The sequence below is a fragment of the Anomaloglossus baeobatrachus genome, chromosome 12, assembly GCF_048569485.1.
Source record: "Anomaloglossus baeobatrachus isolate aAnoBae1 chromosome 12, aAnoBae1.hap1, whole genome shotgun sequence".
NCBI lineage: Eukaryota > Metazoa > Chordata > Amphibia > Anura > Aromobatidae > Anomaloglossus > Anomaloglossus baeobatrachus.
Window position 1 is genome coordinate 96,337,973 of NC_134364.1, and position 72,089 is coordinate 96,410,061.

The window sequence follows — 72,089 nt, forward strand, 5'->3', positions numbered from 1 at the left end:
TGTTTTCCCCTCCGTGGGTAGGGGTTGGTGGTCCCGGGGCCCGGTAAGGTGAAGGGAGGAATGCAGGATAGGTGAGGTGCAGGGTCGCGGGGGCAGCGCGGTGCCAGGGGGCACGGTGGTACTCACTCAGCCAAGAACAGATACAGAGTCATCGGTAAAACAAACGGCTGGATGGACGGGTCCCGCAGCCGGCTGCTGTGATCACTCCCGGATGGTTGGTGGTGGCTGCCTTTCCCTGCACCTGGTGTGTGTCTTCGGTCCCGATGGCTTCCCACCGGTAACTCGCTCCCCAGCTTGGATAGATGCCGGGGGAGCCCCTTTTGCCTGCAGGCTCTGGCCTGGCCTGGCTTTACTCCGACTCTTCCTCTGATGTGGCCTCACCCTCCGCTACCAATATTTCAAACATGCGGTGGCAGTTGTTGGAAAAGGGGCGCCCGGTATCCATTTCCACCGGCGTACGGGATATAGTAGGTTACCGGTCCACCGCCGTGGCGAAGGCTCTCACCCGCTTCCTCGGACTCCGAAATTGGCGCTGTATCAGGTCCGGAATCATCACTCCTAACACCCTCACGGTCAGGCACTCCCTCTAGGGCCAGGCGGACTGCCGGGGTCTTCTTCTCCTCTGCACCAGGTGGGTCGCCACCGGCCGCAGCAGCATCCAGGCCTGCAGCGTCCTCCAGCTCTCCGACCCCCAGGCCCTCGGCTCTCAGCATCTCGGGCCCCACCGCTGTAGCACGGGGCAGCAGGTCAGGTAGGTTAGCGCTGGGGTGCCCCATGGGTAGTGGCAGGGACGGTACAAGGGCCAGGGTCGGACCGGGTCTCCCAGCCGCAGCAGCCGGTCCCTGTGGGACATGGAGGCGTGGGTCACTCACCAGCTCCTTTACGTCGGCTCCCACCTCGTGCATCTGGGCAATCGCAACCAGCGCTTCTACCTCGGTGGTCCACTGCTCCGCCAGGAGACATATCTGATTCTGGTAGCGCCGGCAGATCCCCGCCGTTCGGGCCCTGAGCCATGGCGCTGTTCCGGGCACCGGCTCCATGATCTCTGCGTGGCTGGACGGGATGGACATGTCGGTAACGGTACCTTCCAGGAACCAAATACAGTTAGGTCCAGAAATATTTGGACAGTGACACAAGTTTTGTTATTTTAGCTGTTTACAAAAACATGTTCAGAAATACAATTATATATATAATATGGGCTGAAAGTGCACACTCCCAGCTGCAATATGAGAGTTTTCACATCCAAATCGGAGAAAGGGTTTAGGAATCATAGCTCTGTAATGCATAGCCTCCTCTTTTTAAAGGGACCAAAAGTAATTGGACAAGGGACTCTAAGGGCTGCAATTAACTCTGAAGGCGTCTCCCTCGTTAACCTGTAATCAATGAAGTAGTTAAAAGGTCTGGGGTTGATTACAGGTGTGTGGTTTTGCATTTGGAAGTTGTTGCTGTGATCAGACAACATGCGGTCTAAGGAACTCTCAATTGAGGTGAAGCAGAACATCCTGAGGCTGAAAAAAAAGAAAAAATCCATCAGAGAGATAGCAGACATGCTTGGAGTAGCAAAATCAACAGTCGGGTACATTCTGACAAAAAAGGAATTGACTGGTGAGCTTGGGAACTCAAAAAGGCCTGGGCGTCCATGGATGACAACAGTGGTGGATGATCACCGCATACTTTCTTTGGTGAAGAAGAACCCGTGCACAACATCAACTGAAGTTCCGAACACTCTCAGTGAAGTAGGTGTATCTGCCTCTAAGTCAACAGTAAAGAGAAGACTCCATGAAAGTAAATACAAAGGGTTCACATCTAGATGCAAACCATTCATCAATTCCAAAAATAGACAGGCCAGAGTTAAATTTGCTGAAAAACACCTCATGAAGCCAGCTCAGTTCTGGAAAAGTATTCTATGGACAGATGAGACAAAGATCAACCTGTACCAGAATGATGGGAAGAAAAAAGTTTGGAGAAGAAAGGGAACGGCGCATGATCCAAGGCACACCACATCCTCTGTAAAACATGGTGGAGGCAACGTGATGGCATGGGCATGCATGGCTTTCAATGGCACTGGGTCACTTGTGTTTATTGATGACATAACAGCAGACAAGAGTAGCCAGATGAATTCTGAAGTGTACCGGGATATACTTTCAGCCCAGATTCAGCCAAATGCCGCAAAGTTGATCGGACGGCGCTTCATAGTACAGATGGACAATGACCCCAAGCATACAGCCAAAGCTACCCAGGAGTTCATGAGTGCAAAAAAGTGGAACATTCTGCAATGGCCAAGTCAATCACCAGATCTTAACCCAATTGAGCATGCATTTCACTTGCTCAAATCCAGACTTAAGACGGAAAGACCCACAAACAAGCAAGACCTGAAGGCTGCGGCTGTAAAGGCCTTGCAAAGCATTAAGGAGGAAACCCAGCGTTTGGTGATGTCCATGGGTTCCAGACTTAAGGCAGTGATTGCCTCCAAAGGATTCGCAACAAAATATTGAAAATAAAAATATTTTGTTTGGGTTTGGTTTATTTGTCCAATTACTTTTGACCTCCTAAAATGTGGAGTGTTTGTAAAGAAATGTGTACAATTCCTACAATTTCTATCAGATATTTTTGTTCAAACCTTCAAATTAAACGTTACAATCTGCACTTGAATTCTGTTGTAGAGATTTCATTTCAAATCCAATGTGGTGGCATGCAGAGCCCAACTCGCGAAAAATGTGTCACTGTCCAAATATTTCTGGACCTAACTGTATAAGGCTGCAGAGTCCTGGTGTCCCTGCTTTTACAGCCGCGGTTTACATGCGGTCGGACGTCATCCGTCCCCCCCTTGGTCTTCTTTCAGCACCTCCTCTTCAGGGGTGGAGCTTCGGCTTTCACGCCTCCACTGCTCGAGAAGACGCTCGAGCGGAAACTCTTCGCGCCCAAGATGGCGGCTTCTGAGATTTTTCGGCCAGACACCGCCGGCGGGACACAAGGCGCACTGCTACCAGCCTGTAGAACGGTAAGATTGTGTTTGTGACGCCAAGTTGTCGCGGGCGGGGGGTGCGCTGCTCGACCGTGCTCGCGGCTCGGGTCCGGCTGCTTCTGCTGCTGTGGCTGCTGCTCGGTGGCTCGAGCGGTGGGCCGGATCTGGGGACTCGAGCGGCGCTCCTCGCCCGTGAGTGAAAGGGGTTGGCTTGGCCTGGGAATTTGGTTTGTGACGCCACCCACTGGTCGTGGTGAGGTTGGGGCACCACCGCTGCTGGTGACGGGGATCCCAGAAGCATTGTTAGGGAGCAGTTGGGATGTTTTCCCCTCCGTGGGTAGGGGGTTGGTGGTCCCAGGGCCCGGTAAGGTGAAGGGAGGAATGCAGGGTAGGTGAGGTGCAGGGTCGCGGGGCAGCGCGGTGCCAGAGGGCACGGTGGTACTCACTCAGCCAAGAACAGATACAGAGTCTCCGATAAAACAAACGGCTGGATGGACGGGTCCCGCAGCCGGCTGCTGTGATCACTCCCGGATGGTTGGTGGTGGCTGCCTTTCCCTGCACCTGGTGTGTGTCTTCGGTCCCGATGGCTTCCCACCGGTAACCCGCTCCCCAGCTTGGATAGATGCCGGGGGAGCCCCTTTTGCCCTGGGAGCTCTAGCTCTGGCAGTAGCTGTATCTCCCTGTTCGGTTTGGTCGGTTGCCTTCAATCGGGTCTTGGTCGCTAGGAAACCCCGGAGGTTCCCGTCGCTAACGGATTTAACCAGTTTAACGAAGACTCTCAGCCTGTTCGGGGTCCGCAGGCCCTGCCGGTTTGTGCTGGCTTCTCTTCGCTCCCCGGTTCGGTACCGGTGGGCCACCGCCCAGCCCCGGCCCTACGGTTCCGCGTCGATAGGCCACTCCTGCAGACGGCCACCACCGTCTGCCAACCTTGCTGCATGTGCCCAGGCCACGTACCCGGACATGGTCAGTCTGCTTCTCTACTACTTTACTCCTCTCGCTTTCACTCTCTGAACTACTCTCACTTCCTTTCCTGTCTCCAGGACTGTGAACTCAGTGGGTGGGGCCAACCGCCTGGCTCCACCCCACTTGGTGTGGACATCAGGCCCTGAAGGGAGGCAACAAGGATTTGTGTGTGCGGCTGATGTGCCTAACCGGGGTGTGGGGTGTGTTGTTGCAGTACCTGTGATGTCCTGGCTTGTCCAGGGCGCCACATTCCCCCTTGGTGAAATGCAGACCATCCACGGGAGACCCAGCAGGGGGAGGGAACAGTGGTGTGGGAGATGGGAGCTGGCAGGAAGTAGTTTAGTTGAGTCAGGAGAGAGATGTGAGAAGAACGAGAAGTTGAAGGGAGAGTCCTGTGGGACCCGTGTAACACCCCTGGACTATCAGGTTGTCACAGGATATTGCACAATCTGCCCTCCCATGCAATATCCACCTCCTTCTTGGTTATGGGTCCCCAACTATATGGTGTTGCCTACATCAGCTAATCAAAACTCTGAGTACACTCTGCACCACACCCATCAAACACCAGTGGACGGCCTAAGTGGAATAGGGTCGCCCACCTGGGGGTTGGATAGGGGAAGTCAGGCGTGTCAGGAGAGGAGAGTTGTAGTTTAGAAGTGAAAGAGAGGTGGTCAGGAGCAGGGCTCCTCGGAAGCTATCTAGGTGGCAGACGGTAGTCTGGGCCTAGAGGAGCTGGACCTCCGGTCGCAGGGGATCGTGGCAAGGAGCACGGAACTGTCGAGGAGGACAGCCGGCGGCCTTGCACCATCACCAGGCTGGGAGTAGGGTACGACAGGGTACGTGGACCCTAGGTCAGGGAGTAGCTTCAGGCAACCTTGCAATTGACCCGACGAGAACGGAGCCTTCAAGATCCGCTCTCCACCCGCTCCAGAATCTGGGTACTAGCGCAACAAGTGGGGATAGGACTTTCCACTGAAAGCGGTCCAGAAAATCCCAAAGCGTGAGCCCTGAGAGCAAGCTCCCACACATAGCCATAGTGGGGAGCAGGACCCAGCAAGTTCCATACTACCGGGACCAACAGAGAAGTAAACTTAGTGCCAGGAGGCAGGTCACGGATCACCGGGCAGCACTATTGGGGACGGGACCCGAACTAGCTCCCCTCAGCGGAAGCGGTATCCAGAACTTTGGTTTATCCAGTTGTCGGTGTCAGCTTGATGGACTGAGTGAGTACGCAAGTGACCCCTTCACATCCAACGGCACTCCCCCACACCTATCACTGAGCCCCGGGGGTATTCCCCCCCCTAGCCGTGGAGGGTTGCAACACCTGGATGCCCCATTCCATCATCCCCGGGTACTCCAACTGCAGCGGTGGTACTTCTAATTACCACATACCACGGGTGGCGTCACAAACTTTACAATCCCCTGTAAATACACCCCTTCATTTGAGTGGCCGCACGACCCCCGGGTCCGGAGACCCCTCAAGCCTCCGCGGATCCGGATCCGAGCAGCTCGGCTGCTCACAGCACACCCGCATTCTGGGTGATGTGAGGACTGGGGTCCGGCCTGGTCACTGATGTCGGGTGGACCAGAGGAGCGGGCAGAGAGGAACAGAGGACAAGAGTAGTGAGGAACCAAAGAAGCCAGTTGGTCTGGTGGCGCGGCAGCCCCAGAGCTGGCAGGAGCCGAAGCTGCTTGAGTGCGCGTGTGTAGCTTGGGGCTGGTAACTAAGCTCAGCCCAGGTTCTGTCTGTTAACCGCTGGTGAAACTGAAGGTGCAGGAAGGGTTCATCTGATACGGTACCAGCACGGGAGTCTGAGAAGAAGGGATTCCCTAGAGTCCACCTTGGTAGAAGACAGTACCGGGCTGCTGCACCTTTTTACCGTGAGTAAAGTGACATCAACCACAACACTCTTGTGGACTGCATTATTATTGCCGGCACACTGCACCGCAACACAAGCTCCGAACACTGCTACCACCATCATCACCTGCCATGGCCTGGCTGTACTTGCGGAGGGCCCAAGTCATAACAGCTGCATATTCCATCAGCCCCAGCAGAACTTTACAGCGATGGCCCCCAAATCTGGCCGCAAACCGCAAGTGGCATAGTCACTACAAATTCCCTTTTTATTTTGATTCCCCTTTTATTTTCTAACCGATGTGAGTGTCGCACACCCCTGGGACCGAGTGCCCCAAGCCTTGGGGCGTGTCAGTTTAGCACACCCACATGGGCCCACAGGGGTGTACTAACATGCTAATGGAGACGACTAGCCAGGGGCACTAATGCTCAGGGGACTAGTCCCGTTGCTCAGTAGCAAACGGTACAAGATCTTTAGAAATACTTTTTCTAAAGATCTCTTTATCTATACGAGTGTATACAGGGACGGTTAGGCAGGGATTAGCAATATGCACCCAGAACTGAAGTAGGCTGGCCCGGCAGGTATGAACAGGAATGGTGGGTGCGACAGGGATAAACAGGTATGGTTAGACAGGTACTAGAGACAGACACCGGGATAATAGGACAGGAACTCAGAACCTGACAAGTAGTTAGGTAGCAGACTGGAACACTGGCTAACTAAAAGCCTTGTACAGGTACCTCCCCTAATAGGATCGCACCTTAAATATACAGTGCCTCTCAGCCATAGGAGAAGTGGCATTTATGAAAAATGGCACACTGGCCCTTTAAGAGGAGGGCTGGTCTGTGTGCGGGCGTGCGTCTTAGGTGCACTCCCAGGAACCCTGTGCGGCATGTACAGGGCCCGGGAGGGGAAGAAGGCAGCAGCACACATGGATGGCCAGGGAAGTACAGGGCAGAACATGACCCAGCCGGGTGGGGGGGGGAGGTAAGTAAAGTCTGTGTTTCTGCAGAGATGCTGGCGCTACAAAGTAAGATTTAGTGTGTGTGTGTGTGTGTGTGTGTGTGTGTGTGTGTGTGTGTGTGTGTGTGTGTGTGTGTCTCAAGTTCAATACAGATATCTGGAGCACCTTTAGTAGACTTGTAAGTTGTATGCAATTATAATGTAAGCATATCTAAAAAGCCCCCTTACTCCATTCCTAATGTGTGACATGTATACATTACATGCTGGTCCGTTTGTACGGACAAGCTTAGGAGTGGAGCTTTCTCCTCTCAATGCAGGCATCGGCTGTGTTTTACAGCCACCATCTGCATCTTTTAACAGTACTGACTGAAGATGGCTCTAATTGTGGCTGTTCGACACCAAAAATGAAACTGAAAAGAACCCAAAAATAAAAAAAAAGTGTTAGGTTTTTGACCACACAAGGTACATAGGAGACAAATCCAATCTGAAAAAGGTCCATAAATTGCTTTAATAAAACCAAATAAAAAAACAGCTCTGGAAAGATCAAATTGTGGAGATTTACACAACAAACGCGATAATGTTACACATGCAGAGCAGTGAAGTACACTAGGTGGAGCGCAGGACAATGTAAAGACAGGAGGGTTCGCAGCCGCAACCATTGCTTGACTCATTTGGTTTTCCACACTGCGTCATTTTCATATTAGACCCCTCATTATGAACAACTGGGAAGAACAGGGTCTGACCGATACTCTGCGAATTTTTGAGTCCAAAGCTAAGATTAAAAGGAAACCTCCAGGCAAAATGGATAAAATGTTATATCTAGGCCAGGGCCCAAGGCGGCAGAGCATAACAGATTCTCCACAATTCCACATTCACACATCCCTGTGTCACTGTCCAAGCATGAACTGTGATGTTCTAACTATCCGCGTGTCTTCTAACCTGAAATTGTGAGCTTCAGACATATGAGGAGGTTGTCAGGAGACCAGAGGACAGTCCGTGACCCACAAATGTGTAAAGGCCAAATTAGTCATGAGTCATGCCTTAAGGGATGTTTATTTAAATCATTACTTGACTAGAGATGGAATCATCAATTTTCAAGACTCTGGTCCATCAGCCTGGTCAGTAGCCTGCGACCACTGGACGGGAGCTCTGCAAATGCATCACACCACAATGGTAATGTCACATGAGCCCAGCTAAGCTAAAAAGAAGTCGGAAATGCTGGGAGGTAAGGAGATTTGCAGGCTTCTTGTAAATTCCTGGCTACTCAAACAAGGAGTAGGGAATGTTGTGAGGTAAGCAGACTCACAGGCTTCCAGTCCATTCGTGGCTAATCAAAAAAGAGGCGATTCACAGGCTTGCCATATATTCCTGGCTAATCAAAAAAGGATTTGGGAATGCCAAGAGGTAAGGAGATGCCAAGGCTTACCGTAAACTCCTGGCTGGTCAAAAAAAGGAGCTGGCAATGCCATGGAGGTAAGGAGATCCACAGGCTTCCAGTCAATTTCTGGCTAATCAAAAAAGGTATACCATAAGGTAAAAAGATTTGCAGGCTACTGTCCAATGGTCACAAAGTACTGCGAATTTATTTCACCATCTACTCTTCAGTAGACCTCAACATGTCCTGCCTAATATAAGGCCTGAAGGGGACAATGTAGAGAGAGCCCCGGTCATGCGCTGCCGCCTGAGGCCAAGGCTTAGCTATAACAATTTATCAGTCATTCGACGTAATGCCAATTCAAAGCTTTAAAAAGGTAACCTGTCACCAGTTGTGGAGCCTATAATCTGCGGCCACCAGTGGGCTGTTATATACAGAATTTTAGAATGCTGTATATAAAGAGCCCAGGCCGCTGTGTAGAACATAAAAATCACTTTATAATACTTACCTAACGGTCGCTGCGGTGGAGTTGGGTCATATGGGCGTCTCCATTCTCAGATGCCGGCGCCTCCTCTTTCAGACATCTTTGTCGTCCGTCTTCTGAAGCCGGGTGCATGACGTGTCCTACGTCATTCACACTCGCCTGCATTGAGGTCCTGCTGCGGCGCACTTTGATCTGCCCTGAGCGTCGCAAATAAAAGTATTGTAGTGCACCTGCGCGGGACCGGCGAGTGTGTATGACGTAGGACGCGTCATGCACACAGGCTTCAGAAGGAGGACAAAGATGGCCGAAACAGGAGGAGGTGCCGGCACCGGAGAACGGAGATGCCCATATGGCCCAACTCCACCACACCGACCGTTTAGGCAAGTATTATAAACTGATTTTTACGTTCTACACAGCAGCCTAGGCTCTTACATATAGCATGCTAGAATACTGTATATAAGAGCCCACTGGTGGTGGCCGCAGCTTATAGGCCCCAAAACTGGTGACAGGTTCCCTTTAAGGCAGAATGGGTCAATACTAGATTGACTACTTATATCAAAGGAAGGCTAGCATGACCCTCTAGGTCTCCATATTGTAAATGCCATCAGTTGTGGTTTCTGCCTTCACAGGATGAAAGTCAATTTTAAGGATTAAAGAAGCAATACAAGGAATAAAACAGATACAAAATCAACAGTATTCTTGAAAAATGCCCTTTGGGCAGATCATTGCTACTTTACTGGCTTGTAGTATGATTAAAGTGCACCAAAGTTTCCATTTAGAGACTGCAGTGGTATATCGGTGGGTTTCAGGAGTCCCCATCTTTTGGTATCAGGTGAAGGCACCTCAATAAAACAACTGATGAATGTTTGATTTTGAAGGAAGCCCAATTAGTTCTTAAACTATTAAAAGCCATTAGTGGTGGCTTTTAAAAGTCTCCCTTGCCGATTTGCCCCAAGTCACCACCTACATGCAGAATATGTATCAATGAAGCCATAGACGCTCGGTGTGCCACCATATAAAGCCTCACCTTCGGGAAAAATGTGACTTCAGATTAGCTGCATATTAGGGTATCAGATAAACCCTTAGATTAACAAATCTTTAGGATTTCCAGCACATAGCTTTGTCTAACATTTTCTATAAAAAGCATCCAAAAAATACTTTGTAGGACGCCAAGACGCCTAAATTGCCCTTTCAAGAAAGTGTCTGTTCCCTTTATCTTTGACATCCTTTTCAGGAGCAAATTCGTAAAAACATGTGCTAAAGTGACTGTGTAATCATCACACAAAAAAAATTCCAACCAGATAATACAAAATTAGAGCATAAATAAAATCTGGGACATCCCTGAGATCAGAAACCACTGAGGTGTGGTGGGTTGGAAGTAGGGGGCAAATCATACCAGATTTGGGATCAGGTAGGCCAAATGTCGATCCTTAATCATCTAGAAAGTCACAAGAAAAATTTACAAAGGTCTATTTTACATTAAGAAAAAAAAAAGGCTTCAGATCAACCAAAGTCCACGAGATCAAACCAACAACAAGTCTATAATAGTGGAGTCCACTGCTACAAACACCAAGTAAAGACTCCGCTCGGCCCTTAAGACTCTTCCCATGATTACAAATGGATGATAATGGAGTAGTCTACTTCCATTTCTTCAAGAAGACCGCCAATCTGGACCAGATATTTTAATTCAGTACTCTGGTAGAGTCTCACAGGAGGATTTTCTAATGAACTTTGAAAACTGAGACTTTCAGTGCTTTGCATTCCCATTCATGTGATAAATGTTCTTTTTGGCACTAGAATTTTTTTTTGCATTTATGGCATTTAACGCATGGTCCTTCTGAACTTTGTACAAAGAGGAAAAGTTGGCGAATGAGGAGGCCGACGGGGGAGTGTTTTCTAACAGGGTTTTTTGCGTCTGCTCTTGCTCAAGGTCGGACACTTCATTGGATTCCTTACGTTTTTGGTGGGAGTTATAAAAAAATGAGAGCTGCTGAAAGCTGGGCTGTAACTCGTCTTTAATACTCTCCAAAATCTGCATAAATGACGGACGATGTTTGGGAACTTTTTGCCAGCACCAATGCATCAAGTCATGTCTGGAAGAAAATAAGACAAAAAAGTGACAACCAAAAAATTAGTTCAGGCTTTAAAAAGCTCTACGATACCACAAAAATATTTCAATATTCAAAACTTAGAAACGATATTATTGACCAAGAATTGTCTCCCTAGAAGAGGATCCCAAGAAATAACACTTACAATCTATCCTGACACTCCGAAGGTTTCTCCAAGATCCCGTTGTCCATGATAAAGTGAAGGACCTGCTCATTGGCCAGGCCTTGATAAGGCTGCTCTGCTAAGGTTGAAATTTCCCAAAGGACTACACCAAATGACCTATCGAAAAACAAAATGTGATTATTGAGATCTACCTATACTCAACTATGTTATTGAGTCATAATAGAAAATGGACATACCAGACGTCCGAGTAAGGAGTAAAGATTCCATCTTTAAGAGATTCAGGGGACATCCATCGGACAGGAAGAAGCGACTTTCCACATTTACGATAGTAGTCAGTTTCATAAATATCTCTGGTCATGCCAAAATCTGGAGTGAAAGAGAAATATTATGTCTATTGAAGACCTATGAAGAGTCATCACTAAATCAATAGACAAACCACTCAGGGGTTGAGGACCTGATGACCATGAGGAATGTCTGAGTACAGGTAGAACTATCCATATAAAAGCTTAACTCTTTGTGTGCGATTACAATCAACAATTGAATATAGTCCTCTTTGGTAGATGAGGCCCAGCACTGTTTGGCAAGAACTTAAGCCCTATTGTCCTTGGTTACAAAGCTTCGCACCATAGTGGGCCAGAGTCTAAAGGTGGCTTTACACACTGCAACATCTCAAACGACATCGCTGTAACGTCACCGGTTTTGTGACGTAATAGCGACCTCCCCAGCGACATTGCAGTGTGTGAAACACATCAGCGACCTGGCCCCTGCTGTGAAGTTGCTGAGCGCTACAAATCGTTCAGGACCATTCTTTGGTCCTTTGTTTCCCGCTGTGCAGCAAAGTCTCAGTGTGTAAAGGGGACTTAAAACACTGGAAACGAGCGATGTCTCACAATGTCTGTCAATCACTATTCTCTGTCAGTCGGTCTCTCCCTCTTGGTCTCTATTCTCTCTCTGTCGGTCTCTCTGTCCCTCTCTCACAGTCTGTCGGTCATTTTCCCCTCCTCTCTCATACTCACCATTCCCCGATCCCCGGCGCGGCGCTGCACGGCATTCACACTGCTGCGGCGGCTTTTCCTCTTTTGAAAAAGCCGGTCGCTCATTAAACAATTTTGTATTCCCTACTTTCCCTGCCCACAGGCGCCTATGATTGGTTGCAGTGAGACACGCCCCCACGCTGAGTGACAGGTGTCTCACTGCACCCAATCACAGCAGCCGGTGGGCGTGTCTATACTGTGCAGTGAAATAAATAATTAAATAATTAAAAAAACCGGCGTGCGGTCCCCCCAATTTTATTTCAAATCTGTTTTATTGATGAAACTGTTGTCAACATACAAACATATCATTTGTGCAATTACAATACATATACATCATTTTCTCAATGCCGGGATAACATCCAGAAATTGTTACATTACTAAATTTCTTGGAATTCTTCAAATTATCTTTGTGCTATTACCATACAACCACTAATAAATTATAGGTCAGAATTCCCACTTCTTTTGACTTCCCGTATCCTAATATACTCATTCTCCTTGTGTGTCTATTGTCTTATCAATTATTGATAAATCTTTTCATATAAAAAATGAAACTAGAAAAATGCAGATTAATGTTCAGAAAAGAAAGAAAGAAGAGGAAAGATACAAGCATAAAGAAGAGGAAATTAGAGAGAAGGGGGGGAGGGGGGGGAAGCAAGAAAAGAAAAGAAAAAAAGGGGGGGGGAAGGAATGAGACTCCCCACCGTTTCTCAGTTCAAAAAGCTCGCCAAACTCTCCACAAACTCTGGGGACTCCATGAACATAATCCATGGTCTCCAAACTGTAGTAAATTTTTCTGTGTTCCCATTTAGTTCTGCTGTCAGCTCCTCCATTCTCTGGAGGTTTGTCATTTTGTGTTTTAATAGCTCCTGGGAGCATAGAAAGAAGAGCAGTCCCCCCCAATTTTAATACCAGCCAGATAAAGCCATACGGCTGAAGGCTGGTATTCTCAGGATGGGGAGCTTCACGTTATGGGGAGCCCCCCAGCCTAACAATATCAGTCAGCAGCCGCCCAGAATTGCCGCATACATTATATGCGACAGTTCTGGGACTGTACCCGGCTCTTCCCGATTTGCCCTGGTGCGTTGGCAAATCGGGGTAATAAGGAGTTACTGGCAGCCCATAGCTGCCAATAAGTTCTAGATTAATCATGGCAGGTGTCTCCCCGAGATTCCTTCCATGATTAATCTGTAAATTACAGTAAATAAACACACACACCCGAAAAAATCATTTATTAGAAATAAAAAACACAAAACACATTCCCTCATCACCAATTTAATCAGCCCCAAAAAGCCCTCCTTGTCCGGCGTAATCCACGGACCTCCAGCGTCGCATCTAGCTCTGCTACATGGAGGTGACAGGAGCAGCAGAATACACCGCCGCTCCTGTCAGCTCCACGCAGCAAATGAAGACAGCCGCGCGATCGGCTGAGCTGTCACTGAGGTTACCCGCTGTCACTGGATCCAGCGGTGGATGCAGCGGTGGCCGCGGGAAACCTCAGTGACAGCTCAGCTGATCGCGATATTCACCTCAGTTGCTGCGTGGAGCTGACCGGAGCGGCGGTGAGCAGCGCGATCAGCTGAGCTGTCACTGAGGTTACCCGCGGCCACCGCTGCATCCACCGCTGGATCCAGTGACAGCGGGTAACCTCAGTGACAGCTCAGCTGATCGTGCAGCTGTCTTCATTAGCTGCGTGGAGCCGACAGGAGCGGCGGTGTCTTCTGCTGCTCTGGTCACCTCCATGCAGCAGAGCTGGAAGAGATGCTGGAGGTCCGTGGATTACGCCGGACAAGGAGGGCTTTTTGGGGCTGATTAAATTGGTGACGAGGGAATGTGTTTGTGTTTTTTATTTCTAATAAAGGATTTTTCGGGTGTGTGTGTTTATTTACTGTAATTTACAGATTAATCATGGAAGGTATCTCGGGGAGACGCCTGACATGATTAATCTAGGACTTATTGGCAGCTATGGGCTGCCATTAACTCCTTACTACCCTGATTTGCCAACGCACCAGGGCAAATCGGGAAGAGCCGGGTACAGTCCCAGAACTGTCGCATATAATGTATGCGGAAATTCTGGGCGGCTGCTGACTGATATTGTTAGGCTGGGGGGCTCCCCATAACGTGGAGCTCCCCATCCTGAGAATACCAGCCTTCAGCCGTATGGCTTTATCTGGCTGGTATTAAAATTGGGGGGGGACCGCACGCCGTTTTTTTTTAATTATTTATTTCACTGCACAGTATAGACATGCCCACCGGCTGCTGTGATTGGGTGCAGTGAGACAGCTGTCACTCAGTGTGGGGGCGTGTCTCACTGCAACCAATCATAGGCGCCTGTGGGCGGGGAAAGTAGGGAATAAGAGATTGTTTAATGAGAGGCCGGCTTTTTCAAAATAGTAAAAGCCGCCGCAGCAGTGTGAATGCCGTGCAGCGCCGCGCGGGGGATAGGCGAGTATGAGAGAGGAGGGGAAAATGACCGACAGACTGTGAGAGAGGGACAGAGATAGTGACGGACCGACAGAGAGAATAGAGACCGAGAGGGAGAGACCGACTGACAGAGAATAGTGATTGACAGATATTGTGACACATCACTCGTTTCCAGTGTTTGACTAGCTAGGTCGTTCTGCAGGTCCGGATCGCTGTTGCGTCGTTGGGCAGGTTTGCCTGTTTGACAGCTCACCAGAGACTCAGAGACTTTGTAGCGATCACGGCCAGGTTGGAATCGCTGGTGGGATCGCTGAAAGTCTCAGTGTGTAAAGGGGCCTTAAGCCTTGTTTTAGGGCTCTTTCCCTAAGCCAATGTAACGATTCCTCTAGTCTTCTTGACTTTGTTTGACTATTAGCACAATAGTATGGAGTACAACTAGTCCAAAAGGCTTTCTTTCTAAAATAAATAGCATACCTCCAATTTTTACAGTAAGGTCTTCCGAAACCATGCAGTTACGGGCTGCCAAATCTCGATGTACAAATTTTTTGGCATTCAAATATGCCATCCCGTCAGCAATTTCACCTGCCATCTGAATCATTTCCTTTAATGATGGAGGAGTGACATTAACACTATTCTGTAAGGCAGAAAAATTATTTGATTGTTTTTTAAACAAAGCAAGGGGAGCGCGAGAGGAAGGCAAAAAGGGGAACGCGAGAGGAAGGCAAAAAAGGGGAGTGCGAGAGGAAGGCAAAAAAGGGGAGCGCGAGAGGAAGGCAAAAAAGGGGAGAGCGAGAGGAAGGCAAAAAAGGGGAGCGCGAGAGGAAGGCAAAAAGGGGGAGCACGAGAGGAAGGCAAAAAAGGGGGAGCACGAGAGGAAGGCAAAAAAGGGGGAGCACGAGAGGAAGGCAAAAAAGGGGAGCGCGAGAGTGAGACAGACAAGAGAACGAGAGAGATAAGAGAACGAAAGAGACAACAGAGGTGCAAGTACCTCATCATCTGCTCTTAGAGAACGTAGATAACTTTTCAGATCTCCTCTGGTCATGAGCTCCATAATAACCAACGCTGGTTGTCCTTGTGACACAACCCCTAGTAGACGAACCTGCCAATCACAACATGTTTATAGTAAATATTTAAAGGCTTGCTAACATCCTTAAAAGAAACAGTAGAAGACAAACCTTGGGTTAAATATTTGGAAAAATCCAATCCAAGATCAATAAACAATGGTATTCTGAACATCACTTACCACATGATGACAGATGAACGCTTTCATAACAGATGCTTCATTCAAGAAATCAATCCGCTCTCTCATGGTGGCCAACTCATTGACAGTCTTCAAAGCCACTCTGGTCATAGGTTCTCCCTTTGCAATGTCTATGGCTTCTCCTTCATACACCATGCCAAACGAGCCTTGGCCAAGTTCTTTGATGATAGTAATTTTCTCTCTTGGAAACTCCCACTCATCTGGAACGTACACTGTAATATTGAAATGTTAAAATAGTTTTGATGTCCACATCTTTTTGCAATGACATGATAGTATTAACATGATCTAAAGCTCATTACATGCCGACCTTCATGAAGACTCTGTTGGAGTCACTGGCTTGCTCCTCAGAACTGGTCTACTGGACACCCAAAGGGTGAAGACCTCATTTAGTAAGCTCCTAAATTATGTTTCTAGGCCATTGGTCCACCATCTGAATGTGGCTTTGGTCCACCCATGTTCCACAAAGGCTTCATTGTAGCCCTGACATGTAGGTGCCTAAAACCTCCATTAAGACCTGGGCCAATGTTTTCCTAACTCTGAAAATGTAGTTCTACTGAAACCTGGAGACTCTTAGATGATACTTTTCTTTTCCATACACATTCAATAGTCTTTGGCCAAAATCTTGTTCGGCAACATCCTTTCTGCCCTCCTTATGCAAACGCATGCTCATTTTGGCTCTAGTGGTAGCTTCCAGGAGAACAAAGGATTGGCCATGTTTAAAATCTACATGTCCAATCCTTTATATCCCTTATGCTCCACGATAGCTGCCAAATAGATATTGACCAAAATACAACCCGAACTTAGCAGCAACTTTATTCGAAGGTGTACAGCCATCTTTAAACAGAAAAAAATCCGGCACACTAATAAAGATCTCCACGAAAGAAAATTCTTTGTCAAGGTTTTTTTATTATATTGCGTTATTCTCGTGAGGATGTCAGATAAAAAAAATGTTCAAGTCCAACGTTACGACCACAATCTTTGGTCTTTCTCAAGGACTATAATATACAGAAATATAAAAAACATAAGATTACCAAAAGGAAAGACAGTGTGTATATTGTTCAATCATATACAACGATTAAAAAAAACATCAAATGGTGAAAGTAAGATATGAAATACAAGAAAATTACACAAGAGTGTACAATACAAGCTAGACTTTGTGTCCAAGGGAAGTAAAAAGGCACATGTATATCAAGTTGAATAGGAATATGGTTGATAGACATTGTTGTACATAAAAGGGGATACTAATATATGCGCATATATTAGTATAATCGTTCTATATGATTTAACAATATACACACTGTACTTACTTTTGGTAATCTTATGTTTTTTATATTTCTCTATATTATAGTCCTTGAGAAAGACCAAAGATTGTGGTCGTAACGTTGGACTTGAACATTTCTTTATCTGACATCCTCACGAGAATAACGCAATATAATAAAAAAAACCTTGACAAAGCATTTTCTTTCGTGGATATCTTTATTAGTGTGACGGAATTTTTTCTGTTTATTGGACACTTGTGTTTTCCGAGCACCTTACTTATTCCATAGTTGAGCCAGGTTTAACTTCTATACAGCCATCTTTAGTCCAGGCATCATGCTGAAATCTTTATGAATGAGTGTACTAATCTAAATTTCAATTCAGTATATCCACATACAAATCATTGGAAAAATCCTAGCTGTGTACTCACTTTCCAAAGCACTGAAATACTCCGGATTAACAGAGGCATACAGAGCTCCACTGGGGTAGCCGTCATTCTTTCTAGAAATTTAAGCAAAAAGAGCCAAGTTAAATCACTCCGCCTGTTATATATAGTTTTTGCTTCCAGTTTCAATCCAATAAACCTGAAGATCCAATTTCCGATCCAATGTGGCAGTGTAAAGAAAAAAAATATATATATATATATATATATATATATATATATTTATATTTATATTTATATTTATATATTAGTGAGGTAACATGGTCGGCTGCACGGCAGAAGACACGGGATCCAGGCACCAATGGTCACAGCACACGGTTTATTACACAAACCAAAAGTCCAACAACAATATACATGTGCTCCCCGGGCAGACACTCAGGAAGTTGTGTTCACTCCCTCCCACTAAGGCCCCACGCCCATCTTCCTGTTTCCTTTTAACCCTCCTTTCAGCCTGCAGGGAAACAGGATAAACCCTGGAGTGGAGTTGCTTTCTATGCATGGAGTGAGCACAACCGGGGCGAGACGTACCGGCCGTCATAGACAACCCCGGTCACAGTCTCACATACCACCCCCCTCTCAGTTCAAGCGAGCGGGGTTGAACTCCTGCCATCAAACACGGGCCGCGGGACAAGGCATCGGCGTTGCCCTGCAACCTACCGGCCCGGTGTTCAACCGTAAACCGGAAGTTCTGCAGAGAAAGGAACCACCGGGTAACCCGGGCATTCTGTTCCTTGGCGGACCTCATCCAGACCAGCGGAGAGTGATCAGTCACCAAGCGAAACTGTCGTCCCAGCAGGTAATAGCGTAGGGACTCCAAGGCCCACTTGATCGCCAGGCACTCCTTCTCCACTACGCTATAATTCCGCTCGGGAGGGGTGAGCTTCCTACTTAAGAAGGTGACGAGGTGTTCCTCCCCCTGAACCACCTGAGACAGCACTGCCCCCAGGACGACCTCCGAGGCGTCAGTCTGTACTATGAACTCCTTCCGGAAATCAGGGTTGACAAGAACGGGCTGTCCGCACAGGACCCCCTTCAGGGTCCGGAAGGAGTCCTCGGCCTGCGGTGTCCAGCGCACCATGACGGCCTTCTTGCCTTTGAGAAGGTCCGTCAAGGGGGCTGATAGTCCCGCAAAATTTCTTACAAACCTCCTGTAGTACCCCACGATACCCAGGAAGGCCCTAACCTGCTTCGTGGTCAGGGGTCTAGGCCACTTCTGGATCGCCTCAACCTTGTTAATTTGGGGCTTAATCACTCCTTGGCCTATTACGTAGCCCAAGTAGCGGGCTTCCGTGAGCCCCAACGCACATTTCTTGGGATTGGCTGTCAATCCGGCTGTTCGGAGCGCGTTCACCACCGCTTGTACCTGTTCCAAGTGGGTCTGCCACTCAGAGCTGTAAATAATGATGTCATCAAGGTACGCTGATGCATACGCCTGGTGGGGTTCCAGCACCAAGTCCATCAACCTCTGGAACGTGGCCGGAGCGCCATGTAACCCAAAAGGCAAGACAACATAGTGGAAGAGACCCTCCGGCGTAACAAAAGCGGTTTTCTCCTTGACGGACTCAGTCAGTGGCACCTGCCAGTACCCCTTGGTCAGGTCGAGCGTGGTGAAATATCACGCCTGTCCCAGCCTATCAATCAGCTCATCCACCCGGGGCATGGGGTAGAGATCGAACTTGGATACTTCGTTCAACCTCCTAAAGTCATTGCAGAACCTTAAGGAGCCATCGAGTTTTGGTATTAGGACAATGGGACTAGCCCATTCACTCCGGGATTTTTCGATGACCCCCAGGCGTAGCATTGTCTTCACTTCCTCTGATATGGCTAGTCTTCGAGCCTCCGGCACCCGGTATGGCTTCAGGCGTACCTTCAGGTGAGGCTCGGTGACAATGTCATGTCGTATCAGACTGGTCCTACCAGGCAGCTCGGAGAAGACATGGGGGTTCTGCTGAACCAGCCGTCTGGCCTCTCGCCTCTGTTGCTTGGTGAGGGCTTCTCCAATCCTTACTTCCGGTTCGTCCTCTCCGGAGGTCGCTGGAGCCGGGTTTGAACGACCCGAAGAGGAGGGAGATGGGGAAAAAGCAACCATCAGGCTTTCACGTTCCTGCCAAGGTTTTAATAGGTTGACATGGTATATTTGTTCAGGTTTCCGCCTACCGGGCTGCAATACTTTATAGTTGACCACCCCGACTCTTTCCTTTATCTCGTAGGGGCCTTGCCACTGAGCCAGGAATTTACTCTCCGCCGTGGGGATCAATACCAACACCCGATCCCCGGGGTTAAAGGTCCGCACGGTGGCTTGTCTATTGTAGCGGCCGCTTTGCGCGGCCTGAGCCTCCTGTAAATGCTCCTTCACAATTGGCATGACCGCGCTTATGCGTTTCTGCATTCCTAAAATGTGTTCAATCACACTTATGGGGGGTGGGCTCTTGCTCCCATGTTTCCTTTGCCAGGTCCAACAATCCCCGGGGATGTCGCCCGTATAACAACTCAAACGGCGAAAACCCCGTGGATGCCTGTGGCACCTCTCGTATGGCAAACATCAAATAGGGAAGCATCATATCCCAGTCTTTCCCCTCTTTGGAAATCACCCTTTTGAGCATGGTTTTCAGGGTTTTATTGAATCGTTCCACTAAACCGTCCGTCTGAGAATGATACACAGACGTACGCAACTGCTTGATCTGGAGTAGCCGGCATAGCTCTTTGGTCACTTTAGACATGAATGGGGTCCCCTCATCCGTAAGGATCTCCTTGGGCAACCCCACCCGGCAGAACACAGCAAACAACTCCCGAGCTATAAGCTTCGCCGCAGTATGTCTGAGAGGTATCGCCTCTGGATACCGGGTGACATAATCAACGATCACTAGGATGTGTTGGTGCCCTCGAGCGGACTTTACGAGGGGCCCCACCAGATCCATCCCTATCCGTTCAAAAGGGACTTCTATAATGGGTAACGGTACCAACGGACTGCGAAAGTGGGCCAGGGGTGCGGTAAGCTGACACTCCGGGCAGGTTTCGCAGAACCGTTTTACCTCCCCAAAGACGCCGGGCCAATAGAACCTTTGCAATATTCGCTCCTGCGTTTTCTTGACCTCTAGGTGGCCACTCATCAGGTGTTTATGAGCCAAGTCGAGGACCCGCCGGCGATATGGCTCGGGCACCACCAACTGCTCTACCCCCACGCCCCGTATTTCATCTACCCGGTAGAGTAAATCCTGTTTAAGAGCGAAATGGGGGTACCTTACCTGGGCACCGGGCAGCTGTGCCACCCCGTCAACCACTGTCACCCGACTCCGGGCATGTATTAATGTAGGGTCCTGGAGTTGGGCTGTCCCAAACGTATCCGGGGACTCCTCCAACTCCGGGATGGGCTCGACCATCTCAGCCTCTCCTGCCAATACCTCTAGGGGCGACCTATCGGGTTCACATTCTGTCCCTATCATGGGGACCCCTACGGCAGGCGTCCCGGATTCGGGACTGTCGGGCTCAGGTCCCGGACTGTCCAATATCTGAGGGGACTTAGGAGGTCCCTTCCATAAAGTGCAAAAATAAGGCAGATCCCTTCCTAGGATCACGTCATAGGGAAGAGTGTTAATAAGTCCCACCTCATGTTGCACCTGACCGCAGGGTGCTGTGATGGTGACAATCCCTGTGGGATAGTCTCGGCGGTCCCCATGTATGCAAACCACCCCCACGGTACGTCCTGTGGCCTTTACTGCAGCCCTTAGGGTTGATCGCACAAGGGTCACTAAGCTTCCGGAATCCAACAAGCCTGTAACCGGACATCCATTCACCTGTATTTGGCACAAGTGGGGCTCAGTCTCCGGGGAGACAAGGTCAGCGGTACACACCACCTGAGCATACATTGAACCCCGCCGGGTAACCCCACAATCCATGGGCTCCGTGGTGAGGGGACACTGGGCTTCCATATGTCCCACCCGCTGGCACCGCCAACATCTAATAGGGAAGGAAACACCTTTGACGAGTTGTCGTTTAGGGTACATAGCCTTCCGGACCTCAGGGACGGCGGGCACGGCCTCGGACGGGACGGTAGCGGTCTCCCGCACCGGTGTCAGCGGTGGGTCCTTGACTTTAGGCTTGGAGGGGCCGGACCGACGGGCGGTACGCAAAGTCTCAGTGTCCCGTATCAAGTCCTGCATAGCCACATGCTGCTCCACCAGGCACACTAATTGGTCCAGGGTACTTGGGTCGCCCTGTCCTACCCACCGTTGAATGGTGACGGGTAAAGTGCGCACAAAGCGATCAACTACTACCCTTTCCACCATTTGCGCAGGGCTCAGAGTGTCAGGCTGCAACCACTTCTTTACCAGATGCAACAAGTCATAGGCCTGGGAGTGTACGGGTTTGGCTTCCTCATAGAACCACTGATTTACCCGCTGAGCCCGTACATAGGTAGTCACCCCCAACCGAGCAAGTATTTCGGCTTTCAGGGTCGCATATTCTATGGCGTCCTCGGTACAGAGGTCCAGGTACGCTTTTTGGGGCTCCCCCGTCAGATAGGGCGACAATACCTCAGCCCACTGGGGGGGGGGTCGGCAGCTTTTCCCGCTCGGCCACCCGCTCAAACACCGCCAGGAACGCTTCCACATCATCCCCCGGGGTCATCTTTTGCAACGCTTGTCTCATCACTTTCCGGACGCTGCCGTCGTCACCCGGTCCCGGGGTTGTTGCTGCCGGTCCGGCACGGATCGACTTGGCCAGGAGAACCATCTGTTCTTGGTGCCTTTTTTCCTGCAATTGCAAGGATTGCTGCTGACGATCCAACGACCGGAGCAGGTGTGCATTGGTCTGTTCTTGCTGTGCATTAGCCTGAGCCAGCAGCTTTAGTATGTCCTCCATGGCGTCGCCGGGTTTGGGCTGTAGTATAGCCGCTCGAATCCAGGACATGTGCTACCGGGTCACCAGGGATGGATGCTACACCTCACCGGGCTGACATGCCCGCGTTCTCCACCATCTGTGAGGTAACGTGGTCGGCTGCACGGCAGAAGACACGGGATCCAGGCACCAATGGTCACAGCACACGGTTTATTACACAAACCAAAAGTCCAACAACAATATACATGTGCTCCCCGGGCAGACACTCAGGGAGTTGTGTTCACTCCCTCCCACTAAGGCCCCACGCCCATCTTCCTGTTTCCTTTTAACCCTCCTTTCAGCCTGCAGGGAAACAGGATAAACCCTGGAGTGGAGTTGCTTTCTATGCATGGAGTGAGCACAACCGGGGCGAGACGTACCGGCCGTCATAGATAACCCCGGTCACAGTCTCACATATATATATATATATAAATAAATAATAATAATACACACTAAAATATACAACATAGTACACCATAAATATATTAATATTTACATATATTTTTTATAAATATATAGAATTCTAGATTAATAAGGAATGATTTTAAAATTATAAAATATAAACAAAATGTTGACTCATGATATATTACAAGTAAAATATAAATACAATAAAATATTATTAATAGTAATTAAAAAAATAGGCTAAGAAAGCTACAAAAAAAGGCAAATAAAAACAACTTTGAAAAAAAATTGGATCCTACACCACCATTAATGCTAGAAAAATAGCAGAACATGCAACTCATTTTTTTCCCCATAAAATAAGTAAGACCCAACTATCAATATTGATAAATAAAAAATCATTGAGGGGGGAAAAAAAAAAAAAAAAGGGCTTGGTCTTAATAATCACACAAAGCAGATATCTTAGAGACAAATACTCCCTGTGCTTGGATTTGGGGCATGATGAAACATATTTACTGTATCTAATATCCACAAGGCAGACCTGTGATCAGTAGTTTCTACAGAAATTAGACAAACGTCACTGGCTACAGCAGGTTTCTACTGGTTTTTACTGGAAGCAAATAAAAAAAAATAGATTTTCTATCTTTTTTTTTCCTCCATCTGGCAGACGAGTCGCTGGTATTTTCAGAGAAACTAAACCGATCTCAAGAATAAACATCGCCTGTTTATCGTTTGTGAAGAACGGTTAGAGGTGGAAGTCAGAACCAGTCGTGCAGTCACGTACACTTTTCTTCTCACTTTTTCCTTCGAAAGAAAACTAAAAGGCACTTAAGCTTCTTTACCCATTTTTTGGGGGTAGTTCTACAACTTTTTGCCCCTCATGAACAAATTTTGACAATTAATATTGAATGAAATTCTAGGACTTAAATTTGTAGTGGTTCCTCGATTTCACACACTTTTGTCGTTTTAGAATCCCATGTAGAATTGAAACTTAAAACCATATTGGTGAGACCAATATAGGACTGAAATTTCTGGAGATGTTCCAGTAAAGGGGGCTTTACACGCAACGACATCGCTAACGAGAAGTCATTGGGGTCACGGAATTCGTTACGCACATCCGGCCTCGTTAGCGACGTTGTTGCGTGTGACATGTATGAGCGACCGCTAACTATGCAAAATACTCACCAAATCGTTGATTGTTGACACGTCGTCCATTTCCCAAATGTCGTTCCTTGTTCTGCACGCAGGTTGTTCGTCATTCCTGTGACACCCCAGGAACGACGAACAAAATACCTGCTTCCTCTGGCAATGAGGTGGGCGTGACTTCCATGCGGCTGCTCTCCGCCCCTCCGCTTCTATTGGACACCTGCCGTGTGACGTTGCTGTGACACCGCACGAACCGCCCCCTCAGAAAAGAGGCTGTTCGCTGGCCACAATGACGTCGCTAGGAAGGCAAGTATGTGTGATGGCTCCTAGCGATATTGTGCACCACAGGCAGTGATTTGCCCATGACGCACAAACGACGGGGGCAGGTGCTTTCACGAGCGACATCGCTAGCAATATCGCTGCGTGTAAAGCAGCCTTTAGTCTTCCTTGAAAATTTACGAAGTTCTGCTCATCGCATTTGTAAAAAAAAAAGTGTTCACGAGAAGCAAAAAGTTGTAGTAATAGCCATAAACTTAAAAATTGGCCATAGGCGATGAGTAGAAGTTCCAAAAGTCAACCTAGATTAAAGTTATTTGAGATGTTCTTACTATAGATGTAAGCCTACTTTGAGACTGATCGCCTTTGGTCAAATGACTAACTTCTTGTATCTCATGAACAATTTTTGACATAACAAGGTTCTAGGAATTGTATTTGTGGCGTTTGAGACCCACAGACATATGAATTGTGACACTTATTGGTGTGACCAATATGACTGAAGTTTCTTGAGATGTTCTCCAATAGGTATCAGTTTACCTTAAGACTTTTTGAAGTGCTGCTCATTGCTTTTGTCAAAAATTGTTCACAAGAATCAATTTGTAGAAGACAAAGTTTAAAAAAACAAAAAAAAAAATATATATTTTCAATGGTGAGGAGCAGAAGTTCAAAACCTTACACGGTAGACTGATATCTATAACAGGAGCATCTGAAAAAACACTCCAATCCAGCTTAAGACATTTTGTAGTATTACTCAGTGCCTTTGGCAATTAGAAATTTAAACCAAAAATTTAAAACTAACAAAAAAAAAAAAGTAGAACTTCAAAAATTCTCACACAACATTGATATCAATTAAAAGGAACATCTCAAGAAATGTCAGTCATATTGGTACCACCAATATGTTTAATGTTTCAGATCTTCATGGGTTTCTAAGACTACAGATAAAATACATAGGAGAAGGAACCAACAGAAAATCACAAGCCCTGAAGTTTTGTTCAAAATTCATTGTCAAAAATTGAATGGCCAATGGATTTCAAACTAGGCTCTAAAGCCTGCTTTACACGGTACGACCGATTGTGCGATTTCACAAATCGATCGTACCCGCCCCCGTCCTTTTTGCGTCACGGGCAAATCGCTGCCCGTGTCGCACAAAGTTAGTAACCCCCGTCACACATACTTACCTCTCGTGCGACCTCGCTGTGGGCGGCGAACGTCCACTTCCTGGAGTGGGAGGGACGTTCGGCGTCACAGCGACGTCACACGGCCGCCGGCCAATAGAAGCGGAGGGGCGGAGATGAGCGGGACGTAAACATCCCGCCCACCTCCTTCCTTCCACATAGAGACGGCGGCGGCCGCGGGAGGCAGGTGAGCTGCTCATCGTTCCCGTGGTGTCACACGGAGCGACGTGTGCTACCACGGAAACGATGGTCAACTAAAGTAAACGATATTATGGAACCTAACGAGCAGTACCCGACTCACGATTTGTGAGCGATACTGCGTCGCTAGGAGGTGTCACACAGGCCGGCATCGCCAGCGATGCCGGATGTGCGTCACAAAAACCGTGACCCCGACGATCTATCGCACGATAGATTGCCTGGTGTAAAGCAGCCTTAAGACTTCGATTTGCAGTGGTTCCTTGATTCTAAACACTTTTTGTAGTTGTAAAAACCCATGAAGAACTTGACACTTACTAGTGGGACCAATATATGACTGGAGTTTCTGGAGATGATCTTCTGATAGATATCAACCATGCTTGACACTTTTTTTTAAATTCTATTCATTGTCTTTGTCAAAACTTAAAAACAAAAAAAGCTAAAAAGACAATTGGTCAAAAGCGGTGAATTTCAAAAAGTCTTAAGCTAGACTGAAATTTCTTGAGATGTTCCACCTACAAATATCAGCATATCTTGAGAAGATTTTTAAGCCACCTAATTGCCTTTGGCTAATTGTCTTTTTAGCCATTTGGTTTTAATTTTTGACAAAAGGCGATGAGTAGAAATCCAATAAATCTCAAATTGAGACGGATATCAGAGGAATATCTCAAGAATCATCATATAGGTCCCAACAATAAGTATAGAGTTTCAAATTTCTATGGGTACCTAACACTCCCAGAAACATGGATTCAAGGAATCAACACAAATCAAAGTTTTAGAGTTTTCTTTGAAATTTATTGTCAAAAATTGAATGGCCAATGACTTTTGAATGAGACTTTGATTTGTGGCGGTTATTGAATTCTACACATTTATTGTAGTGTTAAAAACCCGGAGAGTTGAGACTTTACCCTTTTTGGTAAGACTATTAAGACTGATGTTCTTTTTAGAGGTTCCTCCTATAAATATTTGTTTTGCTTGAGACTTTTTGAAGCTTTACTCAGTGCTTTTGGCCAATTCTTTCTTAAATGTTTGTTTTCTGCAAATTTTTGATGGGTTTCATACTAGGCTCTAGGACCCCGATTTATATTGGTTCTTGGATTTTTACACTTATTTTAGGGTTAGTTTTTTTGAGGTGGTGGTTGTTGAAACCAAATCCCATTCAGGAAATACTTATTTGTTGACGTTTTGGATGAGTTTTTCTGAAGCAATTATGGACACTTTTGGAAGAGTTTTCTCCTCCTAAAAATAGCCCATTTTGGAGCCAATTTAATCAGGAGCTGTTTCTAATAAGTGAAAAACTTTTTTCCTACAGGATTTTTTTTAAACTAGTCAGGAAAAAGCTAAAACCACTCATACGTTCAAAAAGCAAATTTCATTTCCCATAGAAATTAAATTGAAAAAGATTTGCAAGAGTATTTGAAGCAGTTTTTGAGGATGAACAGCACAAAAAACCTCTTGTGTGAACAAAGCCTTAGAAACTCATGGCTATCTGAAATGCGACATTTATTGGCCCATGGCATAATATCAAACAAATCTTTAGCAGCTTCAACAATTGGGTTTAAGCTTCACAGTTCAGACGTGCTGGGTGCCTCATTGCGTTTGATTTATACTTAAAGAGTGTGATGAAATTACAATGCAAAACACCTAGACAATCAATGAAAACTAATAGCGCAACTATCAACCTACCCTTTCCTATTGTAGAAGAAGATGAAGGCGGCCAAGCAGGCGATGACCAGCAAGAGTAATATTGGCATCACTTTGAGGAGCAGGTAAACGTTTTCAGACTGCATCTCTTCTGCAGAAAGCAAATCATTCCACACATTAAAAGGTTAATCCCAAATGCTTTTTTATTTTATAAGATAGTGGCTTTATATCATCAGGACCTATGTATTAAAGAAATGGGGGTTTATCAGATGGTTTATGCCTATTAAACTTGAAAGAGGAGATTTTAAAAGGGTTGGCTCATGGAAAAAGCCCCAACTCTCTACTCATCAGTGGTCTGATGCAACAGCTGGATTGCTGGACCCTTTTTTAGAGATATGCCATAGTTTGAACCCTAAATAACTTGCCACACAATTCTTTTATGGAAGAGGTGTATCTAGGCTTTCTGGCACCTGGGGCAAGAGTTCCGTTTGGCGCCCCCCCATGTGACCAATCATTCATATGTTTGCACACTCAGTCACGTGAGGACGAGCTGCTCTTAATTTAATTCTCTCATTGTTCAAAGAGAAACATAGGAAGAAAAGCCAGTTGTTACATGCAAGTATGAAAATCACAAGAGTGGAGTGGCCATATGATGACTACTGGAACCAGAAGCAGAGCTAAATCCTGACGGGGAGTATATTACACGCTGTTATGATTAGGCTACAGTGCTTAATTTTATAAGTAAAAAGGTTGTCTAGGTTTGAGATGAAAATCTGCATTCACTATGTAACTGCAGACTTCTGAATTCGCTCAGTGCGCACACTGCCCGCTGTCAGGATCCTCTGGTGCCGGCGGTAAGAGTGGGAGGTCACAAAACTGCAAGTATGTGATTTACATATATGATTTATATATATGTGGTCACGTGCTGACTAGACATGTGTGGCCCGGCTCAAAATGTATTGAGTGAGGCTGGACATGTCAAATCAGAATGTGGCCAGAAATATAAAAATCCCATACTTGCGCTCACATGACCGTTCACTATTGCCACTGGCACCGGAGAATGCTAAAAAGTGTGCAGAGCAAATATTGTGAGAGTTCAGAAGCCTGCAGTCACCTAGAGACTGCAGAATTTCATCTTAAACTTGGACAAGCCCTTTACGTCTACAATTAAGCAGTGTATCTCAATTCTAAGTAAAGGGGTTGTCCAATCTTACAATTTATGAATTGCTACTGGTTTACAGGATCACAACTAATAACAGCACCAGAACCAGCAGAGGTACAGAAATACATAATTATAACACCAAACAGTACAGAAACACAGCATCACAACCTCCAGCAGTACAGAAACTCATCATCAGAACCACCAGCAGCACAGAAATACATCCATATAACTCCATCAGTTCAGAAACACAGCATCCAAACCCTCATCGGTACAGAAATACAAAATCAGTACCACAAGCAGTAAATGGTACATCAATTGTAATGTCAGGTCAGACTCATACACATTTGTATTGCATGAACCTACATCTTCCAGTACATCCAGGGCTGGCTCCAGGTTTTGTGGGCCCCGTGCGAAAGTCTCAGTGGGCCCCATACACACATAGAAACGCACATACATACATATATACATACATATATTATTATATATATATATATATATATATATATATATATATATATATATATATATATATATATATATATATATATATATATATATATATATATACACATACATATACATATGCATATACATATATATACAAATTCCTAAGAATACATCTAAATAGACAAATCTATACACAGTCATATACACTGACATACATAGTTACACATCATACATGCACACACAGACACATTAGAGGTATTAATATGGGGAAGCCGGCAGCAGCCTCATTCACCTCCCCTGCTAGTCTCCCATCCATCTCCTCCTGAGCATGTGGCTGTGCCGCACTTATTGGTGGCAATGGCTAACAGACATGGCTGCACACAGTGCACACTGACACTGCTATATACATCACAGGAGAGGCTGGAGAGATACAGCATTGAGAGCACATACAGCACCAGAGGGGGGCGTACAGCTCTGAAGTGGTATACAGCACTGGGGTGGGAGAACATACAGCTCTTGGGGTATACAGCACTGGGGTGGGGGTGGGGGGCATACAGCTCTGGGTGGTTTAACACACTGGAGTGGGGAAACCGACACTTCTGGGGGGGTATACAGTACTGGGGTCAGTGGACAGACAGTTCTGGGAGGTATACAGCACTGGCATCGGGGACAGACAGTTCTGGGGGTATACAGCACTAGGGTGTGGGTATACAGCACTGGGGTGGGGCCAGGACATACAGCTCGGCGGGATGTTGATGCTTTGAGTCCTCTCTTCATTTGTGGGTTAAGCATAGAATGTCTGGGCTCCTTCCAGGTTAGTGGGCGTGACCAGCTTCATGACAAATTAAGTCAAAACCTGGAAGGAGCCCGTACATTCTAGCATCTACCTTCATCTATTGGATGGGAGCGCAGTGTACAATGCGTGCTAGCTCCGCCCACAGATTAACTTAGACTGCACGCAGCAGTGAAAGCTGTGTGCAGGTGTGGATTTAAGAGCCTGCATCCAAGAAAGTGCGGCTGCTGGCATGAGCACTGCGGTCCCCTGAACTCTGCCCGGGGGCCGCAGCATACATCACCGTCCTTGCTGACAGGTGCTGATGCCAGCACTGGCTGCCATGGAGACAGAGTGCTGCATCAGTCGGCCCAACAGCTCCCCCCTCTGACACTTCACCCGGGGCACATGCCCCGCCAGCACCCCCTCAGATACGCTTCTGTTTTAGGGTATGTTTTGACAAATGTACAGAAAATCAAGTCTGTACCATTGTGTAATTTAGCTCTACGAAGGACATCCCCAGTCCTGGCAAGTGCCTCATCAATCCACACAAAATGCAGCCTAAAGTTTCAGCCTTGGCCTTGATGCTAAGTAGCTACTTCCTTATAACAGTCACTGTGATTTCTACAAAAAACCTAATGTGCTATGTGCTCCTCGCCTGGCGCAATGGTGTAGGCATCTATCAAGACCAAGTTTGCCATGTTAATACAAGATTTTATCTCAGGGCCTTGCCAAGAGGGAGAAAAATATTCTCAAAATCGATTTTTGGGCCAGGTGAGGAATATGACATTCATACATGTCAGTCAGCCACTTTTCATTTGCACATCCCCTGCCCTGCAGCAAGAAGAATTACCCAGATCTGGTCACCAAATGGTAGGTGACAGAATCCAATTAAGACTAAGGAAAAAGCTATAACCAGAGCAAAAACTCCTGCTGACAAAGTCATTCAGCAAAGGAAGATGTCAGGCAAATTAAAGATCCAGGACAAGCTTCAAAACGTATTCTGTAGTCAGTATGGCTCTGGGGAAACAGTTACACTATCTGGGAATGCTTTTCTCCCATAAATAGGGCAGGCATATTTCTGGCTTCCTGATGGAGAGACGCACGTCACACATTTTCCTTAAATTGTGAGATGTGCGCATCAGTCCATAATTAATAATGTGTCGAGGGAAGCCAATAGTCACCTTGTGTTTCCTATCCACGGATAGATTAAAATCATAACTAGAAATACGATGGTCATATCGTCCATGTGGGATACTCTGAGGCGAAGATATGGGGAAAACTTTCAAATCATAAACTTTCTGGAAACTGAAGGCACAGCCCATGTTCAGCCCAGTCTTAGGTCACAAAGATGCAGTACATGGGAGGTATGTAGGGTCATAAAAGTGAGATCAGATGTTTTGAGTGTACCTTTTTTCTAAAAAGTTACATCGTGTCACGTGTAGGAAAAGTCCCAAGGAAACCAGTGGCTCCAGAGCACCTCCCCTGTGTTGAGCCAGCATCAGGCCTAATCATGAGGAACAAGGTAACTGATCCATCAGTGTATCTGTTTGCAACCATAATTTATCTGTAACTGTAGTTCTGACTATCTATAAATCTCATCTTGTATATAGTGTATTATCTACTGTGCCCTTAAGGCGATTAAATATATAATTTCATCTTGAGTTGTTTCTTTTATCTCGATCCCCAAATCCCATGTCCATTTAATATTACAATCTACCTGATTTCTGGCCAGATCTAACCCAGTTAATGGACCAGGCCTATATCTAAATGAGGAACTGGTGGCATACTACTGTACTGGACTGGCAGAAGCCGGTTTCACTGGGACTAGTGTAAAGCTTCTGGCAGCCTGTCGAGGTTATGACAGAGCTGGGTGCTAGGCCAGAGTCTGCACGGCCTGCTTTATCTCGCACTTAGTGCCCAAGTGGACAGGAGGGGTAAGTGTTACATTACACCAAGCAGACCTTATGTACCCCTTGGGGTGCAGAACGTCGCATGTTGGCAGAAGTAATAAAGTCATATCACGTGGCTCCGACGTATTATAGACATCAGGGAGGGGCTGCAAGGTGCAGTTTCATCACAAATTGACAGGTCGACGAACAAGCGGTGGGCTAGCTGCATGACCCCTCCCCTGGCTGGTTAGTGACAGGTCACAAGTCATTTTGAAAAGCCACCTGTTCAGAGCTTATAATGAAGAAAAATTTCTAATTTCCATCAGAATTTAATCCCATTGAGATTTAGTCTAAGAATCGTTCCCCTTCATGACCTTGACTGAATAATGTCAACTTAATTTACTAAAATAATTGAAGTGCAATGTTCTGTAGATGTGAAAGCCAACTCACTTGGACCAGGAACAAAGAAGACGATGGGCTCAGTCCATGATCCGTTACCAGCCAAAGATGTGGCTCGTATGCGAGCAGAATAGTTCCCGTGTTGCACCACAGTAAGATGGACACCTTGGTATTTTTGGAATCTCTGGCGGGAGACGCAAACCACCGTCGAGGGTCCTTCCTGCAGGAGACATGTGGATATTAAAACATGAAGATATTTCTCACAAACTAAATTTGAGTTGAAGCAGATTTTTTGATGTTTTTGTTTCGGTTGCTACTCTTCGAGTTCACAATCTTAAACCGGGTGTGACATTTTGGAAAGTCTTAGATTTCCATAGAGAAAACTGAGGTGACTTTTGAAGATATGGAAACAACCGGTCCGGATATGATCGTAGACTCTTACCTCATGTTCCCGCTTGTACTTTATCTCATATTTTAAGATTAAACCATTTGGATTCTCTGGTTCTTCCCACTTCATGAGGATAGCATTCTGTCCGGTGGACATCCAGGTAATGTTACCAGCTATGTTATCAGCGTGTGCTATTAAAAACAAAAATGTTTAAATCTGTGTGTTCGTATCAGACACCACCCATGACTTCGGATTTGACTCATAAATAATATTTTATTTAGTGGAAGAACTTACTGTTTGGCATAGTTCTGGCAAATACAAAGGTTGCTGCACTACATCCAACAATATCAGCAGCATGGTTACAAGCATGGATGTCAATCCTGTACTCGGTGAAGTGTCTGAGGTTGGATATAACCATTCTGTCCCGGTAGATCTTGTCCTTGTAGGTAAAAGGCTTGGACTCCACAGCAGTGTTGTTAATGGTGTGACTTGGATTCCCCTCCACTATGGTTATATTCCCTTGAACTTCTGTTATTCCAGACACATCCCTTTTTTTAATTCGAGATCTGATAAAGAAAAATCCAGAAGTAAAAAGCAAGAACATTCCATCAGGGGTCATGGGGGGTTAATTATAATATGTAACCCAACATTTCAGACATCAAAGCAAAAAAAAAAAAAAAAAGATAAAAAAGCTGCACGAGGATGAAGAAACTTGGGCACAAAGCACAATCCTGCAAATCAAAAGGTGTGACCACAACTGGAACCTCAAGTCTCACATTTCTGGGTTTGGTCATAGGTAATCTACTGGCTGCACTGCATTCCCTTCCACCAAATTACCTATAATGCAGACAAATCTTTTCTTTTTCCCGCAAACTTAAAAGAAAAAAAAAAATAAATAAATAAAATCGTTGTCTAGTCGCGAAGCTGAAATTCGAGAAAAAAAAAAACACAAAAAAAAACAAAAAAACACAACAACAAGCTCCCTCTACCAATTCACTCATCTGCCAGCTTTCTTATCTGTCCAGTGTATAAGGTTTCAAGTCAGGAACACCAGTCATTTATTGGCTTTTCTTTATATTTTGGAAAACCCGGGATTGATGATTTTCCTTACCCAAGTGTCACATAATAAAAGTGAACATGAATGCAGTCTGTCTTCAACATGTGAAGGGCTTGCAACAAACCCTTTGCCCATCTGAAGGCCACAACAAGAGTTGGGGTTATGTGGCTTTCCCTCACCAAAAAGGGATAGAGAGTAGCCATCTTGTTCCCAGTTTTGAATCAAACGTCAACTGAGGGTCACGGTCATAGCCTGCCTTGTCCGGCCAGTTGTCACTAGATTATCAGAGTTAAAATTATATTTCCATTAACCCTTAACCCCCTCAATAGTATGGCTGCAGGCAAGTATTTTTTTTTATCCTAGTAGAGGCTGTCAGCTGATGTATGGAGACTTAAAAGGTCAAGATAGTAATCAAGTAGAGGACCAAGCCACGGCAAGCCACCAAGTTGAAAGCAGAATTGCAGGGCAGAAGCGTTGCTGCCAGATCCATGAGGATAACCATTTCAGAAGTGGCCAGAAAAATCACAAGTCGAACAAGGAGGGGTGGACTTGTTATTTCCAGATATCAAACTATCAATGCTCTTTATGGATACCATTCCAATGGCTTTTATTTTTCCTTTAAGTCAGTGGACTTAGGTGATGTTAGAGAATTTCTTAACAGGATCATGATCCCAAAACAGAGATGGACCATCGCAGAGACTCGTCCACTTGAGCTGAACTTGCCACGACTGAAGGAGTTATCGTTGAGTAGGCGATCTAGCTCACCTCTGATTATTCCTGTTGATTAAAGTCACTTTCCATGGAGGCCTACAAATAAATAAAGCCATATTATTACAAGCGGCCCATACCTTATCTCACGATGTTCAGAAGATCTGAGGCTCACCAAGAGAGATCGAAAAATATACACAAACACATTTCCATCTCATTCATGGGACCAATTAAATGGCAGAATACGAGGTGTCCTAGTTCATGCCAAATTCAAGATTTTGACAAGTCTGCATGCAGCTTCCTTGGGAAGTTCTGCCCGTTTGTCAAAAAGTTGCTAGAAGTTCGCCAAATTTTTACATCCATGTCAAGCAGTTTCAAGAACCGGCATCTGTGTTTTTGGACCAGGCATGCATTCAGGTCTTTAAAGTTTGGGTTATTTTAGGAGATAGAACATGACAATTTGCCTCTACTACATCTTTCTTGAGAAGATAGACCCACTAAAATGGCTGACAGTATACTAAAAGACCCCCCAGACACAACATAAGGTTTTCCAGAATTATGTTTTGACCGAACGGTGTCCATTATTTCTCAAAACATCGACCACTGAATGCATTAATGGCCCAAAAAATAAGAATCCAACAAGTCCCATGTGGTCAGAGTTTGTTTTTTACCCCCTAAGACAAACAAACAATCCAACAGTCCAACCAATAACTCAAATTTTCACCAGGCCATTTTTTATCCCAGAGACAATCATCTGACCAATAAACAATATATCTGTGAAGCCATTTTTGTCTTTATATTTTGAGACTATTTTGAGGGCACCAAAAAGCAAAGACCAACTTTTCGGGAGGGAGGGGGGGGTGTAAACATTTTTTTTGGGGGGGGGGTTTGTTTGCGCTAAAGCAAAGTTAACTCAATTCCGTGACGCGAGAATATAAAATGTAGCTCTTACTTTGGAATGAAGATAGTGTGCCTCAAAAAGTTTTCAAACTTCTTCTGAAAGGACTCCTCATGGACATCCAGCAGCTGGCCACCATTTTTTTGACACGGGCAGCACTTGTCTTCAGAGTCTAGGCTGTCATCCTCGTCATTATCAAATCTAGTATCAGCACTGCTGGTGGGAAGCTTCAGGCCTGGAGAAAAACAATTGGTTTTAGAAAGGAAGTTAATTCTTCTCAACTATGAAAATTTAAGTATTTGTCCAGGGTGTTTGTTTTTCAGGAATCATGTAATTTCTCTATGACAGAGCTGGCATGGTGCTTGACATGAGCTTGGCACAGAGGGACAGACAGTCTGTTGGAACAAGTAAGACAATATACACCTTCTACCTCTCGACAATGTCATACTTTCTTCTTCATGGTAATTGACGGCCATGTATCTAATCAGGTTTGTTGTTGGTGTGGATCATATTTTGGAAACAAGCAAGGTTCTCCGTTCCAATAGCTACAGAAGAAGAACTTCATAACGGGCTGGGTTGATTTATTTTTTTATGGTTGTTTTATGAAACCACAATCCTGGAAGTCACCGAGGGTAGACAAAACAAACATTCGGCAAAACTCGCATGCAACCACAGTAGTACAGACACATACAGGATGGCTGTGCCCAAAAAGTGGCTTCATAAACATTTCTACGTCAGTGTCTTTCCTCAGGTATTATAACTAATTTCAAAGCAGTGCTCGATGATGGAAATATGTGGCACACAATGGGGCCAGACTAGTTCCCATGATTGTGCCCTTTACCTAAATTTTTTACTCCTAAACAAAACCTCCAACACAACCTAACCCCATTGTGTTCTGAGATGTACAGCAGAAAATTTAAAACAAAAACAAAAAAAAAAGTGTATGACAGGCTAAGGCGATATTTATAGATTAGTGAATTGATAAAATGCAAAATAATACAGAGTCGAAATTTAGGATCCGGAAAATTTCAAAAATTTGCAATTTGATTTGCATGAAGTGTCAAAAAATGCCCTCCATCATTTTATAGAAGCATCAGGGTCAGACTTGAGGGAGACTTGAGGCTTCCCAATAATGAATTTCCGCTATCACATCACATGATATAGCAAATCAAAATCAGGAAAGACTAAATCAGAGCCTGTATAAAAGCCAATGGAGGGAATGCAGCAGCCATTTCAGGGTCAATCTGGTTAGTGAGGACATCTTAAAATACTGAACATTACACAGTGTGAGACAGCTTAACAGGGAAGAACGGTTACCATACATTTACTCATTACTATATATGTTAACGTCACTTTGACATTACCATGACTGTTTTAACTCAAGAGTTTGAGAGGGGTTGTAAAGCGTTCTAGGAGACCTCAGAGTGCTACATACATCTTTTTAAAGGCCATTGGAGGCTTTGCTTAAAAAAAAAAAAAAAAAAAGTCAAATTATTAAGAAAAAATTGTCAAAGAAGGCAAATTGTAAAGAGCTACTCATATATAGATCTATTGTAAATATATAATCCTAAATCAAGGCATTCGGAGCCAAAACAAAGTTTGAGATCTTTCTTTAGTTAGGTCACATACCAACCTTTTGTACAGTAATCGTTGCTATACAGCTCCTGATTTTCTACCATCTGCTGCCAAAGCACCAGGTAGTAACTGATGTTCCCATTGCGCTGGGTAGGAGGCTTCCATCGAACAATTAAATGTGATGAAGAGTTGGACATGATCATCACGTCTTGAGGAACAGTGGGCGCTGCAGACAAGTGAAAAACATGGAAGAAGTTGAAGAATTGCAGCCTATCCCAAAAGGTTTTTGTAAAAAAACATGGAGGCGTGGTAGTCATGACCAATTCCGTGCGTTGTATTACACCCCATTTGGTACTTGTACAAGCAGTTAATGCTGGAAAGGATGCGACTTGAGTACCTGAATAGAATGGAAGGGATTGGGGAGCTCAATCATTTTTCTGGAAATCTCCGGAAAAATGCTTGAGTTCTCCATTGACTTCTATTATAATCAAGTACCCAAGTGGCACCCATCCAAGTGTCCAGCTGCTCGATACGAGTACCGATCACACAAGCATGGTAGTGTTCTCCCATCACTACAATTTAGCTGTGCCAAAAAATAAAATATTGTTATTCTGAAACTTTCACACTGGTTACTAAGTCTTGTAGTTTCAGGAAGGGTTTTCAGTAGTTTTATCATCAGAGGCAGGACTTCAATGACTGATCATACAAGATCCACTAATCACAATAGGCAATGTCACAGCTCCCCCTGCTCCACAATCACTTTTGCACACACTCATTAGGCCACTTCACTACAAAAAAATAGAGGTGGAGTCTGTTCATTGCTTCTAATGTACAAGTGCATTTTCATCAAACAGGCTTCTAACATAACCCCAATTGCTATAAATTTTTCTTTAAAAAAAGGTTTGTGATACTTAAATTATAAAAACTGCCAAAAAATAAAAAGAATAAATCTAAAACTTAAATCGTTTCAGGTAACCAATTCCCTTACAGGATATATAGAAAATTGCTCTCTTCGAGAAGGAGGAAGAAAATCCATCTCATAATTGTCATAACAGACTGTCCTTCAGAAGGAGAAAAAAAAAAAAAAAAAAGGCCTCTGTAAACAGGTATTTTTAAGGCCCTTCGTTAGTAGAGTTGGCAAGATAACATTACTTATCCTGCATCCACGGACTGGGTCTCCTGAACTAAAATTTGTAAGCCTTGGACACACAGATGTGTAAATTTGGCCTTAGACCAAGCTCTGGATTTAATTAAAGAGACCCAGCTGATGTATGGAGACGCAAATCAGTCAACCAGTACTCTGCTGTATGCTGATGAGAGGCAAGAAGCTCGAAACAGCCATCAACAAGATAGGCTTCTCTTCCTTGTGGAGGTATCCGGTTTGGCCGATATTTCCCACCAGTAGGAAGAAAACTAAATTTGCACATTTTCCCCATGGAACTTTACCTCCAAGTCGCAAAAAATCTTTTTGGTTTGATTAGGTCTAATTAAGGCTTTATACAAGAGCAGTTGTCTGAAGCTCATGGCACCCATGGTAGAGTGACATCAACCCCTAAAAAAAAAAAAATTCTTACTGTGGATCAACTTCACAAAACTTTGCTACCTGCTGGTTTAGTCCGAATGTAAACCACGTCACTCTGCGCACCAAAGCTCTCGCCTTCCTCCGCTGTAGTCAGAGTGATGGCCCGGACATATATCGCATATTGCGTCCATGGTTTAAGGTTTAGTAAAGTGATACTCGGTTCTTGTTCAGTGTTCAAAGGCAGCTCTACATCAATAACATTCCAGTTGTTGGCCCCGCAGGCGTCTTGTCCAAGGTACTCCGATATATTCTGGAAAGCTCTGAAGAGTGGACAAGGTGGATGATTTTAGAAGACATTATGAAATATAATCACCAAAATAATCAGTGCCTATGAAACTTATTGAATGCTTGTCTGCTGGTTGACTTTGAGGATCACTAAAAGAGCATCTGCCAGTAGGATCAACCCTACTAAACCATCTATATGGTAATGTAGGTCATAGGAAGCTGAATAAAATGATACCTTGATATCTGCACTCCGATGTCTTATTCTGGAATACTCCACATTTTTCTAAGTATGTAAATCAGTTATTAAGATCTATGAGAGGGACAGCGATCTCTGATTATCTGCCACAAGAGTTTGTCTTAAAATGAAAGAGGGCATTACCAGTGTGAGAAATGTCTTACAATGGTAGTACTAGATTATCAGGGAGTTCTATGTCCCACAAATAAATCTTAACCGCTCATTAAGATATTAAAAAAAAATGTGAAGTCCTCAGGAATAAACTATCAGATTGCAGATATCAAGGTATCATTTTATTCAACTCTTTACGGGTTGAACTAGATGGACTTAGGGGTACTTTGCACACTACGACATCGCAGGTGCGATGTCGGTGGGGTCAAATTGAAAATGACGCACTTCCGGCATCGCATGTGACATCGTAGTGTGTAAAAGGCTCGATGATACGATTAACGAGCGCAAAAGCGTCGTAATTGTATCATCGGTGCAGCGTCAGCGTAATCCATGATTACGCTGACGCGACAGTCCGATGTTGTTCCTCGCTCCTGCAGCAGCACACATCGCTGTGTGAAGCCGCAGGAGCGAGGAACATCTCCTACCGGCGTCACTGCGGCTTCCGTAGGATATGCGGAAGAAAGGAGGTGGGCGGGATGTTTACATCCCGCTCATCTCCGCTCCTATTGGCCGCCTGCCGTGTGACGTTGCAGTGACGCCGCACGACCCGCCCCCTTAATAAGGAGGCGGGTCGCTGGCCAGAGTGACGGTCGCAGGACAGGTGAGTCCATGTGAAGCTGCTGTAGCGATAATGTTCGCTACGGCAGCTATCACAAGGATATCGCAGTTGCGACGGGGACTATCACGCTCGGCATCGCAGCATCGGCTTGCGATGTCGTAGTGTGCAAAGTGCCCCTTATAGTCTCCCTTCAACCTTAAAAACTATAAAACTATGAAACTCTATGACCTACATGTGGATGTAGATGGCTTAGGAGGGTTGATCCTACTGACATATTGCCTTTAAATGATCCTCAAAGTCAACCAGCAAACAGACATCCAGTAACACATACCTCTGCATAGGAGCCATCTGTATGGGAAACCTTGGAGGTTTCGAAAAGTTTTGGTGGTGCCATGTGTCTTCCAGAAGATCTGGAGGACTACCCTTTTTATGGCGTTCCATCAGAAGACTAAGCATCCCAGCAACACGTACAGGAAACCTACTAGAAGGTTTTTATGATGCCAGCAGTTTTTCAAGAGTTTGGGAAGTCTATTCCCTGGTAGACTTCCACACATTTTGAGAATTATTAAGAATTCTATTTTATATGCCATCTTCCTTATACATTTCCACTTACGATTCTTTAAAGTGGACAACAAAGCTGAGGATATCTGTGTTGTCTGGCTTGTATCTCTGCCACTTCAAGAAGATACGGTCTGATTCGGTCATATTGGCTACAAATCTTAGCGTTTCAGTCTTGCCTGTGATGAAAATACAGTTTTTATTGAAGTGAATACAACCACAGAGGGGATATTTTGGAGTAAATGACGATCGATCAGACAAAGGTGAATCATGAAAAGACATCAATGATATCACCGTAATGTGACCATAAAAGGATCATGCAAAATCTTATTGACAGAAATGGTGTCTAAGATGGATTTTCTACATAAAAGAAGAAAAAAAAAAAATAATATCTCACATGAAGCCCGATCTCCATTAGTTCGAGGGTTGATGTCGGCCTTGTTTTGTCTCCCCTGCGTCCCGGTTAGGTCCTCCGTGTGATAGATTTCTGACAAGCAAAGTTTGGGGTTGAAAGCAAAGTATAATTTTCCAATGGGAATAGAGAGGCTATCATGGTTTTGATCCCATAGTTGTTGTAAGTTCTGATTGTCTAAGACGTACAATGTATAATTCCTGGAAGAGAGCACAAAGAACAGACTTAAAGAGATTGAACCAAAGACATAGTCTGATGTTCCACCTAAAATTAATTTCATGTTTCTGTGGGATAAATAACGGGTAATAACTGGGTAACCTGACTCAAATCAGACCATCCAACATGTCAAAAATAAAAAAACAAAAACATATTAACTATTTTGACAATATTGGTCTAGCCAAGCAACCTCTATATAGGTTTCAACATGGACTTTCTAATCATTCTCTTACCCATCCACCATGGCATCTCCTCTGATCAACTTCAGGTTTTTGAAAAAGGACAAAGACACAAGAGCGAAGGAATGTTTGATTTTAAGAAAGCCAGTGATGGTCTCGATAAGACCCAAACTTCTCTGGAGCTCTATAGCCAGGTTATCTAGATAAAAGAGTTAACAGGAACATTAAGACCCAACCAACTCAGCCAACTAAGTCATGATGACAACCATAGAGAATATTAGGCCACTTCTACACCCCCAAAGTCAAGGTCATCAGTCTTCCGAAGACTGGGATTGTAACAGATTAAACACTATATATCTAGACTGAAAGCATCAGATACGCACTTCCCCGGCGAATGTTGAAGATGAGGTTTCCTTCGATGAACGTGCACCCAGTAAGCTCTTTTGCAGTCTGGATGGAATCGATGGCTTTGGTTCCAACCTTGCAGACCTTTGGACAATGGCCTTCACACTTGTGGCAGACAATACTGTGATAGAAGAAATTGTGGATAAAATGTGGAAAACATTTGGGTTCACTGAAATTAACGGCTGTTCTTTTACCATTTTATGGGCAACATCTAAATGGATCTGTTTCTCTAAATTGAGGCCACTTTTGTCATTGGGCTGTAATTGATATTGCAGCTCAGTCTTAATGACTTGGATTGACTTAAGCTGTACTACCAGTCGCAGATCATGAAAAAAGGGCAATTTCTAAAAAAAGATTTAAAATAAATAGTCTAGTATTTGTTAAAGTCCTTAAGTAACCTCAAAAATTTTACCCAAAAACTCAACTCCATGATTGTAAATTTGGAAATATTGGAGCTGTGGAGAAGGCCATGATGCTCTAACTAGGAAGGGGCATTGTAGTGAGCCCCAAAGTTAGGTTAGTAGTGTTTTTCATTACCTCTCATTTAAACAAACATACCTGCTCTCATTCCTGGTGTACCCAGATGGACACTCGGACAGACAACGGTTCTCATAGATGACAAACTTGGAAGACTCTCTTGGGTTCTCGGAGACTTTGACCAGGCTGGCGCAGTACTCTGCGGTGAGACATCTCCAGCCCTCATACTCATAGGTGTTAGGTGGGCAGGATGGCAAACACTTGTCATCAAAGAAGAAATTACGACATGCCACACAGGCCCCACGATCTCTAGGAGAACTGCAGCCGCCCAGGCACTCGGGGTGACAGCAATCTCCGCTGCTTGTACAAGGCCTGTCTATGCCACAGTTACACACTGAGAACAGAAAGAGAGGATGATTAACAAGGGGGCAGATCACAATCATCAACATGTACAAAAAGGATCAGTAGTGTGGACAAGGCCTTAAAGTAATTGTCCACTATTGGATGACTCCTGTCTGTCTAAATTACCCATAAATTAATTAAAAAAAAAAAAACAAAAAAAAAAAAACACAACTCACATTCTTGCCACCCAAACTAGTGCCATCTCTCTCGGCACTCACATGGCATTTTATGTCACAAGATGTCTGCAGCGTATCAGTGGCTGATGCTGGGCTGCAGAGTTGTTAGTCAAAACCCTGTCTGATGTAGCTGTGAAGGCTGTAGTCCATGAGTAACAGAGAGAAGAGCATGTAATCTTATTTTATATGGGCATTATAGCATTTTATAAAAAGGGTTTTCCTGTATTTGAGAACCCCTTTAAACGTGGCAGGGGGTCAGTGTTTTAAAGGGGGCCTGTCACTCCCCATAAACATGTTATAAAACTGCCTGGTGTAAATTACTGCTGTTCTCCTGAATCCAGCATAGTTTATCTTTTCCTCCTGTGCCTCTCCATTCCCGAGATATGGCCCTTTATTTCCAGTATGTAAATCCAGTCTTTTAGCCACATGGGCATGGCACTTAGGAACACTCCCATAGAGAAAAGTTGAAGACCATGCCCACTTGACTAAAAAGACTAGATTTATATGCTTGGAAGAAAAGGGCCATATCTTGGTAACGGAGAGGAGCAAAAACAAAAGAAAAACAATGCCAGATTCAGGAGAACAGTGGCCTTTAGAGGAGTAAAATAAAATATTTATGGAAAGTGATCAGCTCACAGAAGAAGGTATCAGGGTCTGATGCATATTGTCATAATTTGATATCAAAAGGATAGGGGCATCATTTATGGTCAATTTTCCCGCTCACCACCAGTCCATGTATGCAGGTCTTTAAGTCAATTTCTTTAAGGAGCCACTTAATTCAGGCCTATTAGACAAACAGGAGACACCAGAGGAGGCAAAATACTAAAGGAGACCTTCCACCAGATTAAAGATGACTATTTTTTGCTCTTGATTTATTCCCACTACTTCCCTGAGTATTCAGTTTTTTGTTATTTTAAAATCCGCCGTATGGTTGCAGAGATACGGGCATTTAAATAGCATTATTTTTTTAAGGTCTTTTTCAGGAGGGCGTGGCCCAGAGGATCCTCTAGGGCGTGTCTTTAGGCTGTTCTGCAAACCCCCTTATTGCCCATATCTCTGGAACCGTATGGCAGATTTAAAAATAACAAAAAGCGGCATTATCGGGGAAACAGGATGAATAAATGAAGAGTAAAAACTGGCCACTTCTGACTAAGTGACAGGTCCCTTTAAATGGCAGTCGCCAGAACAAACCTCATTTATTTAATCTTGAAAGAATTATATTTCGGTGTTTAAACATTGACTCAGGATGATCAAATGAAAACGTGCTGCACAGCCAGACAGGAGGAAATAAGCACATTCCTCGGTTTCCTTGATGGAGCTTGCACTCTGGGGAGAGATTCACACGGAAGACCGGGCACAGGTGGCAGCGGCTCCCAATTCTGACCCCAGGCACTTGCTGTCCTTACTGCTGTTTATAATCCAAACATGCAATAAAATAGTCTCTTTGTACAGGATTATGGCTGCCAAAAAAGCTTGTTGCATTTGTATCCAAAAACGAAGGACAATTGCACAAGATCTTGTTGTGGTTTTAAACTTTGCTGGGTACACACAATCCTGAAAATACTGCAATACCGTGCCAATGCGAGGCCACGCCACACGTCTGGATACCTTTGCTCCACTTTTTTTTTTTTTGAGTAAGAAAGTGGCACACACCTTATTAATATAAATGCTTTCCACTGTACAGGCCCTTTAGGATTCTAACCGATGCTTTTTTTCTCCACTAATGGAGTAACTTCTCATCCCCTGAACATCATTCATTCTAAAATAGGGTTAAAATTTAAATGTTGGTCAAGAGGGACTTCCAGCTCACTGAGTGATCACATTACAGCTGCCTATTAAAGTCTATGGAGAAAGAAGGAACAAGAAAGGTAAAGAGGCAAACAGATAGTATGGCTTCTAGTAGAGTGGCTTTTTTGCTGCAGAGATGGATTCACAGATCTGCTGTTTAGTAATAATATGTAATGTCCATCATGCTACTGCTTGCTAGTGTTTTATCTTCACCCAGAGCTGGATTCACATACATACTGCTCAGTAATGCTGGCTAATGTCCTCAATGCTACAATCTAGATTGTATCTTCATCCAGAGCTGGATTCACAGCTATACTGCTTAGTAATGCTGTATAATGTTCTTAATGTTACTACTTTCCAGTATTGTATCTTCAGTCACCCAGAGCTGGATTCACAGTTACACTCTCCAGTCCTGCTGTAAAATGTCCTCCATGCTGCTGAACATGTGCTACATAGACATATGGAAACCGGAATCCCATATGCCTGTGTATGGGAGACATCGTAGCAGCAAATCTCCACCCACTAGCTCAGAGACAAAAAAAAAAACTGGTGAAAAATGTAGAATACAAATATTATTATGGCCAGAAATAGTGTTAATCCTCATGTACAAACAACTGCTTATTCTGGAAAAATCAGCCGGGTTTGGTCTGCATTAATGTTCTCTGAAATCGGTGACCATCGAGTGTATGGTGGTGGTGAAAGATGGCGGTTTCTGGCTTTCCTTCTGATGGCAGATGTCAGGGAAGAGAAGGACTAAGAATGTTTTTATATGTAGATAAACACTATTTGAGACAGCCTGGCCTTGAGACACACGTCTTAATAACCTTTTTACATATAAGGCTTGTCAGTCTATCAATCAGTCCTGAAGACTACCCTAGTCTTGTCCCAATTCGGGAGTCCACACAGATCCGACAAATCCCTGCAATCTAGGACCATCCCAAGAAAATAAGGAAAGCTCCGGACTAGACCTATTCCTCAGCGCATACGTACAGTGCAGGGTGACCTTCTATGGCTGCTGGGATTAAACTTTAATTCACCTTATTGCTAGGCTGAGTATTGAAGGTCAGCCATAGGAGGAATGCTCCCAGCCACTAATATTACGTGCCTAACCTTAAAAATCCAAAGCACTTCCCAGCCGTAGGGAGGGAAAAATTTTCCCGAAGACATTTTGAGCGACCTGCACGTCTCGTCTGGGAATTCACAGGTGACAATTCTAAAATGAAATGTTAACCAGCAGCACAGAGTATTTCAGGAAAGGAGAGGACTTAGGAGAAGGTCAGAACAGGAACGCTATATGCAAAGGGAGCATCATGATTCGAGGAATAGTTGTCCCATGGAGTTTTTGCTCAAAACTCACCGAGTGTTATCAGATGCTGTTCAGACTACAAATTCTTACACCCCACACTATGGTTTCTCCCGTTTGAGTAACACAGGCAGGCTTAAATGTACACCAGCTGTTTGCACATTGTCAGGTTAGCAAGAGTTAACATCTGATCACATGTTGCTGAAAACCTATCACATGTACTCTCCCCACCTTTTTAAGATGGTGGAATCTGTCTTCCCACGCCGACTATAGTTTATTGCTGTGTTGATCTGGGTGCTGTTGTGTCCCAGTCCTGCTGGTGATTATATTATGTGGTGCATGGAGTTATTGTGGAATTCTCTCATCGTCTTGCCTCCCTGCTCTTATTTTCCTCTTATACCTTTTCGTGAGCAAGCTGTGAGATAGACAAACAGGGGACACCAAAACTCTCTGTGCTGGTGTTATCACACCCCTGACTCGGCACTCCTATGGTATAGGGGAAGGTATAAAAAATAAGGTCTGGTTAGGAAGGTGGCTCAGACATCTTCACCTTCAGGGGTAACAGATAAGAGATAGCTAGGGCACCCCCTAGTCTGAGGGCCAGTCTAGGAGCCCCGGTCCCCCACTCTCCCAGATCATCATGACAGTAGTATGAAGCTGAAAATCAAAGAATTAGGGGGTACTCAGCAGCACAGAGTGTTTCAGGAGACATTTGAATTCAAACCCCCATCAGAATTTAGAATTTGGAAAAAGGGTTCCTCATAGTATATCATTAGTTTCAGGAGGGATTGCCCTGGTATAGCCCATCATTCATGCTCTGTCCTCATAATACCCAGTATCCGCTTCTACAGAAAACTTGGCACCATTTGTCCGTGTTTGGTATGTAAATGTAAATCCAGACTGGGACGTGCCAGGGTAGCGTGCCAACCTGTCTGTTCCATCGGGCACAACACAGCAACATGTGTCTTTCTTTCTTGGCTCTTATGTTGTTTGATAAACGGAAAGATCTGATTGGTTACCATTACAAAAATTGCAGCTGCACCACTATTTGCCACCATGCTTTAAACTACAGCTTTTAAATATGGTAGTCAAGGTGCTTGTTCTTAGCAACCAGATACCAATCTAGTTTTAAAAGGGGCTGGATAAGGTAAAAAAAATAAATAAATAAAATAAAAAATGGCCGCTTTCTTTAAAAAAGCAGAACCACATTGTCTGTAAATAACCCATGGGGAAGCTGGGCCCCGTTGTCAAAAACGGAACCAAAAAATAAATAAATCACAGCTTCATTTGTCCAACAAAAGCAGGATTGTGTTTCCATAGCAACCAGTACAATTTCCAGATATTAAACTGCCCTGGAAAAATGAAAGCTAAGCTATGATTGGTTGTCATTAGCATCCAAGACACAGTTTAGGCCTCATTTACTACAACTGTGTAACATGTAAGTGTGGTTGCTATGGGCAACAAAGCCAATTTTACTGTTAGCTGACTGTTGTAATTAAGGCCTAAACTGTTAGTCTCGGTTGCTAATAGCAACCAATCAGAACTCAGCTTTTATTTTTATAGAGCAATTCAGAAAATGTAAGCTGAGCTCTTATTGGATGCCATGTCAATTTGAAGCTTATAGTAAAATAGTACCACATTTAACCTGTGGACAGAGGTGGCGCCATTTATACAAGCAGCCATGTTTTTGTTACTTTCATGGCAGCTTGTGTGCAGGGAAGAACGTCAGCCATTGCTTACTGTAAACACAGGAGACTACCCGCAGCACGTGTACGGGAGCATTACCTGCGCCCACAGGGCAAAACCCAGCTCAAGTTACACCAGTGTTCACTGATGCCCTCCCCACAGATATGAAGGCGCTCATTAACCCTTTTCCTACAAGTTTAACTCGAACAAAAGTTCTCTCTCTGGAGAGTGTTGACCTGATCCAAATTGTATCTAATCAGATGTGATACTGTCTGCTCAGACAGTATCTAAACTTCGCAAGCGTGAGCTTATATGCTCAGCCAGTGTATGTTATCCACTCATTTGCTAAATGGCGCCTGCTGAGTTGGTGTATCTAAGCTCATCGTGTGAAAGATACCTTCTGCTGAGCTGGCGTATCTAAGCCCAGCATGTGAAAATGCCGTCTTCTAAGCCGGCATATCCAAGCCTGTCATGTGAAAAATGTTTTTTGCTGAGCTAGCGTATCTAAGCCAATCATGTGAAAAATGCGTTCTGCTGAGCAAGCGTATCGAATCCACTCCCGTGATACTGTCTGCTGCTGGTGTATCTAAGCCCATCATATGTAAAACTTCTGCCAAGCCAGCGTATCCAAGCTCATAATGTGCAAAATGCCTACTATAGAGTCAGCAAATCAAAGGCTAAGCCTATGATTAGAAATATACTACCTTCTGAGGGAGAGTATTTAGGCCTATCATATGTGAAATCCTTTCTACTGAGCAGGTGTATCTAAGCCCATCATGTGCAAAACTCCTTCTGCTAAACTAGTGTATCCAAGCCTTTCAAGTAGAATATTGTCTACTCATGTGCGAATTGCCTTCTACTGAGCTAGTGTATCTAAACCTCTCCTGTCTAAGCCAGTGTAATAGTAATCCTGTTGGTACTGATGTATCTAAGCCTATAATGTTTCATCCTGTCTACCTTGGAGATGTAGCTAAGACTAATATTACAACAGATTTATAGATCCTAAAATCTTGTTTGCCTTCACAGCTTCTGCCTGATATGGAGTACTGCTGCTTATCTTACTTGTAACCATGTTCTTCTTGTTCTGTTATCCCCACACGGAGTGACTCTTAAATTTAGAATTAGGTACAAACCGATGTTTTACCTTTCTGGCAGTGACGAGACGTCCAGCATCGAGGTTCCTGCACGCCACTTATCACAGTCTTCACACATGAAGACTGTGATAAGCCAGGACAGACATCTGCACATTCCTCTATCGGCTTGTTCCCGACCATGTAGTGGCTGTCCACTGTGTCCGATATGAGTGACCAGTCTATGGTGGAGACATGACAGAGCTCCTGGTTCCTCTCGATGCGGACAGCTCCTCGTAATATGTTGGTGAGACTTAGAAGTCCTATGTCCCGTAAATGAGGCATCTCGAAGATAACCAGGGAGTAGTGGAAGAACAGGTCGGTACCACGGATCACCGAGAGGTTGGGAAAGAGTTCATGAAGACTTTCTAAGCCGTAGACACGAAACAGGAGAAGATACTCGGTGATCATGGTCAGACGGGGAAAACTCAGGCCTCGGAAATCCTCAGGCTTGGTGCCAAACATTAGCAGGATCTGTAGATTGCCTTGGATTACAGTACAGTTCTCCAACCTATGGAGTTGACTCACATCACTCCGGATGTCCATGCTGCCGCAAACTGAAAGATAAAAGGAAAAGCCGTTTAGGAGTTGTAGATATGGCGATCATCCTATGGACCTCCAGTATGTCATCCACTAAAATCTACAGGGCCTACTCTAATTTTTCGAAGCCAAAGATTTCATATCAAGATATAGAGTGTGGCCCTTGTAAATATGCCCCCCCCCCCAACAAAGGCATGCTCCCTCAGGTGCCGTATTATCAAGAATTTTTTTTCTTCCAACCACCTCTATGGACACCAGATGATGAAGCCTTGTTTATGGAAAAACAAGCATTATCTCATTGTAACGAGTAGGACGTGCAGATGGACGCCAGTTCGTGACACAGTGATTAGTTTGATGAAATACCTCTCATCATGGCAGGTGAACCATGTTTACTTCTCTATAAGAATTCCCATAAAACATCTGGCACATCCTGTACATCAGCGATTAGGTCACTCAATAGGTAGAAGACGTAACCACCATTGTAGAAACGTTTGTGACATGAAAGTCCACCTTGGCATAGAATATGGATGGGGGCTTTTTTTTACCAATGTGCCCCAGAAGTACAAAAAGAATTTCCACAAAAAAACCCCAAAAAGGATTTGACCCTTATTTAAGGCTTTGAGAGAGTCATCTCCTCCCAGAGGCTACTGTAGGCTTAATTTGAGATGTTTATACCAACCTCTTGACTTTGAAATGGAAAGCCTGACCATTCAGAGTAGGCCTTCAACCTGACTAATTTTCCAAGTTTTGAAAATGGAGATGAAATTGTAATAATTATTAATGGCCAAATTGCTATGTGACCGATGGGTGACGATTGTCACCTATATATGTGAAGGCCACAGCGAGTACGGAACTGAAGGACAAAATCGTAATTCCTACCACCCTGACCCTCTTAGAGTAAAACCAAAAACTTCAGAAGAATCTATTTACCCCAACAACAGATTATAGAGCGAAGCTCCGAGACCTTGTTAGTTTTAGTTTTCAAGTACATTTACAGTAAATAGATACTTAGTGTCCCTCCAGATCAGTGGTGGACCTTTAGGACCCCTACAGTGACAAATTTCCTACTGTATAATATTTGTAAAAATAAAAAATAAATTACAAAATGGATTGAATCCCAGTAAAAAAAAAGAAAAAAAAAAAACACCTGTTCCATCATATTTGTAATGTGATGCCTAGAATCACATCACATCACAACCTTTGCCCACCAGGAAATTTTTGAGCTGATGAGCTGTCCTCATTAAATTCTGCTGGAAGGGAAGTGACAATCTCTGTTCCACATCGGTTGTCACTTTTTGAGTCCCTCCAGCCATTCAACTGCTAATTTGGTTTACTGACATATATCGGGGAACTTAAGGATTTCCTGGTGGCCCAAGGTTGTGATGTGACTTTTATGATAGGATCAATATTTCCAGCTGATGACGACCCTTCAAAATCAGAAGGAATGGAGCAGTTATGCTAGACAGTTTCTGCTCTTATTTTATTCCTGTTGAGTAGTTGGTTTTCTTTAAATCCACCATATGGATTTTTTTTTACCTGTTGCTATTGCCTTTACTATGGGGGTGTTACTCACAGGATCCTCCGGGGCGTGTCTTCAGGATCCTCTGCACAATTACTCCTTTACTAAAGACCATAAAATAAGAATCAAATAAAAAGCCCTTATCTCTGGTACCATATGGAGGATTTTAGGTGAGCAATGAGAAAAATCTGGGACCCAAACCACTAAAAGTATCAGAGGATCAAATTGGTGGCATCTTGGGAGTTCAAACATACAAAATCGGTGGCTGTCAAATTCTCGGAGCTCATCGAGACCATGGGACTCATATCAGAAAATCAACTATTCAATAAGGAAAGTCTAGCCAAATTCGAGGAAATTAAATTACTTTCTTGGCTTGTATCAATGTGAAGATGTTCCATGTTTATAGACTGAATTAATCACAGCATTTCCACATTCCTCCTCAAGCACCTATGCCCCTAGAATTCCTCTGGCAGATCAGGAGTTAATGATGGCATAACCGACTCCTGGAAATGCAGGTTGCACGGCTTCTTGACCAGCAAGCATAGCCACCTGCTGTTTTGGGCAAAATATTGAAACAACAAAAATAACATCTTTTTGGCACGGTCTCTGGAGCGGCGCACGCCGTGTGTACTGTAAACACATGCGCGGTATATTATGTTGACTGATCACTTCTTATGTAGCAATTTATTTTTTTTTTAAAGGCTGACCGGGGCATCGTAAAATACAGACACCAAACAATAAAACGGGTGCATTGGAAAAATATCACATTATTTCCTACCAATTAGGAAATTTCCAGGAGTCTGTCCCTTTAAAAATATTAAAAAAAATGGAAAAAAAAAAATCTAGCAAATAATACTCAGGACTCTTCTTCAATTATCCTGAGTTTTGTTTGCTCTGGAGGACCGGGACCACCCATGTATTACATTCAGTAGAATGAGCGCCATGTAATAATTCATTTCTCCTGTAGAGGCCACTGCAGAGACAATGTACAGTTAGACATAGCTTCCCAACTAATCATGATCGATTGATCTATCGGCCAAATTTAATTAAAAAACAAAAAGGGGTTGTCTTGTGGTGACAACTCCTTTAATATTGTGCAATGATGTACTCAAAGCTGGGAGTGAAACATTTAGGATAATTATATTAGTGAATTGCCATTTAATCGATTTCATTGGCAGGGACAACAATCCATCTCCAAAATGGTGGGCTGGTCTCTGAGCAGCCCTCGACCAATTCACTTGATGCCCTATGTTTTTTGGAAATGGCCGGTTTCATACTTGGCATTCACAATACAAGCACAGACCAAACTCAGGCTGTTGAGTTTAAGTCCTGGGGCTAATGACCGTCCTGAATAACGAGGTCAATGCTCAGACCGTGAATGTCAGGAGTGTTACACTGGCCTTATTACCTATCCTCCTCTAGGGCCCATCTCTGGGGGTAATGACTCATTTTGGGGCAAATTTATGAAACTAACCCTGGCAACCAATCACATTGGAGCTGTCATCTTGTATTCTGCTCTTGAAAAATGAAAACTGGGACCGTAATTGGTTGCTATGGGAAACCACAACAAGGTCCTAAATCTTCAATGTATGTATAAGGCCTTAGTGATATTATTATTTTCCATTCAATCAGCAAAAGAAAAAACTGGTCTACATTTCGGATAGTAACAGAGTCAGAAAATGATTGCAAACAAATAAATAAAGACTGGCGAAACTTTTTTTTTTTTTTTTTTTTTTTAGGTCAAAATAAATAAAAAAAAACAAACAAAAAAAAACAGTGCCACACTTCTCCATAGGTCGTATCTGGAAGTGCGAGTCACTTCCACACTTTCATATGGGACGGAGCTGTAATTTCAGACATAGTCCATAGACAAAGATGGCACTGTTCCTGAAAAATGTTGGACATCCCCTTTAATGGATTGTGATAGCCTAGTCCTCCATATTAAAAAATAATGGACTAATACCCCATCTGAACACGGCCCCTAGAACAAAATCACCTATTAATTTGGAAATGAAAAAGTAAAATGGGGGCGAGGCCCCCAGAGACCCTCATAATCTGAACTGGGGGGACTTGATGGTATAATATAGATAGATAGATAGATATAAAAAAAAACCACACACACCACCACACACACTGTATATATAAAATGGAAAACTTACAGTCTGTTGTCTCCACGCTCGCGACAAACACGAGACCGATGAGCAGCGCCATAGTGAAGGATATAACCCACCCGTGGGGGGGCGTCCGCTCCATTTTCTGATTCTTCAATTTTGAAAAATTTGGTAAAAATCTAAAATAAAATGTAAAAATAAATAAAATAAAAGTAATAATTGGTAAAATTAAAGGCAATCAGACGTCCATGCGGCTGCTAGTACGGGGCGCTTCATGCCATGTGGGTATGATGGGGGGAGTAGTGGATGCTAGAGGCTCCACATAACATTGTGCACCTGAGCTCTGCAGTGTGAGCACCTGTGTACTGGAGGGGTGTGACTTAGTGAAGCGTCTCCTAGTTGTATTGCAGCAGGTTTGTCCTGATTGTACCACAATGACAGGTCCCTGCTGTTGATCATTGGCCGCCATACCTATCACCCACACCCCTTACTGTACATGGCATACACTGGGCTCCACCTATACCTGCTGCACAGAAATGGTTGAGAACCTCAGATCTAGCCTTGAAGGGGTTAACCTGTGCTCCGTTAGCAGATCCCACAAGATGACGGAGATCTGCTGTTCTCGCTTCTTTCGTCTCAGGCAAATTTTCATAATATAAAAACTGTGAAAAGACACACAAAATACAAGCCATGTGAAAAATTCTGTCTCTTTGGCAGCGTTCCAAAGTGGTTATATTGGACCAAAACAGCGCCACTCTTGTCTGCAGGTTGTATGTGGTATTACATATCGACCCCTTTCCTGGAAGCAGGTAGCAATGTGTTACTAATGCTGATGAGCGAGCACTACCATGCTCTGGTGCTCAGTACTTGAAACGAGAAATCGGATGCTCGCACCATCTCTACTCCAGTTCCAAGTATAATAGAAGTCAACGAGAAACTCGAGATTTTTTTTTTTTCCAGAAAATCTTCTGGAAAAATGGTCAAGTTTTCCATTTTTTGGAACAATGCATGAGTTTCCCATCTTCCTGAAAAATGCACTAGTTGTCCTTCCTCCAGAATAATGCACTGGTTTGCCATCTTCTAGAAAAATGCTTGAGTTTTCCATCTTCTGGAAAAAAAATACTCGAGTTTTCCATTTTATGTAAAAAATGTTTGAGTTTCCCATCGTCCTGAAAAATGTGTGAGTTTCCCATCGTCCTGAAAAATGTGTGAGTTTCCCATCGTCCTGAAAAATGTGTGAGTTTCCCATCGACCTGAAAAATGTGTGAGTTTTCCATCTTTGGGGAAAAATGTTCGAGTCTCTGATCTTATGGAAAAATGCTCGAGTCTGCCATCAGACAGAAAAATTCTTGCGTTTCCCATCTTCCTGAAAAATGCTCTTGTTTTTTTCCAGGTTTTTTTCCCAATTGCTTGCGTTTCCTATCTTCTGGGAAAATGTTCGAGTCTCCCATCTTCCAGAAAAATGCTCGTTTCCCATCTTTTGGAAAAATGCTCCAGTTTCTCATCTTCCAGAAAAATGCTCAAATTTCACATGTTCTGTAAAAATAGTTGAGTTTTCCATCTTACGGAAAAAATGTTTGAGTTTCAAATCTTCCTGAAAAATGCTTGAGTTTTCCATTTTCAAGAAAAAAATGCTTCAGTTTTTCATCTTCCAGAAAAATGCTCCAGTTCCCCATTGACTTCCATTATACTCTAGTACTCAAATCGTGCCCAGCTAAGAATCAACTGCTGGTTTTGAGTACTGAGCACCCGAGCATGATAGTGCCCGCTCATCACTAATTACGATTACCGAGCACCTGAGTGTCGCGGACGGGTGCCGCTCCACGGCAGAGGCGCTGCTCAGTGTGCTCGGGTCCTGAATCATGTCTGGGGCTCGAGTGGTGACTGGACCCAGGGCTCGCGCAACCGCCCATCCTCGCAACAGTGAAAAGGGGGGTATTTACAGGGGAGATAGTTTTTGTCTGTGACACCACCCGTGGGTTGTGGTGATGAGAAGGTGGCACCGCCGCTGCCTCTGATGCCAGTGCCCGTGACCGATGGTGTGCGGTCAGCAGGATGTTATCCCCTCCACGGGTAGGGAAGGTGTAGTCCCGGGGCCCAGGTGTAGGTGGGGAGCAGTGCTGGGGCGCCGTCGGCAGGTTGGACCGGATGACACCGGTGTACTCACGATTAGGAATAATCCACACAGAGTCTGTACTGTAAACCAAGGCCGGATGCCGGTTGCCGTTGGAGAGGTGTGCTGGTACCGCACACGGGTTAGCAAGGTAGGGAATGGGAGAAATCCGCTCCCCTGTGGTTTTGTGTACAGAGGGAGCAGTGACCCTTGGGATTTTAGCGGGTTCTGGCGGACACCCTATTCCCCGTGTTGGGCTGCCGTTTTGCTCTCCGGGCTTCTCTCTGGAAACAAGGCCTGGAACCTTGTCCCGCTGGTCAATTAACAAGGGACTTGAAGCTTGCCTCATCCTAGGGTCCAGGTATCCCGCCTGTGCACGGTCTCCGGACCAGATTCCCACTGTCGGTACCGGCGGGCTAAAACCCTGCCCCGGTCCACTTCAGGTCTCCTGCAACCAGATCTCCGTCGCCAGTGGCTCGATCCTGCCGTCTGCCACCTAGTCGGTTTTCCCGTAATCCAAGAGCTCCGACCCGTGACCACTCAGCTCCACTCACTGTCAGACTGCACCGACAGGCTCCCACTCTCTACTCCACTCCTCTCCGACTCACTACTACAACTCCACCACTCCAACTCAACTTCAACTACTGTGTTCCCTCCCCCTGTCACCCCAAGACCCCTAGGTGGGCGTTCCCATCCGCCTGGTCCCGCCCACAGGTGTGTTCTGGTTGTCATGGGGGGGGGCGACTAGGCTTTGTGGCTGGTGTTCCTGTGTGTGGGATGTGATGTTAAATCCCAAGGAGAAGGCGATTCCTGTACCCTTGGTGGGGGTACAGTCATCTGTGACTATCTGGTTTTGCCAGGGCGTCACATGAACATGGTAGTGCCCGCTCATCACTAGTTACGAATACAGAGCACCCGAGCATGGTAGTGCCCGCTCATCACTAGTTACAAATACTGAGCACCCGAGCATGGTAGTGCACGCTCATCACTAGTTACGAATACAGAGCACCCGAGCATGGTAGTGCCCGCTCATCACTAGTTACGAGTACCGAGCACCTGAGCATGGTAGTGCTCGCCAATCACTAGTTACGAGTACTGAGCACCTGAGCATGGTAGTGCCCGCTCATCACTAGTCACGATTACCGAGCACCTGAGCATGGTAGTGCCCGCTCATCACTAGTTACGAGTACTGAGCACCCGAGCATGATAGTGCACGCTCATCACTAGTTACGAGTACTGACCACCTGAGCATGGTAGTGCCCTCTCATCACTAGTTACGAGTACTGACCACCCGAGCATGGTAGTGCCCGCTCATCACTAGTTACGAGTACTGAGCACCCGAGCATGGTAGTGCTCGCTCATCACTAGTTACGAGTACTGAGCACCCGAGCATGGTAGTGCCCGCTCATCACTAGTTACGAGTACAGAGCACCCGAGCATGGTAGTGCCCACTCATCACTAGTTACGAGTACAGAGCACCTGAGCATGGTAGTGCCCGCTCATCACTGGTTACAAGTACAGAGCACCTGAGCATGGTAGTGCCGCTCATCACTGGTTACAAGTACAGAGCACCTGAGCATGGTAGTGCCCGCTCATCACTAGTTACGAGTACTGAGCACCTGAGCATGGTAGTGCCCGCTCATCACTAGTTACGAGTACAGAGCACCTGAGCATGGTAGTGCCCGCTCATCACTAGTTACGAGTACTGAGCACCCGAGCATGGTAGTGCTCGCTCATCACTAGTTACCAGTACTGAGCACCCGAGCATGGTAGTGCCCGCTCATCACTAGTTACCAGTACTGAGCACCCGAGCATGGTAGTGCCCGCTCATCACTAGTTACGAATACAGAGCACCTGAGCATGGCAGTGCCCGCTCATCACTAGTTACGAGTACAGAGCACCTGAGCATGGTAGTGCCCGCTCATCACTAGTTCCTAACCGAGGACGACCCTTTTAGGCTGTATTTTTTACCACAATTTTATTAAATCACTGCAGCATTTTTACTATATTTTTGAACAATATGTGTTTTTTTATCAAAAAATCCATTTTTACTGCACCGTAAAAGCAGTAAAAAATTCGAAAAACCCCACAAAATTAAAAAAAAAAGCTGCTACCAAATTTTAGTTTAGGGACAATAAAGAATTATGTTTTTTTTGGTGTTGTTTTTTTTAACCTTTTTTATGTTTTTGTGTTTGTTTTTTTAAATTGCAAAATTCACTGAGTTTGATGGGTTACCCAGAGCATCCATAGTCTCCAGACTTGAGCACAACAGTTTAAGGATGTGGTCACATTGTTTTTTTCTGTTGCCATATTTCTTTTGGCCCATTTTGCAGCATTTTTGCCTGTTTTTGTTGCGTCGATTGTAGCTTTTTGGGGGGTGTAATTTGTGTATGTGCTTTGTCTACAGCGCATTTAATAAAGTTTGTTTTATTCATCAAAAACACTTAAAAAAACACACAAAAAGTGTTTGTTTTTTTAGAGTTTCTTCTCTCTCATTGCTTTCTATGGGTGAAAAAAAACACTGCAAAAACGTATCATGTGAACATAGCCTTATAGACATACGGTAACTGTTGAGTTACCAAACCATGAATGTTGGATGTGATACCGGCCTTTTTGTTTCTTAGTTTTACATGTGAAATTATGTCATTCTTTAAGAAACTTGGGACCGTATGATCAATAAAACACGATTTAAAAAAAATAAATTTTGGGGGGGTAAAAATAAAAAAGCAGGAAAAAAAAGCAAAATAGAAAGATCTAGAAGAACTTTCTTGGAAGACACAGCCGAGTTCTCCGCCTCCTGGAATATTTTGGTGACATTTTTCTTTTTCCTTTGTTTTGGGTCATCCAGCACTAAATATTTACCCTGAAAACTGTGACTGTAACAAATGAGAGGCAAGAAGACACCGAATAACAGGAAACATGAGCCGAGCTTAACCCCTCCATCCCCAGACACCTCTACTGTGTGTATATGGGTATAATATACTGCACCATTATGTCATACAGTGTCTACTTTCCTTTAGTATATATGACACACCCAGGGCTAGTGGGGTGCTCGGTCCCGGGCCTTGACTCACGGGGACGTGTCACAGGAATGGCCGGTGCCCGGTTCCGTGACCCTGGGGGTCGCTTGAAAAAGGGAAATAAAGGAGAATAAAAATAAAAAAATTTAAAAATAAATTTTCGTGACGTCACTTACGGTGTGCGGCTGTTTGGGGAAAGCCGCCTCTGCATAGTCTCTCGCTGCTGGGGCTGGTGGGGTATTGAGCAGCTTGGATGTTATGGCCCTCCGCAAGTAGAGCAGAGCCCCAGGGGAGAATGATGGTGGTTGTAGTAAGGTGAAGGTTGGTGATGCAGGGGTGCAGGAAGAATTCAGACAACACAGGAGCTGCGGTTTAACTTGTTCTTTACTCACTGGTTCTGTGAAGCTCCAACCCGGCTGGTGCTGGTCTTTACCAATCTGGGCCTCAGGTAATCCGGTATTCCCTTGTTCCCAGTGCCGGTGTAGTGACTTGGTGAGCTTTACTTCCTTGCACCCATCTGCAATTGGTGGGTCCCCGTGGCCTGAAGCGTTCTGGGGTCCCCTCCTGTTGTCACAGACCTGGCCCGTATGGCAGGCAGCTTGAACCTCTTTTGGGTCGGACCTCTGTCCCAGTCTCCGGGTTCCCTCTTTGCTGCTGTGCCCCGGACACTAACGTTGGTGAGGAACCTTGATAATTCCCCCACCGGGCAGATTTATCAGGTGGGCTTGAAGTGTCTTCCTGAACTAGGGCTCTGCATCCCGCCGGTGTTCGGTCACGTGAGTACTCACACCGTACTCTCCCTGGTGACCGTACGCCTGGAGCCCAACAAGCCACTTTTTCACTTTCTGTCTGAACGTCGACTTCTCACTTCCTTTCAAGATGTCCGTCTCTTGTCAACTCCTCTGACTAGCCCCTCCCTGGTTTCTGACTAGCAGAATGGATAAGTCCTGACCAATAGGTGTCCATCCATCAGATCCGTCTCTAGCCTGTTACCCCGTCTGGGAAAAAGGGCATGTATGTGTTTGAATGGTATTTACCGGCACCGGTCTTCCAAGAACCCAGTGTTAGCACTGCACCTGTACCTGGGTGCAATACCCTGTAGCACCTGACACCTCAGGGGTGCCACATATACTGTACATTTACAGTATATATATAAATATATATATATATATATATATATATATATATATATATATATGTGTGAACAACATTATATAGGTATTTTATCGAGTATGAATGTAATATATTGTATTGTACCTGCATGTATTCCTTTGTATATGGACTGTACGTGTGTGTGTGTGTGTGTGTGTGTGTGTGTGTATATATATATATATATATATATATATATATATATATATACACTGGAGATTAAAATTAGAGAACAATGTATGATCACTTGCTTTTTTCATAAATAATCTAATCTCTATTGATGAACATTTGAAGGTGTGTTTTTTGTGTAAGGGGTGCACTATGCCACTAGAACAGGGTTTTACAAAAGATCCAAAGTTTATCAATATAAAACCTTTATTTTGCCCAAAACGTGATAATGATAATACGAGAACAGCAATGACTGCAGTACAGAGAGAGCTTATCAGTAAATGTTCTGCAGGTAACAAGAGTCACAATCAGTAGGACGTGTACCGGCCGTCGCTGTGAATGACTTCAGCACATCTGTGGCCACAGGACATCACTAGTCTCTCACACTGCTCTGGTGTGATTTTGTCCACTCTTCTTATAGTCACATCCACAGTTCTTGGACGGTTGTGGATTTCTTGGCCATAATTTTGTCACCAAGTATTTCCAGAGGTTTTCTATTTGGTTTAGATCAGGAGTGAGGGCTGTGGCCATTTTATTGTTTCCATTAACTGCTTTACCTGTTTTGCTGTGTGACAGGGGCCATTGTCCTGCATGAATATTGCTGGCTGATTGAATGATGAATGCAAGTAAGGAGCCACGTGTTGTGGAGAAGATTCTGATCCAGACTTGCATTCACTCTGCCATGTAGCTGTATGAAAGGTCCAACTCCTGCAGCAAAAAACATTCCCCAAACCCTGACACTTCCTCCACCGCCTTTCACTGACTTCTTCACACATTTTGGATTCAGTCTTTCCACAGCTTGTTGATAATCATATTGTTTCCATGAGGCCCAAATAAATTAAACTTGCTTTCATCACTAAAATGACCTGTGGACACTTATCCTCTATCTACACAACATGCTCCTCACCAAAGGTGAGTCTAGCCTTTTCATTCTTTCTGCTAATGAGAGGTTTGGTCACTGCAGAGTGGGCTTTCAGTCCAAATGCTCTTAAATGCCGTGACACTGTATGACAAGACAAATCCTTACCCTGTTCAGTGATGAACTGGCGAGCAATTCCAGCTGCAGTGTGGAAACGATTACCCATGGAGATTCTTCACATTATCCGTTCTTTCGAGGTGTGACATGAAAGAGTTTGTGATGTTGTAAAGATGCAATATTCTCAAAATCACAAACTTGGAATGACCATCTTCTCTTGCTATGCCTGACAGGGTCACTCCTTTGGCTTTCATCTGGACAACCTGCTGCCGGAGGGTTTCAGTCACTTTGGAACAGCACACCATTTTTGCAAAGTCAGTGCCAACTGGAAAGTTAGGAGCCAGTTACATAGGGTTTGTCAGATAATTAAGGAAATTAGCACCAATAACTTGCAAGGATCTGAAAGTGTTCTCTAATTGTGATCTATGTTCTTTTACAATTCTCTCATTTACATTTTTATTATGTGCTTTACAATAAATTCAATTTATGAAATAAGATAAAATCCTGCGAGTTTCCTCATGTTAGGACATAATCACATAGGAAGACACAATTACCGTAACATTCAGGAAATTGTGTGTTGTTCTCTAATTTTGATCTCCAGTGCATATGTATATATTGTATATATAATGTGTTGTATATATACTGTATGTTGTATCTGTGTGTACTATATATGTGTTGTATATGTAGTGTATATGTATGTAGTATATATGTAATGTGTTATATATGTATGTACTGTATGTGTTGTATATGTAGTGTATATGTAATATGTATGTATGTTCTGTATATGTACTGTATGTGTAATGTATGTTTATGCACAGTTGTATATAGTTTGCACATACTGTATATGTATGTACTGTAATGTATTGGTGATGGTAAGTGCTCTGCCCTATGTATGTATAATGTTCTGTTTATACAGTGTACACTATATGAGTATATAGCAGTGTATGCGTATATGCCTTGTTTGGTATATATGTATTCTGTGGATTATATTGGAATCGGCAAGTGAAGCTCCGTTTTGAAGACAAGTTACTTTTTGCACAAGTGAACTTCTTGTGCTATTTTCAGCTTTTTCTCTTCGCACAGGATTGACCTCAGTATGGAGCTTCCTCTTCCCTGTAGGCACTTCTGCCCGCGTCATGTTTGGGGTTTGTATTGTGCTCATTGAGCCTGATGGGCGATTAGGGTGAGATTACTCTGCAATTCTCTTGGTTCATGGAACACCATAATATGGCAGACGGCAGCACAAGCTCAGTGATCCCGGGTGACCCGGTGGTGGGTGCACATTGGCGGTTCTACAGTCAGAAGTGAAGAATCTGAAAATGCTTGGGGTAAACAGAGAATTGGAAAAGCAGGCCGAGCAAAGCCGAACCCAAAACACGAACCAGTTGTCAGGGCTCATTACTCCGAATCTGCCATCGTTAATCATTAGAGTAGGATTTTCCAGACCTGCACCCTTCCTGAACCTGCACATTAAGACTCTATCTATATCTCACTACACTGCACTGTATCTCCTATACCCATCCCGCACCAGACCCTAAAGACCCACATGCAACCTGTAACTGCACCTGAAGACCTGCACCCATCTCCAACCTGCATATCCAGATTCACATCCAGTGTGTACCTGTAAGGGGTGGGCAGACCCCTTACAAGGAGGTGCAGTTTTCCCCCTGAAGATACCCCACGCTGGGGTAGATAGTAATGTTAATGTTGATGTTATTAATAAAAATGTCTTTACTGTGTAGTGGGTGTTCCCCTAGAGCCCGGGTGGGACGGCTGTCTCCATAGAAACTGTGCAGGAGGGAGGAGGAGCCGGCAGCTTAGGGGGAAGGGAGAGAAGTGTGTGTGGAAGGCAGTTGAGTCCGGGACGGGAGAGAAGAAGCAGAAGGGGCAGAGTGTGGGAGCTGGGTGGACAGAAAAGCGAAGGAAAGGAAAGAGAACGTGTCCTCAAAGGTGAAGCAGGAATTGTGTGGGTCAAGACTGTGATAGCCGGAGTGGGAGCCTAGGTGAAGTGTAGTAGCCGGGCACATCCCCACTAGAGGAGACGTCCAGAAAAGGTTTTCCCCCAGCAGAAGTCGTGAAACCATCTGATTATTGCCTCTGTTATGAAGATGCGTACAATAAACATGCCTTCTGGTTCAACCGATCTACGTCTGCCAAGTCTTTGTACATCTGACGGCGTTATCTGCACCACCACACTCTGCCCCACCAAACAATCTCCTGTCCCAATAGTGACGGCGGAGCCGGGGGTAGCCTGATAGAAAATGGGGCCACGACTACAACCCCCGAGGCACCCCCGGCACCCCGTTACATGTGGCGTAGTCGGCGGCAGGATCCGGATTATTGGCGAAGGGTCCCGATTCCATGGTGGGAAGAACAAGTGGTGCCTAAGGCATTGGACCGGGCACAAGATGGCGGTAAGATGGCCGCCGTCTTCACGAACACAGTGAGCGCGCGAAGAATTGGCGCCAAAAGAAAATCCTGGGGCTGGCCGGTGAAGAAAAAGAAGTGCGGAGTGCGCCGCTCAAAGTGGGGAGATGCTGGCCCCAGGATGCTGATGAAGACATGTGAAGTGGGCGGCGTTACAGGAAAAAAGAAGAGCCGCCTCGGCCGGGTCGATTTGATGTGCGAGACTGGGGGTGGAGTGTATCCAAGAGCGGGAAAAGAAGGCCCGCCTCCACCTTCCCCAGCATCTCCACCTGCCCCGGCGCCATTGCAAGAAACGCCAACCCAGAGACCGACTCCGAGCGAGATGGAGACCCCGAGAAAACAGCATGCTGCAGTGGGCGCGCTGGTAGCAACCAGCCTGGGAAGAGGACGCCCGAAGCAGACTGCGGCCGCGGAAGGACTTACCCTTAACCTACCGGCTGTGCCAGGAGGACCGGAGCGGCCCACAAAAGTAACGTGGGTCACTTCCTGGGATACCGCGACCGGTGAGACCTCAACTGAAGTCCGGGCCACCTACAAGGCGCAGCTACGGCCGGGAAGCGAAGTCCTGGGAGCACCACTCCAGTGTCCGGAGGTGTTCACGCCAGTCGAGGTGGGACCTCCAACCCACACAGCAGTTCCGGCCCAGGAAGAGCAACATGCCCGGGAGCTAGAAGAAGATGAGTGGGGATTCTTTTGGGAGCCGGTAAAGCTGACGCCCCTGACTCAGCGAAAGTCCCCACCGCCTGAACCCGATCCGGTGCAGGAAAGGTTACTGGCCGAGACCGTGGCCCGCGAGATGATGGCCGGTCCCCTTAGCGACGAGTTTGATCGGCAGTGCACCGTTGGCACCGTGGTCAAATTCAATCAGGCGGAGGGCTATGGATTCATTGAGGACGAAGAGACCGGTGACCATTTCTTCTACAACCGGGTTAACCTGGACACTGAGGGCTTACCACAACGCCTTCATACGCTGTACCCGGGAGAAAAGGTGAAGTTCCGGAGAGAAGTGGGATGCCGGGGCCTATTTGCCGTAGGAGTGACCCGGATGCCCACTGCACAAGAGGCCGCACAGTGGCAGCAAGAGATCGAATGGAAAGAGTGTCAGTACCGGAGACGTACACAACAGAGACCGGTGCTGGCTGAGATTTCCCGGCCGAGAAACACGCTGGCGGTGTCGCCAGAAGTCATGACAGGACTGAGTGCTGACCCAGAAAAGGGGACACCGGCGGTGTTAGCGATCCACCAGAGCATGGTCACACACCCGGTGATCGTCGTGGGTGGTCCCCAGCCGTCCCGTTCAGCGACCCCGTCACCCCCGTCGGGGGTTGAAGAGGCAAAACTGGAGACAGAGGCACCAGAACCACCAGTCAACTACGAACCGTTCCGGAGGCTGCGCCGCTTGCCAGGTCAGTCCCTTTCCGATTATGTGAGGGCTCAGCGGGCCGAATGGCAGCGCGCTTACCATCCCGTGTGACCCGTAATGACCGGAGGTAGTGGACCTGTTCGTGTTGAGTACCGGCATTGTTAAAAGAGCCGGAAAAGTTCCACAGTTTGCAACCATGTTTAAGTTACCGAGCCCGGAAGGAGCCTGATGCTGGACTGAGCCAGGGGCTCCCTCTGTGTTGTTAACGGAGACTTTACTGTTTGTACTCCTACCTACAAAGACCGGGAGTGCTGTGAAAGCCTCCGGGCAGAAGACCAGCCAAGACCGGGAGTGCTGTAACGGCCTCCGGGCACACTGTCTACAAAGACCGGGAGTGCTGTAACGGCCTCCGGGCACACTGTCTACAAAGACCGGGAGTGCTGTAACGGCCTCCGGGCACACTGTCTACAAAGACCGGGAGCTCCCAGGAGGGACTCCGGGCGCAGAACTTGTGCGCTCAGTGGTTGACTTTGTTTATGAAGGTTTTAAAGTTTTATCCAAAGTTTGCCTTGCTGCTAAATTGTGTTTTACAGGTTCGAGCCTTGCCGGGAGGCTTAGGCAGAAAGAGGGGAGGAATGTAAGGGGTGGGCAGACCCCTTACAAGGAGGTGCAGTTTTCCCCCTGAAGATACCCCACGCTGGGGTAGATAGTAATGTTAATGTTGATGTTATTAATAAAAATGTCTTTACTGTATAGTGGGTGTTCCCCTAGAGCCCGGGTGGGACGGCTGTCCCCATAGAAACTGTGCAGGAGGGAGGAGGAGCCGGCAGCTTAGGGGGAAGGGAGAGAAGTGTGTGTGGAAGGCAGTTGAGTCCGGGACGGGAGAGAAGAAGCAGAAGGGGCAGAGTGTGGGAGCTGGGTGGACAGAAAAGCGAAGGAAAGGAAAGAGAACGTGTCCTCAAAGGTGAAGCAGGAATTGTGTGGGTCAAGACTGTGATAGCCGGAGTGGGAGCCTAGGTGAAGTGGAGTAGCCGGGCACATCCCCACTAGAGGAGACGTCCAGAAAAGGTTTTCCCCCAGCAGAAGTCGTGAAACCATCTGATTATTGCCTCTGTTATGAAGATGCGTACAATAAACATGCCTTCTGGTTCAACCGATCTACGTCTGCCAAGTCTTTGTACATCTGACGGCGTTATCTGCACCACCACACTCTGCCCCACCAAACAATCTCCTGTCCCAATAGTGACGGCGGAGCCAGGGGTTAGCCTGATAGAAAATGGGGCCACGACTACAACCCCCGAGGCACCCCCGGCACCCCGTTACATACCTACTCCTCAAAACATACAGTATGCCCATCTGTACCTAATATCCTACACACATTCTGCACTTAAACCTCAAGACCTACTGGGCACTTATCACATACCTGTACCTAAATTCCTACATTGATGCTTTACTTGTAGCTTGAAAATTATATGTATTCCATATCTGGACCTCAAGACCTACACCCATTCCCAACTTGGACATCAAGTCCCACACCGATGGTGTGCCTCGACTGCTCCTGTATCTACAGTATCCTGTACATGCACCTCAAGACCCATATCCATCGCTTGCACCTAAAGACCTACACCCATTCCCATCTTGAACATCAAGACCCACATAAAAAGGCGTGCCCAGACTAATCCTGTACCTGCAACTATCCTCCACATGCATCTCAAACCCACATCCATGCTGTGCCTGCACCTCAAGACCTACCACCAACTTAATCTGGATCTCTTAACTGCACCATCCCATAAGTCTATCTCAAGACCCACATCCATTCTGCATGCACATACCCCTGAAGACCTACACCCATCCCCTACCCTGGACACCAAGACCCACATCCAATGTGTACCTAGACTCATCCTGTACACACAACCATACTCCATGCACCTCAAAACCCTCTTCATTCTTGTGCCTGCACCTAAAAACCTACACCTATCCCTAACTTGGACATCAAGACTCACATGCATGGTGTGCCTATACGCCTTATGTACCTTCACCCATCCTCCAGATGCACCTCAAGACTCACACCCATCCTGTACCTGCACGTCAATACCTATACCCAACCTAATCTGGATCTCTACTGCACCATCCCATAACTCTACCTCGAGAACTACATCCAGCCTGTACTTATATTAATCTCATACCAATAACCTCAAGACCTTCACCCATCCTCAACTTGGACCTTATCATAACCCAACTCCTTACTGTACCGTACCTACACCTTAAGACCTACACATATGTGGCACCCCTGAGGCTTCAGTCGCCACAGGCTACTGTACCTCAGCTGAGGTGTGGTATTCATCCCGGGTACGGAGTAGGTCATTGCCGGTAGCCACCACAACCCACACAACACACAGTTCAGTTGCCCTCCCACCGTGACTGGGTTAGGGTAGGTATCTAGGGGCTGGCCATCACGAGATATGGGACCTCTTGCCCACCAGTACAGGAACCCGGGGGGGTGGAGCATAATAACAGGGGAGTAGGCAACACACACAGACAAACAAACGGAGAGACAAAGAGGTACGAACAAGTCAGGAGTGGGGAAAAGACGGTCGCTGGGAAGAGAGCTGCACCATGGCTCCCTCAGGACAGAGCGCAGAAAGCAGGATGCGGAGCCCTAGGCTGCGTGGGTACTGTAAGTCCCACCAGCAGAATCTGCAGGTCAAAAGACTTCAAATCTTCTGACCCACAGAAAGTGCCCAGGGCACAGCAGCATACTAGAGCAGGAGCCGTGACAAAAGAGCGGCACCAGTAAAGGACTCGCGCTGCCTGGCATACGGGACAGGACCGGAGCCAATACAAGGCCGCGAGTCCCAGCGTTGCTTCAAGCCGCAGGGACTCATCTGATGCCCTGGCCTATCAGGTCGTCACAAGGGTGCTGTGCAATCAGCCCTTCTGCATGGTACCCGCTCCTCCTTGGTTACTGGTCCTGTCACTTTGGTGTTGCTACCAACAGGTATACACAAATCCTGAGGAACACTCTACACCACATCCACCAAACACCCATTGGGCAGCCTGAGGGGAATAGGGACACCCAGATGGAGGGTTGGTAGAAGGAGGGCCAGAAGTGTCAGTCAGTAGTCGAGTTGGAGTGCAGCAGTGACAGTGAAAGGTCACACTGCGGAGCTGAAAAGATTAGGACGCTGCTTTACCTTCTAGGTGCTCAGGAGAAAAAAGGAGATCAGAAAAAGAGATAACTCCGGCACACCACCCCAATAAATGTCAAAACAGAGATTTTGAATCCAGAATGTTCTTTATTATATGAAAAAAATATAGAAAGTCCAAACAAGAAAGTCCAAACAGAAACGTTTCGACCAATTAGGTCTTCATCAATAGGACTATCTAAATACAAGTAAGAGAACATCGATTATTACAGAACTAAAAAAATACAGGGTCAATCATACATGAAAAAAGAAAAGAATCACTTGGAGGAGAAATTTTTTTTTTCCAAAATATCTGTTCAAAAGGGTATCTTAGTTCAAAACAGTGATTTAGTGATATTTATCGCTATAGAGTCCTTATATGCATCCTTATACTGATTGACACACTTGTCCTTACAACAGTTGGTTTCCTCTACACTGTTAATCATTTGATGTAATACAGGTATATTGTTTAAACCTATAATACCCTGTCTGCACGTGCCCATACTATCTAGTATAATGTTTGCTTCTCTATCCCCTATAGATTTCCTACCTGGGTACCTCCAGAGTGGTACACTGTATATTTGAATATCTATATATATAATTGCCTTATTCTGTCTGTCTGTGTGTCTTGCTTCAAAATTATGTCGTTACAGTGACAACCGTCGCATTGGCCGCTCGCCTCGGCTCCGCCCCCCGCACGGATTGGCCGCTCGCCCCGGCCCCCTGCACGCATTGGCCGCTCGCCCCAGGCCCCTGCACGCATTGGCCGCTCGGCCAGGCCCTGCCCCCCTCACGCATTGGATGCTCGCCCTGGCCCCGTCCCCCGCACGCATTCCCCGAACCCACACGGAGCCCCGACTCCCAGGTGACTGCTGCAAACCCGGAAGCTCACACTAGCAAGACAAAGTGGAGAAAAGCCGGATGTTTGAAACCACTAGCTTACCCCGGCTCCTGGCACACGTGTGCCGGAGCCGGCGTAGGCTGGTAACCATGGTACACATCGGGTAACTATAGAAACCGCTTTGCTTAGTTACCCAATGCGTAACATGGTTTCTAGCTTACCCCGGCTCTCGGCATACGTGTGCCGGAGCCGGCGTACGCTGTTAACCAGTGTACACATCGGGTAACTATGGAAACCGCTTTGCATAGTTACCCGATGTGTACCATGGTTACTAGCTTATCCCGCCTCCCTCCCCATTCAGATCGTTGGTCTCCCACTGTCAAACACGCCGATGCGTGCTCCACAGCAGGGGAACAACGAGCAAAAAATGAACCATCATTATTCAAGACTTACTGATTATATTATTATTCAATCTGCTAACCTACATACACATTCTAGACTACCCGATACGTTAGAATCGGGCCACCTTCTAGTTTTCATATAAGCATCTACAGATAACCTCCCCTTTCTTTATGACCATTAACTTTAATCTGACACACAGGTATGTCAACTTAATTGTATCAAGATTACACTTACCATTCCTAGTAATTTATACATATTAATAACTGCATTTACCTTATTAGGTAGGACACAATGATATATAACATCCCTTCCTTATGTGAGGACCACGTATAGTGACATACACCTAACGTGGGCATCCACTTGATATCATTGACCCATATATTGAAGGTCTAAGATTACTTCTATATTGATCCCTCTGTCTTTTTATCCCCTATGGATGACCTAATTAGGCATCTCCACATTGGTACACTACTGATCTGTATATTTACATATACGTCACTGGTGGATAGCTTCTCTTTTTTCTATGGCCATTAGCTTTAATCCTTTCTAATGATATATACATATTAATGACCGCATTTATCCTATTAGGACATACAGTTAGGTCCAGAAATATTTGGACAGTGACACAAGTTTTGTTATTTTAGCTGTTTACAAAAACATGTTCAAAAATACAATTATATATATATAATATGGGCTGAAAGTGCACACTCCCAGCTGCAATATGAGAGTTTTCACATCCAAATCGGAGAAAGGGTTTAGGAATCATAGCTCTGTAATGCATAGCCTCCTCTTTTTCAAGGGACCAAAAGTAATTGGACAAGGGACTCTAAGGGCTGCAATTAACTCTGAAGGTGTCTCCCTCGTTAACCTGTAATCAATGAAGTAGTTAAAAGGTCTGGGGTTGATTACAGGTGTGTGGTTTTGCATTTGGAAGCTGTTGCTGTGACCAGACAACATGCGGTCTAAGGAACTCTCAATTGAGGTGAAGCAGAACATCCTGAGGCTGAAAAAAAAGAAAAAATCCATCAGAGAGATAGCAGACATGCTTGGAGTAGCAAAATCAACAGTCGGGTACATTCTGAGAAAAAAGGAATTGACTGGTGAGCTTGGGAACTCAAAAAGGCCTGGGCGTCCACGGATGACAACAGTGGTGGATGATCGCCGCATACTTTCTTTGGTGAAGAAGAACCCGTTCACAACATCAACTGAAGTCCAGAACACTCTCAGTGAAGTAGGTGTATCTGTCTCTAAGTCAACAGTAAAGAGAAGACTCCATGAAAGTAAATACAAAGGGTTCACATCTAGATGCAAACCATTCATCAATTCCAAAAATAGACAGGCCAGAGTTACATTTGCTGAAAAACACCTCATGAAGCCAGCTCAGTTCTGGAAAAGTATTCTATGGACAGATGAGACAAAGATCAACCTGTACCAGAATGATGGGAAGAAAAAAGTTTGGAGAAGAAAGAGAACGGCACATGATCCAAGGCACACCACATCCTCTGTAAAACATGGTGGAGGCAACGTGATGGCATGGGCATGCATGGCTTTCAATGGCACTGAGTCATTTGTGTTTATTGATGACATAACAGCAGACAAGAGTAGCCGGATGAATTCTGAAGTGTACCGGGATATACTTTCAGCCCAGATTCAGCCAAATGCCGCAAAGTTGATCGGACGGCGCTTCATAGTACAGATGGACAATGACCCCAAGCATACAGCCAAAGCTACCCTGGAGTTCATGAGTGCAAAAAAGGGAAACATTCTGCAATGGCCAAGTCAATCACCAGATCTTAACCCAATTGAGCATGCATTTCACTTGCTCAAATCCAGACTTAAGACGGAAAGACCCACAAACAAGCAAGACCTGAAGGCTGCGGCTGTAAAGGCCTGGCAAAGCATTAAGAAGGAGGAAACCCAGCGTTTGGTGATGTCCATGGGTTCCAGACTTAAGGCAGTGATTGCCTCCCAAGGATTCGCAACAAAATATTGAAAATAAAAATATTTTGTTTGCGTTTGGTTTATTTGTCCAATTACTTTTGACCTCCTAAAATGTGGAGTGTTTGTAAAGAAATGTGTACAATTCCTACAATTTCTATCAGATATTTTTGTTCAAACCTTCAAATTAAACGTTACAATCTGCACTTGAATTCTGTTGTAGAGGTTTCATTTCAAATCCAATGTGGTGGCATGCAGAGCCCAACTCGCCAAAATTGTGTCATTGTCCAAATATTTCTGGACCTAACTGTATTGTTGTACAACAACCCTCTCCTATGTGAGGACCACGTGTAGTGATTTACACTCTACGAGATATCATTGACCCATATAATTAAGGTATATGACCCTTTTGTTATTTGATTGACACTATATTACCTGTAGTGGACCTATCTTTACACATATGTTTCACAGCTATAATTGACTATCCTTCTACCCTGGTAGGTCTAATTGAATTCATTCATATATTCAGGATAAAAACTCTTCTGTAGCTCACTGTGTTGCACCTCTGACCTTTTAGGCTACTTTCACACATCCGGTTTGAGCCGTGCGGCTCAATCCGGCTGTGAAACCTATGCAACGGATGCGGTGAAAACACCGCATCCTTTGCATAAGTTTTTACATGCGGCCGGTCCGTTTTTTTCCGGTTGCGGCACGCTACTGAGCATGCGCAGTGGAAGAAACCGCATGCGGCGGCCGAATGCGTTTTTTTCTGCATCGCGCCGCATCCGGCGTCCATAGGCATGCATTGAAAAATGCGCCGCAGCGGCCGGATGCGGCGCGATGCGTTTTTTTTTGCCGAAGCAAAAAACATTGCAGGCAATGTTCCATCCGGCCGCGGCATTGGCTAAATCTGCCGAATGCGGCAAAAACCGGACCGAACGCAAGCCCATGCGGCACAATACGGCACTAATGTAAGTCTATGCAAAAAAACCCGCAACCGGCGGCAAAAAAAACGGTTGCGGTTTTTCTGCAGAGCGCCGTATTGTGCCGCAGAGCAAAAACCGGATGTGTGAAAGTAGCCTTACTCACCATGTCCTGTTTCACAAAGGTAACCAATTAATACCGGCACTCCCTTTTTGCCACATATTGATATACATGGACCTGTCTATTGCAGGACTCTATAGCAATAAATATCACTAAAACACTGTTTTGAACTAAGATACCCTTTTGAACAAATATTTTAAAAAAAAAAAAAACATTTCTCCTCCAAGTGATTCTTTTCTTTTTTCATGTATGACTGACCCTGTATTTTTTTAGTTCTGTAATAATCGATGTTCTCTTACTTGTATTTAGATAGTCCTATTGATGAAGACCTAATTGGTCGAAACGTTTCTGTTTGGACTTTCTTGTTTGGACTTTCTATATTTTTTTCATATAATAAAGAACATTCTGGATTCAAAATCTCTGTTTTGACATTTATTGGGGTAGTGTGCCGGAGATATCTCTTTTTCTGACACTGCGGAGCTGGGCTCCTGTACCCGTCCCAGGTGCCAGACGTTGGCCTGGCCTGGAAAGAACTGGAACCCCAGTCGCAGGGGGTAGTGGTAAGGGGCACGGAACTGCCACGGAGGGCAGACCGGCGGCCTTGTGCTACAACCGGGCAGGGGCCAGGGCACGATGGGGTACGCGGACCCTAGGCTGGGAAGTACAGTTAGGTCCAGAAATATTTGGACAGTGACACAATTTTCGCGAGTTGGCCTCTGCATGCCACCACATTGGATTTGAAATTAAACCTCTACAACAGAATTCAAGTGCAGATTGTAACGTTTAATTTGAAGGTTTGAACAAAAATATCTGATAGAAATTGTAGGAATTGTACACGTTTCTTTACAAACACTCCACATTTTAGGAGGTCAAAAGTAATTGGACAAATAAACCAAACCCAAACAAAATATTTTTATTTTCAATATTTTGTTGCGAATCCTTTGGAGGCAATCACTGCCTTAAGTCTGGAACCCATGGACATCACCAAACGCTGGGTTTCCTCCTTCTTAATGCTTTGCCAGGCCTTTACAGCCGCAGCCTTCAGGTCTTGCTTGTTTGTGGGTCTTTCCGTCTTAAGTCTGGATTTGAGCAAGTGAAATGCATGCTCAATTGGGTTAAGATCTGGTGATTGACTTGGCCATTGCAGAGTGTTCCACTTTTTTGCACTCATGAACTCCTGGGTAGCTTTGGCTGTATGCTTGGGGTCATTGTCCATCTGTACTATGAAGCGCCGTCCGATCAACTTTGCGGCATTTGGCTGAATCTGGGCTGAAAGTATATCCCGGTACACTTCAGAATTCATCCGGCTACTCTTGTCTGCTGTTATGTCATCAATAAACACAAGTGACCCAGTGCCATTGAAAGCCATGCATGCCCATGCCATCACGTTGCCTCCACCATGTTTTACAGAGGATGTGGTGTGCCTTGGATCATGTGCCGTTCCCTTTCTTCTCCAAACTTTTTTCTTCCCATCATTCTGGTACAGGTTGATCTTTGTCTCATCTGTCCATAGAATACTTTTCCAGAACTG

General features: G+C 45.3%; 1 protein-coding gene across 1 annotated transcript; it reads right to left on the minus strand.

Moving 5' to 3' along the window:
- Positions 1-9,038: 9,038 nt before the first annotated feature.
- INSRR (insulin receptor related receptor) lies at positions 9,039-58,913 on the minus strand. The gene is made up of 25 exons (XM_075329742.1): positions 58,768-58,913; positions 52,456-52,594; positions 51,981-52,111; positions 49,876-49,925; positions 47,777-48,319; positions 41,359-41,671; positions 40,779-40,921; positions 40,450-40,594; positions 39,986-40,200; positions 39,644-39,767; positions 37,862-38,100; positions 36,317-36,484; positions 34,738-34,918; positions 33,843-33,884; positions 32,315-32,586; positions 32,075-32,211; positions 31,684-31,852; positions 27,003-27,111; positions 17,239-17,309; positions 15,534-15,763; positions 15,279-15,389; positions 14,765-14,924; positions 11,072-11,201; positions 10,857-10,991; positions 9,039-10,696 (listed from the first exon to the last, which is right to left on the minus strand). Exons 1-25 carry the CDS (start codon positions 58,911-58,913, stop codon positions 10,351-10,353), a joined length of 4,449 nt encoding a protein of 1,482 aa, XP_075185857.1. The 3' UTR covers positions 9,039-10,350.
- Positions 58,914-72,089: the final 13,176 nt, after the last annotated feature.

Excerpts from the sequence above, each read along its gene's own strand:
- INSRR (XM_075329742.1), bottom strand. The coding sequence starts at position 58,913 with ATGGCCACAGCCCTCACTCCTGATCTAAACCAAATAGAAAACCTCTGG. Across the intron at positions 52,112-52,455 it reads CAACCATTTCTGTGCAGCAG|ATTTTTACCAAATTTTTCAA; the intron begins GTATAGGTGGAG and ends ATTTTATTTTAG. Across the intron at positions 32,587-33,842 it reads ATCAACAGGAATAATCAGAG|ATCTCGAATTAAAAAAAGGG; the intron begins GTGAGCTAGATC and ends TTTCTTTATCAG.